The 72,089-nt window shown below is 42.2% G+C and overlaps 1 long non-coding RNA gene across 1 annotated transcript; it reads left to right on the top strand.

The window, feature by feature from the left end:
- Window positions 1-18,230: 18,230 nt before the first annotated feature.
- LOC137663062 (uncharacterized) lies at window positions 18,231-65,299 on the top strand. The gene is made up of 3 exons (XR_011048111.1): window positions 18,231-18,372; window positions 49,633-49,752; window positions 65,259-65,299. It is a non-coding gene; the product is annotated as an uncharacterized lncRNA (long non-coding RNA).
- Window positions 65,300-72,089: the final 6,790 nt, after the last annotated feature.

Raw genomic sequence — 72,089 nt, 5'->3', positions numbered from 1 at the left:
CTAGAGATGGTGTTCAGAAAAGACTTTGCTGTTGAAGGCGCTATTTTCCCACTAAATCTAGAAGGCAGAAAACTGTTTCACTCGTGTTTTCTTTCTGAGGCAGAGAGCTGGCCACAGCAGGAAGAAGCACGGGTTATCAAAATATTTTTTGCTACGGAATATGCTTATAAATCACAGATTTCACAATGCTACTTATACAGAGTTTATGGTGGCAATTATCTGTCCGTTACAACTGCGACTACTAAAAGGATTTGTCACTGAAATTCTTGAGATGAGAATAATCTTTGGCCATTTTTAAACTGATGCAATACAAAATTACAAAGGAAAATAAAGTGCAGTTAAACCCTGGGCAAAGAAATAGACACAACTCGTGGAGTCCACTCTAGGTGACTGGTCTAAATAAGAAATTGATTTCAACAGGCATAGTAGATCAATCATGAATTGCTGAAACAATTAGTTAAAGCCATTACTTGGGAATCAATAGAAAAGAAACTGTATCCATTTGCTCAATCCAGCAATTGAAATTTCTCAGGGTGCCATGAATAAACTGTGAAATGTATCTTTAAAATAAAGTTTTTAATTAGAACTGGCAGTTCTGAACCTGCTGTTGGCAGGAGCCAACCTACTGAAAAAGAGCCTGATGCAATAGACTGTAAAGTGTGTCTGCTTGCTGCTTTAGTATTTAACAATTAAAAAAAAAAAAAAAAAGAACAATCAACCTTTAAAACTGAAAGTTTTGTTTCAACATCAGCATTAGAAGATTCTTTTTCTCTGTGGTTAAAGTAGTTTGGAATTTTCAACTGTCATTTCTTACAATAGGTGCCAAATACAGCTGGTTTCCTGAAGGATGAAACTTCTTTTACAGGAATACCAAAAAAAAAAAAGAAAAAGAAAAAAAAAGGAAAAAAACACCTGCTGTAGTAGACTCGGCAATCTAAGTACCATCCTACAATCCACTGCTGGATTGCTGGTGTAGGTAATCCTTCATTGACTGTGACCTCATTCAAGCACTCAACCAAGCACATGCTGAATTACAGTTCACTTAATTTGCATCGTCTTTATTGGGACTTAAGCATGTGCTTAAAGTTGAATATCTGCATTTTAAATAGTGATCATGTATGATATCTACTTGGCAGAAATTACCCATTTATTTTCAAAGATGCCTCCCTGCTTGTTCCTGAGAACGAGAAGTGGTGCTAACACTTTTAAAAGTCTCACCCTAGGCTGAGTAAAATAGGTGAATTTGTTGTTTCTGTGAACATTCATAGGGGGAAAAATAAAAGCTTATGCTAAGGGCCAAAAGGTTAGGTGAATGAAAGAGCAGTGTCCCATGCCACCTGTCTCTGCTCTTTCTTCCGAGAAGCATGAGTCTGTCTCCGCTTCCCTTCTGCCTGCGGTTTAGGGGCCTTGGTGGCTTCTGTATTCCTCTTCTTTCATGTTGCTCTAACTGCGCTACCGTTTAGCAGAATCCATTTTTTCTATAGTCCAAGCCCAGTAACCCTTGTCGCTGACCTCACCAGCCATGTGCTCGGTGTGAGCATGACTCATGGTAGCGATGAGAAATCCTTATTAATCTCTCTAATTTGGCCTTTCCACAGAAGGTGGGGGTGGAGAGGGGATGGGGGAGATTCTGATATTTCCAAACTTGCTTGCTGAAAGTATTGTGTCAGTTACGATAATCTGGTGTAGCACATAAATCTTTAGGCTGGCTTGCGATTCCCAGCACACCCCTTGTAGTCTAATTGAGGAATTGCATTTCTGTCAGTCACATACTCTGGTGGAAATGCAAGAATGTGAGAAACAATAGAAGCAGGCTAGTACTGAATCAAAACAGATAAAGCCAAATTGCTTGTTGGACTGAAAGATGGGAGCAAGCAGATGAGAAGCAAGTTGGTCAGAAACCCATTGCTATCACTGATGGCCATGTGAAGGGGGCACTGGCTCCACTTAGTAGTGTGTGAGCAAAGCGGGTAGACAGGCAAACCAGCAAGAATGACATTAATATTTTCTTTATGAAGGAAAAAAGATAAGGGCATCAAAATAATACGGTACACTACAGCCTGCTGATGGATTTCAGAGTGATGAGAGCACTCTGTAGACAGATCTGGAGGAAAAAAAAGCTGGGGTAAAATAAGCCCATGAATAGTCTGGGTATGAAGTGAGTGGTGCATGGACTGTGCAGGAGGGAGGGAGCCTGGATGGCTGGGGCTGCTCGCAGGTTGCCAGCTGCAGGCAACGCTGTGAATCGGTTCAACATGGCTACCCAAGGGGAGCACATGGTGGGCCTCTTTCTCCTCTGGAGACTTTTATTTGTTCTCCCTTTCTTGGTGATTTTCTCTAATCTGAAGAACAAGATGTCCTTAATGAAAACAGATGTTTTGCTCCCTTGCATATGGGAAAAAAATTAATTCCCCCGAAATAGAATAAACCCAAAGAATGCTAAGACCAGAGATGGGTTTCCACAAAGCCAGGAGAACAATCCTCTTCATTAACGCCCTCACCTGGCCACTCGTTTCCCACCAACACGCCGTGGAAGCTATTGATGCAAAGGTCCGTGGTAAGACCTGGGTCTAAGAGTCGGCGAGCTGTGTGCCTCTGTAAAGCATAAACACCACACTGAGCTGGCTCACAGCTTTCCCCATCCACGGTCTCCCACTGCGAGATCCTGGTCAATAGGAGTTTTTGTCATTGGCTTCAGCGTAACTAGGAATTGGTCCCAGTATTTAATTTAAAGCACACAAAAAACCAAAATCATAACATCCCTGCTACATTTATAGAGCTGCATAAGCCACTGATTAACAAATGGATGAGATATTGAACTTTGCTTTACCATCTGTCTTTAATTACATAAAATAACTTGAAGCAATTAACCAGAAAGAAACACTGTGACACAAATAAATAAATCCTATTGATAGAAACAGATGAGGGAATGCTTAGGATATTTGAATATATGGATGAAAGTCACTAAAGCTGCGTAATCTGCACCCAATGATGTTACAAGTATTATCGAAGAGCTTTACACTGCCATTGCCAATTATTTTTGAAAAATAATAGTTACCTGCGGAGATGCAAAGAAACAAAAGCAAAGCTCTATGTGTGACTAGAAAAGAAAACGTGTGGTCCATCCAACTGCCGTGATGTCTAAGTTTTGTCTTTCACAGAGAAGAGAAACTAATGGAAAATATACAAAGCATGAGGTTTCATAACTGTGGACCTAAAACATAAGCCTGCATGCTTGTAAGTGTTTAGGCACCAGTGGGGATTAGGCTCTTTAACACTTTGCAGGATTTAGGCTCTAAGTCTGTTTTTTCAGCATTCAAATACACTTGTTTGCCTTCTGTTTAAGCATTTAGAAAAAATGAGTGCTGTACAATAGCTGTTGAGTGACTGCTGAGTGGATTAAGAACTGACTAACTGATAGATGTCAAAAAGTGGCTGTGAGGTCCGAATGAAAGCTCTGGAGTCAGTCGGCAGAAATGGGTGTTATGCCTGGCAGGCTCCAAAATTGTCCTTAATGAATGAAAGACAAGTACATCCCTAGTAAAACAATGCTTAGTAAATTAGGGAGGACATTAAAGTTGGTGGAATGATAAATAAATGACGAAGCTGGAACACCCCAAATTCAGTGAGCGGGACCTCTGCAGATGAGATGAATTTGAAGTCATGCACTAACAGTGGCTGTATTGATGAACTAGAAATTGTATCCCAAAGGTGATGCTTGAAAAGGCTTTGGTATCATTGTGTGGAAGCAACTGGACACAGGACTAGGTCGCGTGGTGCGAAAGAGGATTAACATCGTCTTTGAGTGAGATAGCAGGGACATAAGAGTTGAGTGTAATTCTGACTATATGGTAGTGGTGTGTTACAGTGCTGTGGGTGCTAGAAATCTAAAAAAGGGTGGGAGAAAAGGCATAAGGACTGCTTGTAGATGGGAAAATAGGCTTTGTTTCCCTTATCAAAATGAGACGACCGGATTACAGTGTATAATTACCTTCACAACAAGAAAAAAAGTGTCTTGCATCAGACGAATGTATTACAAGAATCAGTGGGTGGAAATGTAAGCCAAGTAAATTTAAGCAAGCGTTGAGGCTTGGATTTTAGCAGTAAGTGTGATGAACTGCTGAAACAAACTGCTCAGGAAAGTGATAGTGTACATATCAAAACTGGATCCCTTTATGGAAAATACATGTCAGCCAAACAGAAATTATTGGGCTCGGTATATGGGGAATGGGGCAATCCTATAGTCTGTGACACAGAAGAGGTTAGACAGGATGAGTTAATGGTCCTTTCTAGCCTCAAAATTCATAAATCAAGGAAAATGACTTAAACATTTTAGGCCAAATTCTTCTTATTTCACACAGCTAAGTCATCCACTAATCCCAAGGAAACTCTGAGGCAAATAGTATCAGGAGCAGCAAGAGGTATGGGCTTGGAAAGGATAAAGCTTATTAAACATACCTTTCATGTTAATAATGCAATATTATACATTCTGTGTATTACAGATTTAGGGAGCAAGGCTGTAGGCTATGATCAGCATGCTCCGAGTTGGCACTCAGCAAGCAAAGTAGTATGCACAACAAGTGGACTAGGAGATAAACAGACTGGGTGGGAATGTAGGACAGTGGGTATAGGGAGCACTGAATATGTAATTTGCTACTGTTTCAGGTATTCATGTTGAGAGAAAGAACTTTAATTGTTTTGGCGGAGAACACTGCTGTGTAGACTGAAATGGGAGAAAGAATGTAAACAAAGGGCAATGATCAATTGCTGTGTTATCGTAGCTGGTAGAAATGCCTTGTGGGTCATGGCAGGGACTGGTAATCTCAAAGCAGAAGTAAACAGCACAGTAGTGAAATGTGCTGATGATACTAAACCAGGAAGGAATGCAAACAGGAGACAGCAGATAAATGATATCAAAGGACCGGCAGATATTAGAAAGCTGGGTACAAAACCTCCCAAACAACTCATTAAAAAAAAAAAAAAAAGAAAAAAAAAAGAAAAAAAGAAAAGTAGCTATTTGAACGTACATGTCCTGGCCTTCAATATTGCTCATAGAGTTTCAAAGTATAGTGGACAGTAGACCAGATGGGAATGAGAGATGAATTTGCATAGTGATAAAGGCTATGCACATACAGACATATCATGAAGCAGGGAGGTAATAGTTCACGTGTAAAGCTCTGTGTTATTACATTCAGTTCTGTGTTCAATATTGCCAGCCACTGACTGACTGGAAGGAGTTGGAAGAAATCCCACAATGATTCAAGGCTGGAAAAATCACTTTGGGGGAAAGACTGAGGCTCAAACCCAGCATCTCATTAGGCATAAACTTAACTAAAAGTGCATGAGCTGTACTGCTTATTTACAACTCCCTTTATAGCCCTGCTAGGTGGCTTTAACAAAGGAACTATATATCAGCTTAAACAGCGCACATATTTAAGCACTTTGTTAGACTGGAGCAGAAGGGGCTTGGTTAGACCTATGAGGAAACATGACAAAAGTCTACGAGCCCTTGGCCACTGAAAGGTTCAAGGTGCTTGGCTGCATCGAAATCAGCAGGCAGTCATGCATTTCCATAAGGCTGGGCTGCAAAGGCTTAAACCAGCCAGTATTATTTAATTGAAGGGGAGGAAGGCAGCAAACTCAAGCCTTTTGGGTGTATTTTTTTAAGGTGAAAATTGGAAGGCTGTCAGATGGTCTTTCGAGGGGAGTGCATATTGCTGAAGGGTTTAGGATAGGTTTGAACAAAGCACCAGAGAATGCCTATAAAGCACAACTTTATGTCTTTACATTGGAAGGCTGGGAGTTCTTCCCTATCCCAAGAATTCCTGATCATATGGAGTCACCACAAAAGCTCCACAATTCAAGGTGGGAGAAATGGTTCCCTTCTGAGCTCTGAAATCATCTCTGTGACTGTTCATAAAGGAGTTCTTGTGAGGCTGAATTCCTGATGCTGATTTTCAAACCAAGGAAAATTAATCTGTAAAGAATAGGGCTGTGAAATGCTGAACTGGGATCACAGATACGGTGGGAATCTCTCTTCTGTGTAACCATTTATTGTGCTTATAACTGAGAATTATCTGAAGTAGAGAGCAGTTTGTTCTCTAAGAATGGCATTTTGGGGGAGTTAGTACTCGATTCTTTTTGAAAGTCAAGGCAAGGTGAATACCAAGCTCCTTAGACTCTTTTAAACATTGCCACAGACTAAGATTGGTTGGTTTGTTTTTTTTAGTTTTGCTCAGAAATAGTAGAAAACAACTCTCTTCTGGAAAAAACTAACACTTCAGTGTTTCACTTAAATAATGATTCTAGAATTATAATGCAATTAGTATCACATGATTTTATAATTCATATTAGTAAACCACTGTGTAAAAGAACACATAATATTTAATTTTATTTTTCAGAAATTTAATAGTGAAAATAAGAGTGTTGACTTTGGCAGGGATTTAGTCTTGGGAAGCTAGCAGGCACTCTTCTGGGCTTGACTAGTCAATACGCATAAGAATTTAATAAAACCCCTGCATAGATTATGAAAAAAAAGCAACAGGGAAAGACCAAGGGAATGATGATTAGGGTAGAGCTTCCCTTTACAAATCTTGATCAAACAAATACTTGAAAGTTATGTTTGTCATCACAGGATGGAAGTCAGGATACAGGGTTAAATTATTCACGTGAGTGAGTATCTACAGATCCTTCTACTTTTTCTTATTTCTCATTGCCCTTTATAGTCCAGTTTTATATTGCACTGCTTCATTTGTTCCCTAGTGCTTTTTCTCTCCCAGTAGGATGTCTCTATAAGCTACTTCAAACGCCTGACTTGCAACCTATTGCTCTCCTCATACAGTCACTTAGTTCTAACATTCAGCTCTCTGTCCCCTTTGGATGCTGAGTTGCTACAGCAGTTGTTAAAATTTTTATGTGTAGTACAGTACAAAAGCTACCAAAAGAGGGCAACATATGAGCCAACAATGAGAAATGTATCCTGACAAATTTACGGTTGTGTATTTGTGACACCCTCCCCCCCTTTCTTTTTGATAAAGCAAGAAATCCTAGCAGAGCTGCTCAGGAAACAAAATTTCCATTCTATGGGAAATTCCAACACTTGGGAAAAAAATGAAGGTGCTAAAGTTTTCACGGATTGAAAATTCAGAGAAAATATATTTGGCATGATGGAAGTGTTCCATAAATGTCAAATCATTCTCACACCAGAAAGCCCAAAATTTATAAAGACATTAAAATATTCAATTTAATAGGAAAAATGTTAAATATATGAATGCTATAAAGTTCAAAACAAAGTTAAATGCAACAAGGAACATTTAATGTTTTCACTTTATGGAAAACAATACTTTGAATATTATTGAATGTAAATATTATTTGAATGTCTCCATTAAAAATGTTGTCAGAGTAAGCATGCTTTAAAAAAAGCATGCTCATTGAGACCAAGTTGTATTTCCTGAAAGAGTATGTTTCCTCTGAACGTTGTTTAATTACGTTTTCTCTCAGTGAAATGCCTGAAAGAGTTTCAGAATACTATCAATAATCCTGTAAAAGACTAAGGTAAATTGGCCACATCCCAGGACTGTCCCTGATGCTGTGTTTGTGAAGGTAGACAAAGCGCTACCCCAAACACCAGGCATGTGAGCTCAGGAGCTAGTATACCCTGGACAACACCAAATGTGCACTCATTGGCAAATAGTTTATTATAAACAAAGGTTTTTTTCAAAGTATTCAATAGTACTCCAAGGAGTTAGACAGTCCTGAACACATGCCAGCATGCCAGCATGGCAATGGATACAGCAAGCAAATATAATCAGCCTCACTTAGGGTAAATATTTGGCTACAAATGTATTGAGAGCTCTTTAATTCTTTGTACTCTCCTATGATGAGAACCAGAGGAAAGGCACTGGAGATGTAAAGACTGAAGGGTGATTTTTTTTTTCTTCTCTTATCAGCTGCCCAGATAGGCTCACTGCCAGTCAAATTAAAAACCTCACTGGAGGAAATGAATGAAGGCCTGTAGGTGTAGAAATCTGCTGTTTATACAGCTGCACCAAGTTCTGCTAATGATCAACCAGAATTGGCCAAGTCTTCATGGAGATATGCAAAATTCTGTGGCAGTGTCTGAGAGGTTGGCTATGGAATTCAGGGCATCCTCAGGGTTTTTTTTTCTTCCTTTATTTGTCTCATCTCTTTTTTCAAGACTAATGTCTGCTTTCTGCTTGCTTCTGTTACAGCTTAAAAGAAAGTATATGGAAAGTATCTGGGAAGGAGAGGGGGACAGATCTATGATCTATCTGGAGGGCAATGAAACATTTTAAAAGTTTGGAAGTACTCACCCTTCCCGAAGACATGATATTCTGCTTGCAGGAGCAACACCTTATCTTCTTTCATTTATCCACGTCCTGCTTTTGCATCTGTATTTCTGTGGATACCAAAAGAAGGAAAGATTTATTCTTCCTCTCCAGAAACAAGTGGAGGTTCTGTCTGGAGAGTTTCTCCACTGTCTGATCTATCACATGAACAACGACTTCACATCATTCACCTCATGAAGGTCTGCAGAACCACAGGGTATCAAGTATGATCAGTATAGGAATGACAGCTGTGCACACTGTCTGTGTGGCTGGATTGAGCATATTGACTGCAATTACAATGTTTTCAGACAGCTCCTGTATTCTGGATATGCAGGAAGCTCTTTATACTCATCTGCTTGGCCTTCATTTCTTGTACTGCTCATCTGTTTTTGATTAATGTCTTGATACTCCCTCCCAGGTAACAATGCTACTTTTGGGAGACAAATGAGGAACAGTTATGGAATATAATACATGTATCTTAATGGCACTGAGAGGTGTGGTTCATTATCCGGTTGCGTTTATTTGTAGGAAAAAAAGGTAAATTGCATCCTTAAATAGCCTTGCCTCATGGGTATGAGCCTACACACATGTGACTGCCACCTTATATTGTCACTTTACCCAGCAGCCCAGTGACTGGTGTTTATTCAGGGAAGAATCAGCACATGCATACAGACACACTGATTCTCACAAGTGGTTCTGCATATGCCTTTGCTTCTTGACTTCTGCCAAATTCAAGCCTAAATTCTAGGAAGCAACAATAACACTAAAAGGAGTCACATCAGACTTGAAAGTGATTGCTTCAGCTCTGCAAACTGAAAACGGACTTCTTTTTCTTCTTTAGAAATTATTTTTAAACATGCCTTGGCTCCTCTGAGCTAGAATAGTTTTACCCTGCAAGAAAGGTTATGAAGAGGGATCTGTTACCCCCTTCACAGATGTGGTACGTGAGCCTAGTTACATCACATTTTGAGGCAGATGGATCTCCGAAGGGAACTGCAGTATCCAATCGTGTGCTTTCTGACCCTTGTTATTGATTCTTGTGGTTAGTATGTTTCTGATTTTATTTCTCTGTGTAGTTTAAGGGCAAGTCTGTGGTTTGCCCTATGTGCCCAAATGAGGGAGGAAGGGTGCAGAAGACTGCCTGAAAATAAATAAATCAGAAACAGATAGACTAATTACAAGGACAAATGCCAAGGGATGGAGAACACACAGCACCCTCATGATCAGATATGCCTGTCCCATTGGAGGGGAGATGGATGTTTCACCACGTGATGTAACTCTGTACCACATTGGAGAAGAGAGACAGAGTGTCCTCTTCCTTGCCTGGATGAGCAAAACCCTCTCGTGTGGTTTGCCCATGCGGCATGCCCCAGCATGAGGAGGAACAGCTTCCCTGAGGTAGGGGTGGGGAGGAGCAAGGCTGGGAAATGAGAGGCTGCTCTCACGTCTCCAGTGCCTGGCACGAGGAAGGATGTAATCTACTCCTGGTTGTTTTATGCTCAAAGCACATTACTTCCTTCCATGGAATAAGAGGATAGTCACGGATGTCGTCGTGACTCATGGTCTCCTGGGGCAGCACGGCTCTGTGCCATGCCTATAATCAAATGACCCCGGGGGGTGAATTAGGAAGGCTTTTGATGTCATTCTCTGAGCACTGCACCACAGGAGACAAAGACTTCTTAATGTAATGTCAGGCTCTCTCTTAAACATAACCATGAAACTAACTTTGACTTGCCAGCAGCTGGTACAGGCAGTGGCCTCCCTACACCGCTCTGGCACTTAGCATAAGAAATGTCATTATGTAGGTGGATTAGACAGAACCTGTCAAAGTTGTGTGCGTTTTCTTTGGCTGTGTTTCCTTTCCTGGGCTAATAATGCCGAGGAGATGGGGAGTGGGTTGACACATTTTCTGGCATGTGTCACGTAAGCCAGTGAAGTGGAGGACATGTCAGCCACAAGACTTTTCTGCTTTAGTAAGCTGCAGGCAGAAGTGACATGCCGCAGCGGCCAGCAGTCTTAATCCTCTATGTATTCACGCTGATAGTGCCTTCATCATGGTTTCAGCTTCCCCAGGGCTCTCTGACGGAGCCAGAGGTATGTCTGGAGGTAAGGGTAAGGAAATGTATCCAGACAGTTATTGTTTAAACTCAGGGAAGCAGCAGTAGACAGAGGTGTTTGCACAACACGTTACCTACAGACCCCAAAGAGCTTTAGAAGTTGACTGACACGATATCCATAAGAACCACTGAACTTGTCACTGATATATAGGGGGAAATATTTAGTGGCTGTTTTTCAGTGTGCAAAAATGCTCCATGCCAGTTCAGCAGAGGATACAAAGACTACCCATACCTGATAAGAAGAGATTTTTAGGACAGAAAATGCTAAAGCAAGGTAACTGGAGATTGATGAAATTTAGGACAGTCACTGTTGCTGGCTCCCTAAACTGATGTGAGGGCACTTGACATGGGTATTGGGGTGAGGGAATTTCCCAAGGTCCAGCACAATCTCAAGGTAAATTGTCCTCAGGGGAGCAGGGAAGAGAGTGTGTATTCATTCTCAGAGAGAAGCCTGGTTTTGCACAGCTCCTTGCTTAAAGTCTGTACTGAGGAGATGCAGTTTAGTCCCTGGGCTGAGGCAATATGCCAGGTGAGTTCCTCACAAATCACCATCAGAGTAGCAGAAGATGGTATGAGCATGTCTACACAGTATGACTGAAATGCCATCTCCTGTCACTGCCAGTATGTTGCAGGCTGTGTTCAGTTGTCGGGAAAACACCTATCAGCTGGGTGTCAGCTGCATGCCACAAAACACACAGGCCATAGGTCTGATGTGACTTATAGCAGGGACAGCACCCAATTCATCAGGAAGAGTTACTGTACTGTGTTTTCCCTGTAGCTCATAATAAAAAAAAAAAACAACAAACTGGGCCAGCAGCTTCTGCAAGTAACTACAGGTGAACGCCACTCTGTTGTAGCATCTGTAGCATCTCAGGTCAAGAACCGCCATCCTCAGGTGCCTTGTTCTAGTTCTCTGTAAAACTGAACAGTGGTAGTTGCATAAGCACATAAGCGGTGAAAATACAGCTTGGCGGGCACAGAGGAAGCCTGTGTGGACAGAGGAACTGCACAACAGCCCCACAGGGATGGGGGTGCCTCCTCCCTTCACTTGCTGGTGTTGAGCCACAGGATGGGATTGTGGTAAGGGGGTAACAGAAACTGCCCCATAGCTATACCACCTGCAAACACACATCATCTCTCCTGATGTGGGTGTTGCCCCTGTGTCAGACACAGCTGGTTAGCCAGTCAGTCAGCTGGTGCCTAGTACGTGGGGCTGAGGAGCTGGACCGGAGCTTAAGGGACTGCACTGGGATGCTCTGAGAGATGTATAGGGAAAGAAGAGACAGAGGATAACGCTGAAATGGGAGATGACTCTGCCACTTAATCTGTGTGAAGTTGAGACAACCTGCATCAACATGATGCCTGACACAGAGTTTGTATTGTCCCATGATCAGCGTGACCCTGCTCAGATTGCCAGATAACATCACATCTCCAGTTGTGTAACACCACCATGTTCTCTAGATCCCTGGCCTGCAATCATTATTGAGCTGACTGTTTGTGCACTGGGGAGGGAATTCAAATATTGTTAATCAGTGGAAATGTTAGCTATGTGTCCTTTGTTGTGAGTAAAGCAACCCCATTCCTCATGCGTCCACATATTGAAATTGGAGAGAAAAAATATGTGTCAGTAGGGATAAAGGTGGAGCTTTCATCTGTGTGTGAGTACATGACGTGCAGGGTACACAACAGTGTTTAGGTAGATACCAGTGTTTTGTAATTCAAGGATCACGTAACTTAAAAAAAAAATATCCACTGCTGCCATGATATTTTTCATTTACAGGCAAATAAAAATTAAGCTAAACTCTGCATGTTCATTTATTGCTTTTATTTCCCCCCACCTTGTTTGTTTGCCTGCTTTCTTGCATGGTAATGTGTATGTTTTTGGTTGCTTGTTTGTTTTTATTTGAAATAATCTTGCATATAATTTTCTGAACTCTTGCAGAGCAGAGAGACTAGTAAACGTGTATGTTTATGCACCTTTGTCCATGTACAGAAAGACTGATGGATAGCTAATAAAATGCACATCTCTGCAATCCTTTCATGCTTAAGATCCCCAAGCAGAAGTTGCGAGTATTCAAATAAAATAGAACTGATCCAAAATGTACATATTTAGCTTAGATAATAGCAGCCCCCAGATATGTGCCTCTTTCTGCAGTTGGAAATCTGTCAGTTGAACAAAGAGCAGGATATAGTGTGAATCAGGCTGTCCTAAAAGCTTTATGTGATAGACACACTTTATGGAGTTAGTTCCATTTCTCTCACATTTCAAAAGCAGGCTCAGACCCTAATTATCATGACGACAAATTCCACAAAATCATTTTTTGTAGTCAAGGATTGCAACGTGTTTTAGAAGTCAGAATATATGTTAAAAGAACATAGTTTGTCCCAAGGCTTATGGTTCAGCTGTACAAAGCTTCTTATTGTTCCTTCCATCTGAAAAATTATTCCTGAAAAGTCATTCTGCATATGGGCTTTTTTTTTTGCTATTTTTCAGGGAGAAAAAAAAGTAAACGAGCTGTAAAGCTCATGTTGTTCTGAACTCCTTCTCTCCTCTTTCACCAATGAGTTCATCAAATAAAACTCCAGAAGAAATAAATGTTATTATGAGATTAGCAGAATGATGCCAGAGTTCAGATACTAAACTTTTTTTTTTAAAAAACAGTGGGCTTAATGACGTGAAGGAAGTAGAAGTTTAAACATCAAGGTCAATTATTTCGTTAAATATTATTTAAAAGTTACTTGCCCTGAAACAAAACCAGAGCTATCCATTTCCCAAAAATACAAACAGATTATTCTGCCCCTGTTTGTCAGCTTCGCTAGATAACTTCTATTTGATCTTCAAATGAAAAAGTTTCTGTTTCAGATTTATACAACAGGCTGCCTCTAAAAAGAAAAAGATCTTAAGGTTGGACTGCTGTTTACTTTCCCTTCTAATCCTGTGAGAAGATTTGCATAAGAAAAGCAAGTAGATTAGAGTCTAGGTTTTTCTGTCTACATTGAAAGCATGAGGATCAGTCAGTCTTCTCCATTTATTCAGAAAGAAAACGATTGCTTTTGTAAGTCAGGTGAGCAGGAAATCTTTCAGTAAGTTCAGCGAGATTCCTCTAAAAGTAACAGGGGTTACTTACCAAGACTAAATGGAACTTGGTTAAATAATAATAATAGTCAAACACTGAGAGTCTAAAACCTAAAACCTCCAGTTCCAGGTATTTTTCCTGATACTGTATACTTAGCTTTAAAACAGCATCCAGAACTGGTATTTCCTGGACCTTGCAAAGCAGCCTCTTGCATTTGCAGGTAACCTTCTCACAGTTTCTAAGAGCATTGGTCTCAGTTGGGACCTCGGTGAGCAGAGCAGTGCTGGGTGGTGGTGTGCGGTCTGAGTGTGATGACCGAGTGAGTGCCCCCAGCTCCAAGTGTGACCCCTGGAGCAACCCAGTTAGCTCTGCTCTAGAATGGGAATATGGACTTCTACTACAAGAGTGCTGTGAGGCAGAATAGTTTAATGTGCAATGTACTTGGAGATCCTTTTGGTATATAGAAAGGCAAATTATTATTTTATATGAAAAGGATTAGAAGGGATGTTTCGGTTCATGGGGTCAAGTCCCTTGCTGTGGGTGGTAACCACATCTCAGAAGCTGGTTCACAAACCAGTCAAATTCCATGTTCCAGCTGCTTTGATTCCTTCCTGCCTGCGGAAGGCCTTTCTGGGTCCTCACCACTCTGGTGAGGTGAAGGTGCTTTTCTGTTTCCAGTTTGAATCCGTTCCTGGCCAGTTTGTACCAATTCTTTCTCTTATTTTATTTGGGAGGAGGGGAGGGAAACTGTCTCATAATTTTAAGATTCATTTGAATTTTCCTCTGAGCCCCAGACACCTGGTGGAAAGATGCCATCAATGCTGTAGGCTGGCTCGATGTACCAATAAAAATAAAATTTAATTTAAAAAAAAAACTGAGTAAGAAAAGCGCCATTCTTAGAAAGCCTCCAGCGTTCCAGCTAGAGCACAAACAGCTTCTTATTGGGGACTCTCTTCGGGTAAATCAATAGCCCGGGGCGAAGGAGCCGCAGCTCTTGTGGTCTCGCACAAACCCAGACCCCCCCGGCGGGGGGTGGGGGACAACACACACGACACAGGGGAGGGAGGGCGGAAAGGGGAGGGGAGAGGGAACCATCCTCAAACCACGGGTGAGACCTCGCCCGAGGGCAGCCGACGCTCCGTAGGGGCGAACCAACGCGGAGAACCCCCCCCCGGGACGCAGGTCCCTGCCCGCCCCGCCGGGCTCGGCCCCGCGCTCCCTGCCCGCCTCGGGGCGGGGGAGAGGGGGGCTCAGCTCCGCGCTCCCTGCCCGCCCCGCCGGGACTCTGCCCGCGCCCCCGGGCTCCAGCCGCCGGGAGGCAGCGGCGGGGCGGCCGGGCTGCAGGGGGGCTCGGCGGGGAGGCCGATCTCCGTTTTGCCCCTTGGCTCGGGTTTCCCCCTGCCCAGGGAGCAGGCGCTTTTGCTGGAGCTGCGCTCCCCAGGGCTGGGGGTGATTTTTCGTTTGTTTGGTTTTGACCTTCTTCCTCCGCTCGCTCCCGCAGGCCGTCCCGGCCCCGACCGGCGGCCCCGAGGGCGGGCGAGCAGCGCGCTGCCGCCTGCCCCCGGGAGAGCCCCGGGCACAAAGAGCAGCAGCCTGCGGGGTTGAAACGGTGGCGAGCGGGAGGGATTCGGGGGCACTTCGGCTTCCCCGGGGTGGGGGACAGAGGCAGTGCGTGTCCCCCGTGGAAACGCGGTGCGGCAGCAGGTCTCTGCCCCCACGCAGGGCACGGGCTGCAGCGGACGGGCGCGGGCTGAAGCCCGGGGCCCGGTGGGCCATCGGGAAATGCCACCTCCAGCCCCCAACCGGAGAGCTTCCAGTCCGAGCTACACTCGGCTCGACGGGGGAGCGAACAGCCTCTCCCATCCTCCCAAACAACTATGCCCTCCCCTCCCCCCCAAGCCCGGTGAGGCTGAAGCAACAACCACCAAACGCCCTCGAAAAGCCCCGGCCGAAGCTCGGCAGCCTCAAAGAAAACTGAGAACCCAAACCCCAAAAGCGAGCGAGCCAACTACACCAACGAACACCCCCGAAACGGCGGGGCGAGCCGAGCCGCACGGCCAGCCCGAGCGCAGCGCAGGGGACCCGGCTCCCGGGGAGCCACCCTCGCCCTCCATCACCGTCTGATGGTTCCTAATTCCTACGAATTCAACCAGATTCCCCAACTGATAACGGGGGCGGGATGGGGTTTAACCCCCGAGCCCAATTACAGTGAAACCACAAGAAAACAGATGCAGGTTAAGGTGAGAGAGCGCGCTCGCTGCAATGAGCACTGCCCCAAAACTTGCGGGGGGCCGGGGCGCCTGGCACAGCGGCGGGCAGCAACGGGAGAGCCTCTTCCGAGGGCTCCCGGCGCGGAGAGAGGAGCCGGGGAAGCGGCGTTTTTCCCGGGGAGGGGGGCGGCGGTGGTCGGGACACCCGCTGCCGGCCGTGCGCGGGCGAGCCGCCCCGGTGCGTACCTTCCGCCCCCGCACAACTCCACCGCGACCTTGCGTGGCTTTTACGCAGGCGATCGTGCCTGGCCGGCTCGCATCGAGCAAGAGCCTTTCCGGGAACAGGCTGCTAAGAGCTCAGCAGCGGGAGCCGGGGCGGGGAGGGGGGGGCGGCGGGAATGAAATAAAAGGCTAAAGAAACAGTGCGATTTTGGGACCAGGACCAAATCCTAACGTGTTACATAAAAGCCACGGGCGATTCTTATCAGCAAGCCCGGCCTGAAGAGGAACAATCCCCAGGAGCGGCTCCAAAACAACCCTGTTAAAGGAACAATTGTGAAATGCCAGCTTCCCACCAGAGTATGAACAGCAGGAGCCGGGCATGTCCTGTCTGTAACCGGGCTTCTGACAACTAACAGAGAGAAGGGAGGGGACGGGGGGGGGATCCTCTCTTGACAAGATTTATCAAGAAACATTTAACTGGGCTTTAATCATATTAGCAAGAGCCCAATTAGGGCTGAGAGCGAAGCGAGGCGGCCGGCGGGCTGGGGAGAGGAGGAGGAGCGAGCGATGGAGTCACTCGAGGATAAAGTCCTTTCATCAGGCTGTGCTCTCGGCAAGCAGAGGAGTGCGAATAATCAGTGCCCTTCACTGGGGGGACGGGGGAGGGAGCGGGCGGGGAATGTGTGTAAAGGATCATTAAGGCCAGGTAGAAGGGGGTTTTTGTTGTTATTGTTGTTGTTTTTAATTATTACGGCTATTAAGGTGTTGTCTCTGGGCTCTCTCGGGCGCTGTTCTCAGGGACGGAGCGGGGAAGAAGCGAAGGGGCCCGGAGGCACCTGCTGCACCGCGACGACCTGCTCTGCGTGTGCGGATAGGGCTCTTTCTCCCGGAGCAAAGAGGGTATCCGTCCCTCCCACCCCCCTCACCTCCCTGAGGGAGAATTTCCTTAAAAGCCCTTTCCCGAGTCGCCTTTCCTGAATGCCGAGCGGTGCCCGGCGGCATCCCGCCTCCCGGCGCGGCTCCTCGGGGGGGAGCGCGGCTGCCTCTCCCCAACGCCCCCGCTCCGCAGGGCGCGGGGTGGGGGTCCAGCGCAGCCCCCGGCGGACGCCAGCTCGGTAGCTGCCCGGGACAGGGACAGAGGGAGGAAGGTGTCTTCCCGGGGTCCAAACTTTGCATGCTTTCGCGTGGGCAACCTGCCCCCGTCCTTAGGGACTTGCCCGGTCCGGCTGTCGGGGATGGGTAGGGCGGACAGCAAAGAAATAAAAAGTAAAGATGACAGGTGGGAGCAAAGGCAGATGCTGGCGATGAGCCCCCCGCCGGGTTGTGACACCTCGGGGACACGCCGGTGGGAGCGCGGCAGCGGCGCTGGGTGCCGCGGGGAGCGGAGGCGGCCGTGACCCTGCCCGCGGCTTTCTAGACATCGCCGGCAGCTGCCAGCAGCTGCCCCAGGTTCCTGCCGCTCCCCGCGGCCAGGAGCGGGAGATACGGCTGTTGGGTGATCGCACACCTTTCGCCCAAGAGGAGCCGGATCTTTGCACCACGGGGCAGAGGATGCTCTTGTTTTATTTTTTTTCAACAGGGCAGGGCCGGGAGGTGTTTGCCGTTCGCACCGATGAGCATCCCCGCTGTCGGGAGCGATTCTCCCCACCTCGGCCGCGGAGAGGCTCTCGCCCCCCCTCCCGCCTCCTCGGGGCGACGGGCCCGACCCCTCCCCGCGCGCCGGGCCGCCGCAGCCACTTCCTCGGGTACGGGCGGTCCGGGGGGCAGCGCCTCCCGCCTCGCCCCATGCCCTTTTTGTGACCGTGTCCCCGCCGCACCTTCCCTGTCCCACGCTTACCTTTCCGGCCCGGCCGCCGAGGGGCTCGCCCCCCCCCGCTCCCGCCCCCCCCCCCGTCTCCGCCATCCCCCCCGAAGGGGTGTCGCACGCCGCCGCGCCGGCAGAGCCGCGGCTCTCGCCTTGCGCGTACTCGGCTGGCGCTGGCAGCCCCGCCGGGTTCACCCGAGGACAGCGGCGGCTCCGCGCCGAGGCTCGTCTGGCTGCCAAGGCCGCGGCGAGGCTGAGGCTGCCGCGGCTGGGGGGTGACTCACGGCGGCCCGCGGCAGCCGCCGGTTAGCGGATCCGCCAGTCAAGCGGGAACGGGCACGTCGCGGCTGCTCCTCGCCCCCCTTCCCCGGGCACCGCTGCCCCTCGCCCCCTTCCTCGGGCACCGCCGCCCTTCTCACACATCCCCCTCGGCCTCCTCTGCTCCTGCAAAGTGGAATAAACGCCCGGTTTCCCGGCAAACATTCACCCGTCCGACACCGAAAGGGAGGCCACCCCCACTCCATGCCGGGCCGGCACCCCCGTCGGAGGCGGGCCGGGGTCCCGGCAGCGCTCCCGGCGGCACCTGTCCCCAGCGTAAGTGACCGTCGGGGCCGGGAGGGGGTGGCCGTCCCTCGTGTCCCTGACCCGGGGCATGCGGCCGGAGAGGCTGCGCTCAGGCGCCAAGGGCGAAGCCCGCGGGCTGGTTTGGCTGGGCGGGCGGGCCGGGGCCGACCTCCGGCCGTGGCCCCGAGCTCGGCCCAGCTGTGTGCCCCGGGGAGCGTCGCCTGCCTTCATCCGGGCAAGCGCAAACACAGCCAAGAGCCAGCTGAACGGTGGGGTGGGAGAGGGAGATAGGGTCTGAGACCTGGAAAGGGACCCGGAGTCAGAGTGCCAGAGAGCATCGGTGTGAGGCAGCATTGGTGGCCTGTCCTGTTTAGCAAACAAGCTGCAGGGTTTTAGCTGCGTGTGGTTTCCATGGAGTCCTCGTGGCACGTCCCAGCTAGAGAGATGTCTTCATGGCAAGTGGTGAGTGTGCAATGGGTCTCCCGCTTCTGCTCAAGAGGTCCCAGGTGGAGCATTTTCAGATCCTTTACACTGTGGAGTTCAGCACCAGCAGAGCTTTTGAGAAACATGCTTTGCGCGTGACAGCCTTGTTCTGAAACAGATTTCTGAAGTGAAGCTGTGGCAACATGCACTTGGTTGGATGGACAGTTTTAAAGGCAGTGGCTCCCTAAAAATAAGAGATTATTAAAAGCTCATTTATTAAGAAACTCAAGCCACAAAGGTAATGGGAATGAGTGCTATGTTCTCTGGATGAACGCTCAAGTTTTGGATGTAGGAAGAAGGTATGAATGGGCCTGTACTTAAAAATACTCCACAGCCACTTGTCAGAAATGTGCTAAAATGATAAGCCGTGGATTTATGGACAGGGATTATGTTGTCAGTGCTTCAACCTTAAGTTCATTTTCAAGTCCAAATTTCAGTCCTTTGAGAAAAGAGAGTAGTAGGAGGAAGAGACTATTATAATAGAAATGCTGACATTGCTAACTGTGGCGGTGTGAATTCATTACTATAACAAGACCTCAGCTAGCAGCCTAGTTTCAAAGAGGTGGTGTTATCCAGTAATAATGTAATCAGTTTGTTGGCTGTAACATAGGAAACTGGGAATTGGTTTATTTTATTGCTATTTTTGGCCAAAATTTAAAAAAATAAAAATCTATAAGATGCCAGGATCAAGGCAGGAGAGCTACCTTTGCTATTTAAAACAATAGAACAGAGTTCTTCGTGAACATTTTTCACTTCAATGCAGTTTTACAAAAGCATATTTAAAAAGGGACGGCTAGTGAGAATGCAAGCTTTCAAGCTAGGGATTGGAGGATGGAAAGGCCCAAGGGTAGAACATTGTTAACAGTTTTCAGAGAGGTCCTGAAAGCACAATGTTCACTTTACAAAATAGAAGTTTTCTCCTGGGTAATCACTGAATGAGTTAGCATTGATTTGCAGCTGCAATTTAAAAGAAAAAGAAGGAGAGAAAATAAATGAAAAAGGACAAATGCCCTGTTAGTAATTTAGAATTATGCTGCAACCATTAAGAAAATTGCATCAGATATACGAAAAATTGGAACTGACCGCTTAAGCTTTTGAGTTTATATATTCAGTATTCTCCAGCCCTTGCATCTTTCTTTTGATAGTTATTTTTAAGGAGTAAGCATTCTGACAATTTTCTAGGCAGCTCACTCTCGAATTAGAAATAACAGTGTAAGAGAATTAACTTGCAAGGCGTATGTATAGTGAAACCTTATCGGTGAAATCTTCCATAGAAGGTTAGTCAGTGATGCTAGTGAGGTCAGAATTTCACCCACTGTGAAGGTAGCATTGTTGCAGAAAATTACAAGGATAGAGACAGACCATATTATCCCTCTAGTTCAGGTTTAGATTTTGCTGTTGCTCTTGATGGTGTTCTGTATATTTAACCCGATCCAAAATTCACTGAGATCAATGGGACTCTTTGGGTTGGGGTCACAAATTCTTTGAAGAATCAAGTCTTAAGTTTCTTCATGTTGCTAGGAAGCCCGGCAGTATCAAGACCAAGATATGTGAAACTATGTGAAGACAATTAAAACAAAGTAATGAGTATAGCCAAATCGTAACAGTCCATTTTAACAGAGCGCCTTGTAAATAACAGAACCCTGCAAGAATACTTGGGTGTGTCTGAGTCAACCCGTTCTGGAAATCCTATGATATGCAGCTGCAGCAACTACACAAATTCTTGAAAAATTGTCAACAAAACCTGAAAGGACCCTAAGGGGTTTTATTCAAATTTGTTGAAATTTCTTGAAAGTCATGTTTCCTGAGTTATATACAAGCTCTGTTCTGCTTATAAATACATCACATGTTGTCCAGTAACACTTAAAAGTAGGCTGAAACTACTACAGTGACTACCTTGTTCATCTGATCTTCTTAAGGCAACATTAACCCTCTTCTTTTTCTTGCCATTTAACCAAAGCGTTATGACAAGTATTACAACCATTTGTGAATGTGTGTACTCTGAGCTGTGGAAAATCAGGGGCTGGCATTCACTGTCAGGCTCATCCAAAAACTCCAAAGAGTTAATTTGCACTGTACGACCACTGGCACTGCAGAGTGATGAAGTGGAAAAAGTATTTTGAGAAATGTGGATGGCTCCAGAGTTGCCCTTAAACACTTGCTTGAAGCTAGAAAACAGATGTGATATAATGATAGTTGTTTTGTTTTTATTGTGGAAGATAATACCAGCTTATGATTACTGATTGGATGTGAAACAAAACTTTATGGCTGTATGGACTGGATGTAGCACGTCAGCAGTCATACAGAATGCTAATGGAAGCACTGCATATTAGTTCTGTAAAAAGACTCAACAATTAATCACTGTTTCTCACAAATGCAAAAATGAGAGGGCACTGAAAAATTCATTGAGGAAATTAATGTATGGATATGGAGTATGGTAGTCTGGATGCTGGCTGCCACACAGGAAATCCTCAAACCACTAACTGATGGAATTTTTAAGACCTTATCAGGTTAGGCATTGCTCCAAACAATGTGTTTTCACTTTTTTTTTTTCCATAAGTGTTCACTTCTGGCCACCACGGAGAGATTACATTAGCTCAGTATAGACATTTTTGCTTCCTGGGTGCATTGTTCTTGAAGTCCGACCTCCTTCTTTATCATTAGTCATGGTTACTGAGCTTTTTAATTTTGATACAAAATGTCAGCTTTATTATTGAGAGATGGAGAACGATAGTGCAGAGGTGTGTCCTTGTGTATACAGGAGCAAAAGAAGTAAGTGAAAGAGGAAATGAGAAAGGAGAGGGTGTTTGGAGAGCAGAGAAGGAAGATAGGAAATGTGAGGCTCGCAATGGAGTGACTGGCAATGGAACGGGACAGGAAGAGACTGGTCCACTGACCATGCAGAAAGCAGCATTCAGAGATCGTGGTTTGATTGAACTACCCCTTATTTAGCTTACCCTGCATTTCTCAGTGGGAATGCAACTTGCAACCTATGTGCAACAGTGGAAGACTGAAAAAGTAAGGAGAGAATGAAAAAGCAAGAGGCAATTTCCTCAACTGTTTCTTTCCTATTTCTAAAGTCTGCCTAGCCCACACATTGGGTACGCTACACTTAGAGAGAATCTTGGACAAAACTAAGCTGGAGCTAGAATAAAGTCGGAAAGAAATTCCCGTAAGTTTAAAGATGATAAAAAATATCTGAACCCCCTCCTCCCCACCCAGAAGGTACTTAATGTCCAGCAAAATCATCTGCCCCGAGGCAAATGCCTGACAAGAACATGGTGTGTATCTACTCTGAAGTCAGCGTTCAGGGTATATATATGTAACTGCAACTCATACTTTGTATTTCTGATAATATGTTGACCTAGAACTTTCACATTGTCATCTTTTTCTGCTTTTTCACTCATTTTTTCTTCTTTACTTTTGGGACAGAAAATCCCTCATGCAGTGTGGTCCAGGTTATACTGATGTCTCATGCAGAGCAGTATCTTATTCCGTGCATGACTTACTCATGTTGCAAAAGCAGGATGAGTAATGAGTGCTGGAATTTAGCTCTATATTGCATTTTGCATCTGGGGTTTCTGTAATAGGTTCATGAAGTTCACAGACTACCGCTAGTAACTCTTCTATTTTTCTGCCTCCCAGTCCTGCTCTTTTTCAATTTCTCCAAAGCATTTCTGTGGTCCTGGAGGCCTTTAAAACTTTGCAAAATGATACAGAATTATATCAAAATGCTTCAAGCACTGTATAAACACATAGAATGTATTTGTGATGCAAAGAGAAAAAGACCACGGGTTGACTGGGCATGATCCCTTATGGTTCTAGGACTGTGGGTCAGTATTGCACCTTTACCAGCAGCAAGGTTTGCAGTGGCTGCAGGTCTTAGGAATGCACAGTGTGTGTATAGAAGAGTAGTGCTGGACTATTCACATTGCAAGTGGGATGCTTTAGATGGTACCCTGCAACATCACTGTTGGGTCCACCAGGAGAAAAACTGCTTTCCATGTACCAGTGATGCTCTCAAGTATATGACATAGGACTCCAAGTACAATAGCAAATTTGAAGTTAAAAAGAAGCTCTTCAATGCACTAACTTGATGATGTATTGCTCACAATAGGAAATAGTCCTGGTCCAAATATAACTTTTGGGAGTACACGCAGGTCAGACAAAGAGGGTCTCAGAAAGAGACGCAAAATAAACAAACAAAAGCATCCAAAATCATAAACAACTCATTATCTGATCCAGAAACAGAACAGAGGGATTGTCTGTAGCTGCACTTTGTTCAAACTTCAGTTGGGTTTGTGCCGTAACTTAATGCCTGTCCACAGAGCTCATGTCAGACTCTTGGCTGTGAGTTTTCATACTGGTGATTCTGCAGCCTCCCAGGGTTCCTGGGGCTTGGGGAGAGCTGGTGTATAAGGGTGTGTTTCTTCAGGGATCCCTATGCAGTGCAAAGAGGTGGTGACAGAAGTTGTTCATTGTTGCCGTATGGGCAAAGGTTGGGGGTTGCTGTGCAAGCAAGTCTCCTCTGCTCTGTTCCAGTTCGAAGTCAAACCATCTAGATGAAACTAAGGAAAAGTGTTAATACAGATAGTGTTTGGTCTCAAAAGAAGAGAAGGAGAGACAAGGAGGAAGCTAAGCATCCAAATCTGTACACAGGAATGGTAAGGCTGTTGGGTCAAGGCCCAAGTTCAGACCCAGAGGGTGCATGCAGTATAGATGTGCTGAGTCCAGCCTTGTGTTCTACTAACCAGATCACAGTCAGTTGTGAAAAAGGGTCTGATGCTTTCCAGGATAAGTTGGCCATTTAGTATGTCTTTCTAACTAGTCAATAAAGCTCAAACAATGCTCTTCTAGAAATTCTCTTTGTATTAAAATTGCGTTATTCCTATGTGTAAGTCTATATTTGGGCGTGAATTGTAGGACCTTGGGGATGTATGTAGAGTTCAGTTAAATTTTGACACAGGTGTAACTGCATTATTTTCCTATTCATTTTGCTAATCTGTAAACAAGCTTTTGTGCAAGACTCTTGGCGCTGAAAGTCTGTTTGAAATTGAGTTGTGGAAGTGCAAGAGTTCATAACCCTTCTCTTGCTGTCACTGCCATTTGAATACTGAGTGCCTGCCTTAGGGAGGAGTGGTGAGGTCTTCCTTAGCTACTCAGGCAGAGCCCTAAGAGAGAGCAGCATTGCTGCCAGCTACACAACAAAGGCCACAGATAGAGCATACAACATCCTCCTCTTACCTCTACCAGGAAGAATTAATAAGACACTTTATTATCCAAACACTTTCTGAGACTGAGCTTCAAACTCTTTAACCTGAGAATGGATTCAGCAGCATGTATTTATTAGTGCTTTGCAGCTCACTAGGCTCCACTTTTCACAGCAATAGAAGGGTTTTCCATTGCAAGCCTTTACTTTCTTGTTTATTTAATATGCATGAGTCACTGCTGCTGGCTTAATATGTTAACAGTTATTTAAAGAATGGTCTAGTAAATACTTTAGTTCATGTATGGATTATAAAATATAATAACTTATAATATATTGTGTGGTCACTCACTTTATGTTAAGATTTCATTAATATGCTTTTCCTAAATAACAAATAGCTCCTGCAGAGCTTGTTAGCCATGTGAGGACCATGTGGTGTAAGCAGTTATAAATATACCAGTAAAAAACTTTCCGGAGAATTATAAATCACTATAATGTTCAACTCCAGTGGGCTGATGAATAGTATCTTTATTAACTTATTAACCACTTATCAAAATGATTTGTCTTGCATTTAGACTTAATTTTATGTTCAGTGTAAATTTTATATAAAGCCTGACTTTCTTTCCTCTTGCCAGATGTATTTATTTCTGAGTCAAAACTTGGTCTCTTTTGCAAAGAGAAGAAAAATCAGAGAGGCATGATAATCAGCCTAAACTCATCCAAAGCACTTTAAAAATAGCCAGGCCACCTACTGCACTGGGAGATTATATAGTGCAGCATACAGAAGCACAGTGTGGAGTAACTAAGGAGCCGTGCAATGTGTAAGCTTTTCAAAATGTACTTGAGGCAGTGGCTCTCTAACCACAGAATCCCAGAATCACAGAACCAATCAGGTTGGAAGAGACCTCTGGGATCATCGAGTCCAACCAGATTTGCTCCTGCTAGGGCATCTGCCTGTCAGACCCCCACTCCCTTACAGGTTGGTGCCCAGGATGTTTAATTCTGCTTTCCATGAGAAATGGCCCTGCACAGATCTTTGTTTCCAAATCAGGGGCTTATAGTGGAGAGAGCTGTGACAGAAGGTGGTCGAAAAGAGTGAGATGGCGTCGTTGTTCAGTCCCTGGTGCAGTGGGCGGCGGTGCACTGGCATTGTCACTTGGCCTGTTACACAGATGGCCTGTGTAAACTTGAGTGAAATTCTAGCAGATAGGTCTGCAAAGGGATGTAGGCACACAACTGCCCTGTGTGGGCCTTGCTAGGCTCCACAAAACCATGCCCAGCTGTCAGCTCACTTTGTAAGTGTCTTGGCTCTGCCAGGGAGTGTGTTACAAACTCCCTGTGGGTTCTGGTAGGGGTCTCGGGTAAGACCCTTCCTGGCCAGTCTTCTCAGCAGAGCCATGTACAAAACTGTTGGACTGTTTGGGCCTCTGCTCATACAGGGATACCATTTCTTGATGGATCCTATGATTATTATGCTGACATGTAAATACATGATGTATACATACACCAATTAAATTGAATTGGTCTAATTTACAGAGACTGCTCTTCCCTCCATCAAGCTTGTTCTCTCTTGTTATAAACCCCTGCTTGTCTGTTCTTCTAGCAGGCTTTTATCAGTGTTTTACCTTTAATTGGTACATATAGTTGGCCACTTTACCTAATTTCCCAATAGACAGTCTATCGGTGAAAGAGCTTTTGGCATGTGAACAGCATACATTGCAAAAGATGTTGTAGGAGGAAGAGCAGTATGTATGTGTGTTACCACACTACAGCTTAGGTCAGGTGGTCACATCGCTGTATTTGAGGGGAATTTTGCACCAAAATAAACTTTGAAGCTGACTAAAACAAAGGGGATTTTCCCATGATAGACCAAACAGAATGTACTGTGCAGGGAAATGAGGAAATCCAGTCTCATGGTTTTCAGCATCACTGATTTTGAAAGGGTTAACTACCTGCCAGTAACTGCATCTTATTAATGTAATGCATATTGGCATTTCCTTTGCATATCTCTATTATGGAATTTGATGAAACAGCTTTTGTTTGTTCACACTTGTCTCTCTTAAAATTTGTATATCACCAGTAAATGTGTTTTTTTTCTGCAACAGCTTGCACTTTCTTCTCTCTGCAGACAGAAGTCAAGTCATCCTATTGCTTTAGATTATCATTTTCATCTTGATTAAAAAAGTAAATATGTAGACTCTTACTGCTCTCAACAACAAGGACTGTAACCAGTTTACATGCTGAGATTTGTTAATTTATCTGTCTGTAGAAGTTGGTCACTACAGAAATGGGGGGCTTTGCATGGACCTACAACATGATATTAGGAAAAAGCAAGTTAACACATGGAGTGGCCTTCGCTGTTTCCAAAGGGAAGGAACTTCTGTACTTCTTTACAATGTTTCAAAGACTTTTGGTGCCCTGTGGTAGCAAATACGTTCACAGGATGGGGGTTGTCTAGACCGTGCACTTCAGATTGTTTCAAGCATTTTGTTTAACTGAGAGTTGGAGTTCCCTAAATGGTTGGTGGGATTTGAGAAGACCTCAGTGTGCACGGGGAGAGAGGAACCTGCTGTAGCTCTTGGTCCTGAGCTGCCAAACATACAAATATGGATAAGCATGTCCCACTGACTGCCTGGGAATTTCGAGTTAAGCTCTTTCAGAAGTTTTTTCAGAGTTGGGATTTTAAGCAGTTTCTATGTTAGGCTACAGTGTAGAAAAGAATATGTGCTCATACAGTGAACTTCCTCAAGTTAATGCAGAAAATCAGATATATTTGGTTAATATTATAACTTGAAGTATAGTCAAGATTTTTGTAGTAACAGAATACAAGAAAAACTCCAAATTTAGAGAAAAGGTTATAATTAATCCTGTTGTGGTACAGGGAAATAGCCAGTGCATTTTTTTCTACCAGCATTTGTTTCCTACTAGCCAAATCATGTTTAGGAGCGACCTGTTGTATTTTTTTTCCAGCATGCCTTTTAAGGGTGGCAGAGAGAAAGCTTTGCAGGGAGGTTGTTACGCAATTATTGCTGTATATCTTCCTGCTTGTAAGCCTTAATTCAACTTCGATTTTTTTGTGGTTTTGTTTGAATCCTTGAAAAGATGTCATTCTCTCACTGAATGTGTTTCTCCTCCTAAACACAAGCTGTAAATACATACATAGGTAATATCATGTGACTCTTTGAGTCAGCTGCTTGCAGTTCTCATGTGTTCTATCCTAGGCAAATTTAGAAAATTATTATCAAACCTCATAAGCTCGGACATAAAAGCTCCTTGACTGGTCTTTGCCATGGAAATTGCAAGTTTTAACATGTAAGTGTATATGTAAAAGAAAAATCCAAGAGGTAACAGACAAGTAGAATTCTGCAGGGTTGTTATAGACACAGCGACATCTGTTTTTTATTGCAGTTGATGGTTCCTAATATTATGTGCCATTTTGTGTTATGTAACCATTTATTATTAATCTGTCTCTCCTATTACAAATCAGTTCTCAATGCTTTTTTCCACTCAATCGTATCTTGAGATAGTATGTGGGTATATATTTATGCCTACTAAAACAAAAATAAAGGTGTTCTTCTATATTAAGAATTTTTGAAGTTCTTGGAGATGGATTCTGTGTTCTCCGTGAAGTAACTGTTGTCCTAATCGTTACCAGGAATTGAACCTGGAACTACCAGAACTAGAGGATAGCTTGACAATTTGAGCTCAAAAAGCCTAAATTTTCTGGCTAACAGTTGTAGGAGAGTCATGCCTTTTGTGGCTCTGGCAGAAGTTACTAGTTGGAGAGGGAATTATGCTTGTGCAACTCAAAATTGTCAGTGAAATCCAAGGGAATTTGGGGGTTTGCAGGGAATGCAAAATTGGGCTCTTCCAGGAGCTTCCCAGTAAGCATGAAAGACATTTTTTTTTTTGTGTGTGTGTATGATGGGTAGTGAGAAATCCTAACGTCTCACATCGTTCTGGCTAAGTGCATTCTTCAGTTTTCCATTAGTGGTGGTGGAGTCCATCAGTGAATCCTTTCAGGAGTAACCAGCTGGCATTTCCTAAACCCTTGTCCGTGTATCATGTAAAGCTCAGTGTTACCACTCTAAAGAAAGACCTTGAAAAGTTAAATGCCATTGGAATTTAGTAATGCAGGCCACAGTGTAAACTGTGGTTAAGTTGAGCTGAGGCCTGCTTTAGAGAAAGAACCTGTAATTGATTAAACCCTGCCTCTAGCTAGATAAAAATTAGTTTGAAGTAGATTAATATAAAAACAGTTAAAAGCTTCCTTGTTGTCAGTTTTCAAAATGAAACTTCTCAAGAGTTTGGCAGGAAGAGCTCAAAGGCAGATCTGATTCTAAACTGAGAAAAACAAACCCAAAGGAGCAAACAGCAGTATGGACCTTCTCATGTTTGGTTGATTTAAATGAATTTTCTCAGTGAAGGCTGTGACTGTATGGCTTTCATTTTTACTTGCCAAACCATTTTTCTCCAGACTACAGTCCTTCATGAGTTGTGTCTCATAGCTTTGTCTAGCACAGAAATTTCTTCTGTACTGCTTGGCCTATCTTCTCCTGGCCTTCATGAATCTTCTTTGACATTTACTGTGTGTAATTATTATGAGAACATAAACCAAGGGCAAAACTCAAAAGATAGTCTTGGATTCACTACGAAACTGTCTGAGAGAGAACTGAAATGGAGACAGCACAGCCTAACAGCTAGAATGATGTCAAACTTTTTGCTGGAATCTGCTTCCATCTGTAACTTTGGATGGCACGTGACCTCTTTGTGCCACACAAACAGTTTGGCTTACTGCAGGCACAGCCACAGTTTGGTGGCAAGGTGGTGCAACTTACTGTTATTGATTTGGACATAAATTCTGTAGTCCCAACGATGAGTGAAAAGTGAGACTCATATACATCTCCAACAAATACTACCAAAGTGTTTGTCAGAAAACAATGTTGATTTGACTTAGTGTCTGACTAGAAAGTCATGTTAGAACATGTTTGGGCTTTGACACCCTTTCTTAATATTTTTTCCCTGTATCCTTTTGTATATACAACTAGGTCACGTTAGTGACCACAGGCATGAGTCTCCATTCCATTGCACTGGTTTCATGCCAGAGTAACCCCACTGGTTTTCACAGTATAAAAGACTGATGAAATGTGGTGAAAAACTGATCCCATACATATTCCAATCTCTGAGTGACTTAATATTTAGTGCTAAAACATTTTCAACCTTTAAAAACAACACTTCTATCAGACATGTTGCAGATTTAAAGTTTGCTGTCTCACAACTTGCCAGAACTGCAGCAAATGCTGGGAAGTAAGCATGTCCTTAATCGTGACAAATCATGGGATATTTGATCCTTACGTTTGACAGTCCTGTAGGAGGGTCAGCTAGTGCTCTTGTATATTGACCTCAGTGTTGAAACATGTACCTTTCCCCACCAATCTCTGTTTCAGGGTAAAATAATAGAATAATTCCTATAGATGTAGGCTATTTGTTCCTTTTAAATGGTAGCAGTTTGAAACCTGCGTCAGCCTTGCAATGTTATGGACTAAGAGACAAGTTAACGGAGACCTTGAGAAAGCAAACAAGGCAGAAGTTAGATGCAGGGTGTTTCATGGGTCTGTAGGTTGTTCCATGGCTACGGAAGTAAAACTTAAGTCTGTTGTTTCAACAACATACATATGTATGTTTCTATTATTACATACATACATATTACATTATATAAGTATATAGTACATATTATATACATATATTTTACATTATCTACATATATATTACATTATATACATAGTCCCTCTAACTACTAACTACTAACTAACCTACTGCTCTATTTGCAATATGAGGGAAGCATTGTGGTATCTTTAAATTTCCAAAGCTAATGAGCCTGTTCCTCTTAAAGTTAGTTGCAAAGCTGCAGTTGATAGCAATAGGAGCAATCTCATTATTCTCGATGATCATAAGCTGATACTCCTGACAACTAACATGGGAAATGGAGACAGACTGTAGCCACAAAGGACAGATCATTGAGGAGGTACAGGTGTGTAAAAGGGATGTAGGCGTCTTGTATTTGAGACTGTTAGACCACAGATAGCCTGCATGACTTTTAGACTAGTTAATATGGTTCCCTTCTGAATCTGTAAACGGGCATAGCAACACATCCTTACATTAAAAGGAGGGATATGCTCAGATAGTGATCTGTGGCACATTTTGTGGACGGGAGAGATTTCTCGTAAGACTCAGGCATAAGCTCAGTCTGAAACAGTTGGTTAAATAGTACTAGTAGTTAATTAATTATTAGTTCATTAGTTCAGTTAATTAGTAACTGGTAGAGTAACAGCTGTTGCTCCTGCTTGTTGTGTAAGAGAGTTGTGTCCCTTGGTCTCATGTGGTGCTCCTAATGGCACCGCAGTAGAGCAGCAAAGTAATGGTGCTGCAAGTCAATTATTGCCTCTTTTTTTTACATATATATTCAAATTGCTGCAGATTAATGAGGTACTATGTGTCAGGTCCCTTCCAACTTGAGATATTCCGATTCTGTGATTCTATATGAAATGTAGTAAGTGTATATATGTTTAGGCTGAGGCATATTTAAGGCAATGAAACTTGGTTTAGCCTGTAACAAAAATGATTATGTCAAACCACATTGTTTTGCGCTAGTTAAGGGCTGAGTATGTACAAAGCCTGCTTGGTTCAGCTGACATGTGGTAACTTGTTAAGCTTTGGTAATTTGACCTGAGCTCATATAAAGGTTTAGGTAAGAAACTGCAGTTGTTCCTTCTGGTATCAAGATCTCTCATTAAATTTACCAATTTAAACTGGCTGAAGAACAGAATTTCTGGTTCATGGGAAATCTTGTTTCCTTTAATTTTTTCTTGTGGGGGGTTTTGGTCCAAATTGATCTGGGAAATAAAAAGAATTTTTTCTGCCAACAGGAACGTTGAGATAATTTCATTCTGGAAACAACAAACATTTTATTTCTGAAATAAATGTGCTCCCTGGTTCCTGCAGCTTCTCAGTGAAAACGGCATTTGACAGGTGACCTGACTATCAGCTCTGTAGAGCAGTTGTGGGGCTGTATAGGATCGATGGTGCTTTGGCAGCCCTGCTCTGTGGGCTGCCTGGAAATCCGTTGCAGGGCTTCCAAGCTCTTAGTTGGCATTTACTCGTAGGTGATTGGAAAGTCTGGAAATGCTGGAAATTACTGGGATTTCCATGTTTTCTGTACCCTTAGTGGGAAGTCACTCCTTTTAAGGTCAGGGTTTCCAGGACTTCCAGCTTAGTGGTTGAAACCATGGAAGCTTAGTGTTTTCCCGCTTTGGACACTCCATTGAGAAGATCTGCTTCCTGATTCCTCACTAAACTCACCTTTATTTCAAGGGAGCCATTTCACACCTTGCTCTCCAGCATCAGGGTGGCGTTCAGTGCTGTAGGATGCAGAAAGAAGGGCCTCCTGTCTGAGTATTTCATCTGTCTCCTCTCGCTAGAGACGTACCTACTTCGTTTTCAGCTAGCTCACTGGGGTATGGGTAGCAATCCAGCTGTGGAAGCGTGGAATCTAGCGTGGGCTAATTCCTGTATGCAGTTTACCCAGCCTCTTTGGGTGCGTCCTGCATGGCTGCTAGACCACAATGGAAACTACCCACGAAGCTTCAAACAGCAAAAGAAGTGGCCTCGCACCCACCACACCCAGCGTCTGGAAGATTCTGGCCAATCTTACAGAGTAACGCTATGCAGAGTTACAGCATCTGGCTTTGGCAAGTCTGCAGGCACAGACAGTCTTTGAAACAAAAACAAAACCATGCATCCTCACCACTGTTTCTTCCCTTATTTACATGACTAAATGCTGCAATGCACACATGTGGGTAAGAGCAGGAAGAACGCACCTCACCAGTGATTGTAAAGGAACTGCAGTGGCTCGGCACCCTGCAGGATCTGCTGCTTGAGCTGATCCACAGCTTTTTCTAGCCACACCAAGGGTTTCACACATCTTAAGCAGAGTTGGCGCTTGCAGTGTGAAAGCTACCTAAGAGGTGTCAGATTTGGCCTTCAAAACTGAAGGAGTTTTAGCAGATATCTTTACAGGCAGATTGCAAGTGCACCTATCCTTAAAACCTGCATATCCATACATTGCACCAGAAAAGCAGCTCCTGTCCTTGTCTCCTTCATACTTGGGTGATAGGTATCTCCTTTGATTGACTTGCAGGCACAGAAAAAATGGATTTCTTGCAATCTTGCTTGTGTTGCTACAAGTATACTTCTCATGCTGAGGAACTGAGTACCTTCAACTCCTTTTATTGCTCCCATGACTTGCACTTCACAGATCTTGGTCTATGGATGTCTAGAGATGGCAGGAGATAGATAGCAAATATTTCAGATGAAAGACGACAGAAGAAAGCAAGAATTGTTTTCAGTTGTCTTTGGCACACCAGGTCATTTCTCCATTTCAAACACTTTTGCAGAAAAGCTTACACTGGGAGTGTTAACACTGAATGTTTCTGATCTTTCATGGTTTAAGTGATTTCTGCATGAATGCATTGTGTTTTCTTTGTGCAAGTACCTGTGCCTGTGAATAGATTTGAGCCCATAAAGACTGTTTTGGCTCATCAGTTTGTCTTTGAAGATGTCTGCCAACCTTAGACTTCCACAACAAGAATCTTGCGTAAGACCATATGTGCAAGAAAATCATCCATGTAACATTTAAAACTCATTGTTTCTTCCATTAGTTAAGAGGAAACATAGTTAGACTAGTTTCTTACTGAATGTGTTTTTTATGGCTTTCTCACAGTTTTGATGATCTTGTGGGAGCATGTAATCATAAATTATTAAAAGAAAATCCAAGCTACTCAAAGCTAAACACAGCAGTTATCTTGTTAAGGGGGAAAATATATGTGAATGGATCAGTAGGATTAAATCCCTGCAAGACGTCATAAGTTTCTGTTGTGATTGCATATAGGGAACCTGATATTCTTAGCTGTCTCTGTCATAATGGAGCAGAAAGACATTTTTATCCACTACAAAGTGAAACATGGCGCTCTAGGCACGAAGTGGAGCAAGAGAGTGTGTGTAAACACATAAGTACATACTCATGTATACACACATACATTCTTTTGGTACATGCATATTTCCTTCCAGATGCAGCTAGAGTCTTGGCTGCTGTAAAGGTTTGGCAGGTTTCTTGTGCAGTGTGGGTGTTTTATCATTCTACTGTGATTGTTCATGATGTGATAAGTTTCCTCTTGGGTGCAATTTTCAGGCACATGTTCCTGTCAACCAAGGTCAATGCTGAGCCAGAGAAGCAGTACACAGGTGGTATGTCAGAGTTAGCCTCTTTCTTCTTGGCTGCAGACAGTGGCACTTCTTAATTTAACTTATGATTAAACCATTGCCCCGATACAATACCAAAAATATTAGAGTCTTTCTGCCTGGGTTTCAGAGAACTGGTTCTTTAAATAAACAAGGGAAAAAATGAGTGAATGCATAAAAATAGACTCTTAGGACCTGACCAAAAGCCTGTTGAAGTCAATGGAAAGACTCCTTGGATTTCAGCAGGCTCTGCTTCAAGCCCTTAAATGCATGCTTTGGTGTCTGTAATCCCAGGTGGGAGTAGCTCTTTGTTAGGCAGGAGGTGGCTTCTTCCTCCTTTACTCTCACAAGGTATAGTGCTGGTGGCAGTGGAGAAAGCTCAGGGTGATGGGAGAGTTCATGGCAAAGAATGATTTTTTTCTGCTTGGGCAGCAATTGGGTTCTAAACAAAAAAGCCCTAAGGGGAGAAATGCATCAGGGTCATTACAACTGTCATTTGGCAGTTACTAACATGTATTCTTGAAAGAAACTGTTAACACAATTTTGCTGTTTCTTGCCAAACAGCAAGGGCAAGCTGGCTATGTTTTGGAGCCAGAATTAGACTGCAAGCTTTAGAAATCCTCTCTACGATCAGCCAATCAAAAAATATGGGAAACAGCATGAGTAACCCTCCTACCTGCAGAAATCCATGCTTGTCCACTCTCAAACAGATACCGTGTTTCTGTCAAAGTTCAGATATGTAGTAGAGATTGTGGAAAGTTACACCAGATTTTTACCTGTACTTGAATGACAGTAATAATAACCTGTGATGAGGTAATACTTTAAGATTAAGGAAGTTGATATTAATTGACCTGTAAGAAATTTATTCAGCTATTTAGACTGTATAATGGCTTTGATTCCACTAGAAGTGGAAAAAAGTCAGATTTCAGACTTGTTGGTCACATTTTTCCCGTTAGAGCAGCACCTCCTGTCCAGAGTAAAGGAGGAATTGCTTATTCCTCCCAAGACCTTGATGTTTCTCTGTTTGTCCTGTTTACCCTGGAACAAACAAGCCAGAACTTGCCTCTCACTGTGTCTAAATTGCCAACATCCATGACCTGTGAGAAATTCAAGGCCTGAGAAGGGACACCAGTCCCCAGGGTCTATCACAACTTGGGATTCCCTATGACTCCATTTGGCAGTACTGCTGCTGTGCCATGGTTGCATCAGCCCTTTTAGAAGGGCTGGCAGTAAAGTGATGGTAGCTTGGACTACAAAATCAGCAATAAAACCTGAAAAAGGGACAATCTCTATATGTGGTGGCAGGAGTAATTATAATGTTTCACTGAAGCTGGACAGAGAAGGATATATAAAAGGGAGGCCGGAATCTAACTCACTGTGTTTTCCCAGTGCTGCCTTGGTTCACCATCCCTGGAGGTATTTAAAAGACAAGTAGATGTGGTGCTTAGGGATATTGTTTAGGGATATTGTTTAGTGGTTCACTCGCTAGTGTTAGATTAATGGTTGGACTCAATGATCTAAAAGGTTCTTTCCAACCAAGACGATTCTGTGATTCTGTGATTCACTTGAGCAGTTTAACTGTGATTCTGTATCACTAGGTTATAAAAACTAAATATTGCTGAAATGCTTGACTTCAACAAGTTCAGTACAATCCAGTCTGGCCAATACAGTAGGTGACCTCCCTGGAAATTTATAGATCAGTTTTCTTATTGCTCTGAGACACTTGTTTTGTTGAGACTAAGTTGGTACATTTTAATGTGCTTTTAAATTTGTTTGGAGAATTTGGCTGTGCCAAGCCCTGCAAACTGGAGGAAATTAATTCAGTAACTGTGCAGTATAGAATTTCTTGTATGTACTGTGAATGTTGGCACAAATGGAAACTGGATTAGGTGAACCATGCTGATCTCTCAGAGTATTTCACATGTTTTTTTCTTGCACACATGAAGAAAAATATCCTGAACTTATTTACTTGATGTCATTCTGGAATAAATCCACTTTAGTCAATGATGTTAAACTACTAAGCCATGCTACTGATAGGGCTGCATTTTATTACCTGCTTCATGCAAACCATGAATAATACAGAGAGCACTAGCTACGTGATTTTAGTTTCGGATGCAGGATGTGTGATGCAATCCACTACAGGGTTTATGCACATATACACCGAGTATATTTTTGAGCTACTGTACTTTGAAATCTGTGCCAGACATCTATGCAGCCAGACAGTAAACAAAGAAAATGATACCTTAGGCCAGGAACCTTCAACAGCACAGAGGGCTTACCTCAGAGACTGCAAATGGGAAGTGTAGCATGTGTAAGTCACAAAGGTTAGTAGGCCAGCCAAGAGTGGTGCTGTGCCTGTGAGCTACACGTATGGGATCTGAAGTCAGTGGGAGTTTTGCCACTGATTTCAAAAGGGGTAGGACTGCCCCAAGTGTTTCTACAGCAGTTTTATTCCATTGGCATCAACGGAATTGTTTCGGATTTGGTCAAGGATGCAAAAGGTGAATTCCATCTGCTCTCAAAGGAGGCTATGAAATTTTATATTTATTGCTTCATTCAAAAAACATTTTCCTTTGACTGTCAAATACTTCATGAAAATTTTGCCTTCATCTATGTAAAAGTGCTCTTAAACTAAACCCACATTCTGACGCCATTGAACACAGATTCCACTGCATGTTGAAGTATTGTAATTGCAATGAATATTAACCGCAGACTCTTCCAGATCCCAAAATGGGACTTTAAATTACAAAGTTTTGATATGTGGCTTACATGTTCCTGGAAATTCTGTGAAATTAATCAAAAGATTGAAGAAAACACTGTTTGGTGTTTTTTTTTTCCCAAAGCCAAATATAAAGTTAAAAGCTAAGCTTGAAACAATCTGGTCTGGCTGCACAATTCATTGTAGACTTCAAGGAGGCTTGAAGAACTATTTCACATTCCTCAGTTGCAAGTGAATACAGCAATGAAGAAAAAAAATATTCTGAAAATGGGAAATCAAGCATAAAATGTATTCATAGAGAACAAGGCTGCTGAAGTATGATAATACTTCTGCTGATTTTGGTTTGTTTTTTTTGGTGTGGAGATTGTATATTTCGTTAGTTTTCAGGTGATTAATTTATTTTTGATCCACTTGTAGTAATGATTATTATGACATGAGTACAGTAATGTAGTGGCTAGCTAATGCTACTGTCTTCAGAACAATCAAAATCAAGTTGTGATGCCTGATGGGAAATGTAGTTTCAGATCTTTTCTCCCCATCATAATGAAAAACACTCACAGTGTCAGAAGTTGTTTTCCTTATGTGCCAAAGAGTACAATGGAGAATTTTGGAGAGTGTTTAGAGCTCTTGGCTTCTTTCTGTGTAATATCTATACACTGGCTTTACTGAAGCAGGAAAACTAATGTTCTTAAGGAGGTGGAGGAGAGAATGAGTTGCAGAAGATGCTGAATTGGAGAGCAGTCAGATAGGAGGAAAACTACAAAATGGAATTTCTCCCAGTGGATGATGTCCATAGTCCAGAGGGTTCAATCTCTGAATGTCATCCAATATCTGAGGAGACTGATAGGAAGACTGATGAAGGGTTTGTGGCAGTGATATGCTGTCTGGGAGAACAAAAAGTATTCCCAAGAATTGGTCCTTGGATTTCAGTGGCAGTTTTTCAGAAAGAAAACTCAGACCTATAATTGACTAATTTAAAGATATTAGTCATACTGATATTATCCTATCTTCTTCTCTTTTCTTCCTATAGAATATCATTGCCTGAATAACTGAAGTAATTAAATAACTAAAGTAACTAAAATAATAATCATGTTTCTGTCTGCCTGCTTCACTTGTTAGGAGTGTGCTGTAATCAAAAGACTGGTGCAGCACTGTGCCCAGAGAAATCTAATCTTCACAGAATCACAGAATCACACAGAATCACAGAATGTTAGGGATTGGAAGGGACCTTGAAAGATCATCTAGTCCAATCCCCCTGCCGGAGCAGGATTGCCTAGACCATATCACACAGGAACGCGTCCAGGCGGGTTTTGAATGTCTCCAGAGAAGGAGACTCCACAACCTCTCTGGGCAGCCTGTTCCAGTGTTCGGTCACCCTCACCGTAAAGGAGTTTTTCCTCATATTTATGTGGAACCTCCTGTGTTCCAGCTTGCACCCATTGCCCCTTGTCCTGTCAAGGGATGTCACTGAGAAGAGCCTGGCTCCATCCTCATGACACTTGCCCTTTACATATTTAGAAACATTAATGAGGTCACCCCTCAGTCTCCTCTTCTCTAAGCTAAAGAGACCCAGCTCCCTCAGCCTCTCCTCATAAGGGAGATGTTCCACTCCCTTAATCATCTTCGTGGCTCTGCGCTGGACTCTCTCTAGCAGTTCCCTGTCCTTCTTGAACTGAGGGGCCCAGAACTGGACACAATATTCCAGATGCGGCCTCACCAGGGCAGAGTAGAGGGGGAGGAGAACCTCTCTTGACCTGCTAACCACACCCCTTCTAATACACCCCAGGATGCCATTGGCCTTCTTGGCCACAAGGGCACACTGCTGGCTCATGGTCATCCTGTTGTCCACTAGGACCCCCAGGTCCCTTTCCCCTACGCTGGTCTCCAACAGCTCTGTCCCCAACTTGTACTGGTACATGGGGTTGTTCTTGCCCAGATGCAGGACTCTACACTTGCCCTTGTTATATTTCATTAAATTTCTCCCCGCCCAACTCTCCAGCCTGTCCAGGTCTCTCTGAATGGCTGCGCAGCCTTCCGTTGTGTCAGCCACTCCTCCCAGTTTTGTGTCATCAGCGAACTTGCTGACAGTGCACTCTATTCCCTCATCCAAGTCATTAATGAATATATTGAATAGTACTGGTCCCAGTACCGACCCTTGAGGGACTCCGCTAGACACAGGCCTCCAACTGGACTCCGTCCCATTGACCACCACTCTCTGGCTTCTTTCCTTCAGCCAGTTCACAATCCACCTCACTACCCGATCATCCAGACCACACTTCCTCAGTTTAGCTGCGAGGATGCTGTGGGAGACCGTGTCAAACGCTTTACTGAAATCGAGATAGACCACATCCACAGCTTTACCATCATCTATCCACCAGGTTACGTCCTCATAAAAGGCTATCAAGTTGGTTAAGCATGACTTCCCGTTGGTGAAGCCATGCTGAGTGCCCCTAATGATCCCCCTATCCTTGATGTGCCTAGAGACAGCACCAAGAACAAGTTGTTCCATCACCTTTCCAGGGATGGAGGTGAGGCTGACCGGTCTATAGTTACCCGGGTCCTCCTTCTTGCCCTTTTTGAAGACTGGAGTGACATTCGCTTTCCTCCAGTCCTCAGGCACCTCTCCTGTTGCCCATGACTTAGCAAAGATGATGGAGAGTGGCCTAGCAATGACTTCTGCCAGCTCCCTCAGCACCCGTGGGTGCATCCCATCAGGGCCCATGGATTTATGGACGTCCAGATTGCTTAATTGGTGCCTGACCCAGCCCTCATCTACCAAGACAGATTCCTCCTCTATCCTGACTTCTTCTGAGGCCTCAGGGGTCCGGGGCTCCTCAGGACAGCCTCCAGCAGTATAGACAGAGGCAAAGAAGGCATTCAGTAACTCCGCCTTCTTTTTATCCTCTGTCTCCAGGACCCCCACCTCATTCATCAGTGGGCCTACATTGCCTCTAGTGTTGGCTTTACCTGCAGTGTATTTGAAGAAGCCCTTTCTGTTGTCCTTGACCTCTCTTGCAAGGTTTAATTCCAAGGAGGCCTTAGCTTTCCTAGCTGCCTCCCTACATCCTCTGACAACAGACTTATATTCCTCCCAAGTGGCCAGCCCCTCCTTCCACGATCTGTACACCCTCTTCTTCAACTTGAGTTTGCCCAGCAGTTCCCTGTTTAACCATGCAGGTCTCCTGGTACCCTTCCTTGACTTCCTACCTGCTGGGATGCTCTGATCTTGAGCTCGGAAGCAGCAGTCCTTGAATGCTAACCAACTATCTTGAGCCCCCTTACCTTCTAGTACCCTGTCCCATGGGATTTCCCCTAGCAATTGCTTGAAAAGGCCAAAGTTGGCCCTCCTGAAGTCCAGGGTTGTAATTCTGCTAGCTATTCTGTTCCTGCCACATGAGATCCTGAACTCTACCATCTCATGGTCACTACAACCAAGGCTGCCCTCAACCTTCACCTCTTCAACCAGACCCTCCTTGTTAGTGAGGATCAGATCCAGCAGCGCTCCTCTCCTAGTTGGCTCATCCACCATTTGCATCAGAAAGTTATCATCAATGCACTGGAGGAACCTCCTGGACTGGGGATGGCTGGCTGAGTAGGCCTCCCAGCAAATATCAGGGTAGTTGAAATCCCCCACGACAACCAGGCCCTGTAATTGCGAGACTGCTCTCAGCTGCCTGTAGAAGGCCTTATCACCCTCCTCATCCTGATCCGGTGGCCTGTAATAGACACCCACAACAGTATCACCCCTGCCAGCCTGCCCCTTAATTCGCACCCACAAACTCTCAACTCGCTCCTGATCCACCCCTGGACAGAACTCAATACATTCTAGCTGCTCACTCACATAAAGAGCAACTCCACCACCTCTCCTTAGAGGCCTGTCTTTCCTGAACAAGACATAGCCATCCATGACCACATTCCAGTCATGCGAGGCGTCCCACCAAGTCTCTGTAATTGCCACTAAATCATAGCCCCCCGACCGAACACGGATTTCTAACTCCTTCTGTTTATTCCCCATGCTGCGTGCACTGGTGTACAGGCATTTCAGGGAGCGAGCTGAGCACACCGATTTCACCCTAGGGGGATGTGAGGCCTCCTGGTATACCTCAACACTAGAGCGTTGTCCCAGTGGTGCAAGCCCAGCTACTACCCCATCCCCCTTCACATCTAGTTTAAAGCTCTCCGAATGAGCCCTGCTAATTCCTGTCCCAGAACCCTTTTGCCCCTACGACATAAACCTTTTCCATGTATTACGGTCACGCCTGGTGTCTTATAAAACCAGCCATTATCAAAGAACCCAAAGCCCTGCCTGTAGCACCAGTCTCATAGCCAGGCATTAATAGAGAGAATCCTACTATTCCATCTTATAATCTTGAACTGCCAGCTCTAATATAGAAAAGGAAAAGGATTTTTGCTTTACAGTGGTCCCCCCGTATGAAAGGGATTTTCTGAACAGAGATTTGTGTTTGAGATTCTGCATTTTTCCCAGGGTTCGTCCAAGGAGTCAGACATCCACAACCTTCATCAGTAAACAGCTAGATGAGACCTTTTAAATCCAAGAATCGGGTTTTGTCAAAAATGTAGAAGATCGTAACATGTTCAGGACCAGAGATGTGGCTGACCTTCCCAAGATTTTGTCAGCTGCATCGAAGTAACTGACCCTGGTTGTGTGAAGAAGAGACTTTCGCTTCAAGGGCTGATTTGCTCCCTCCCCTGCAAGTTAGTGGTCAGAATTCTTTTGCCAGCTTGAGAGCAGAATTAGTCCTGAATCTGCAGCTTCCCTGCACTTTATATACATTGGGTTATATGGTGGTCATATGCGTGGGTTGTAAAAGGATGAAGCATAGTACAAATAACAGAAAATGAATTGACTCTTTACAGGAGGCCTATTTAGCTAATACTAAGAAAGCTTTTTTCCTATTTTAACTAACATGGGTTCAAGCTTGTTTTAGCTGCTTTTGTTATAATTCACTGTGTCATTTTTCAACCCTTGCCCTTTGCCTTTGTGATCTCTGTTTTCCTTCCATCTGTAGCTTCCTTTCCTACGTTTCTCTCAAGCAGATTCCTTCCACCCACTACAAGAACGGGTACTCAAATCATTGTTGATTGAAATCAGGGCTCCCTGGGTGTTTCCCTATGCCGCCTCTAGTAGCATCAGGATTCAAGATACATTTGTTTTTCTTTCTTGCCATTACACAAATACCGCTCCCCAGTAGGACTTTGAAGTTCGTATTGTATTCATTAATAAGATTTTAAATCTTTTCAAGACAGTCCCTCCTAGCCCTTCTCCACCAGCAGGATGTGTAGCCCATTGCATATGAATTGGTTCCGGGAGCGGGGCCAGGGAGCATGGGAGTGGGGCTGGGCCAGGAAGTGGGAATAGCTGCTTCCCGAAGCATAGGAGAAGGGACTTCTGGGTCCTAACTTGTGAGGGTTGAGGAGGGAAGAAGCATGGCCATCTGCGCTGAGTATGGGTGGATCAGCTTCTCAAAGAGCTGCCAGCAGTAACGAGGAGTGGGGTCTGCTAGGACCCTAGGAGGTTCACAATTTGTGAACCAGCTGTGATTTCAAAAGTTAGTTTGACCGAACCAGGACGAACTGTCTCCAGCACAGTTTTGGCTACCCACAACCTCTGTTGGCTTAGTCCCGTATTTCTGATGCCAATGCATTGCCTAATGATGTCAGCGGGTGTTTTGGGTTTGCAAGGAATGCAGGGACAGGATCTCTGAAAAACAGAATCTGTATGTAGAAATGTCCTGAAACAGAAAGATGTTTTGCAGAAACTTGCATTAAACATTTTAGCAAGAAAACTGGGTCTTCCAGTCCCTTGGCTATTGTTTTTATGAATTATCCTTGCAGGTAGCTCACATTCTTCCAGGCTGTCTTCAGATGCTTTTGTGAAATGCTTCTGAGGGGAAATAACTCAGGAGAATCTTTCTGACCAAGACAGCATTCGCCAATTGCCTGGATACCATTGAAGTTTGCGAGACTTCAGAAGCATTAGTACTTTTCTGAATTATGCCTTGTCAGATCATCATAGCTGTTCCGATGGATCTTTTGTGGAGATGATAATGTCTCTTAAGTGTCAAAGATTTTAGCTTTGCTTGATTTTTGTCCCAGAATTTAACAGTATGCTATTGTGTCTATGCAGGCCTTTGCTAGGCTTGATGCTTTCATCAGTTGAGTAGAGTGGAGTCACCACACTTACTTCTTCCAAGGGTATTTCCTGCCATAGCCAGTAGTACTGCTGTCTTTAATGTATCTTCTCATTCTTGTCAATTCTTTTGGAGTACTCTTCCTTTCTTTTTTCCCTGTTTTTGCTCAATGGCATGTAAGGTCTGAGGCAGGAGTTGGATTCTTTGCAGTAGATGTGTCACACATGGTGTGAAGCAAAGCCTTTGTAAATGAGTCTGTAACGGCCTCTTTGGTGGGAGCTCACAGTCCACAAGTGCTTTCTATGCCATCGTACAAAGAACTGATTATAGTTTGATCCACACAATAAGTATTCACTTTTCTAATGCAATGCTCTAAGTATTCAGAGGTTCCTTATTTATTAAGTGTCTGATGTGCTCAATAAATTCACCAGGTTCATCAGTTCTAAGCATCCCCAGGTAGCTTCAGGATGAAAGCTTCTGAAACCTATCAGCTTGTTAGAGGTTAGGTTTTATACTCCAAATGTGCTAAGCACCAGAGAGTTCCTGCTGTAACAGTGTGTTGAATCAATTTCCATGTAGCCTTCAGCCACTGCTGTGTATTGACCTTTGTTCGACTGTGACAACTCCAACTGTGTTGGGGTTTTCTTACCTTCTGACAGAGAAATGTCACTGGCCTTTTCTGACCTTGTCCTGTGGTCACACATGAGATTTTGAAAGGTCTTTTGAAATGACTTGGCTTCTCCCTTGGTACGATAATATTGCAGAGTACTACTTCCTGGATTTTCCTGCTAGAACATAACAGGTTTTACAGTGGCAAAGTTTTAAATAGAGTTTGAAATACTTGGCATCAGGCTAGAGGTTTTTGCATGCAATATATTAGTCAGTGTGACTTGTTAAACCCCTAAAAAGAGTGGCTTGTGCATGAAACTGCATATTCCCTAGTAAATCATAGAAGTGTAGGCATGGGAGGGAGCTCAGGTGACCAGTCCATCTCTGTTTTGCGGCTGAGCCAAGGACTATTTTTGACAGTGATTTGTCTAACCTTTCCATAATGGACTCCAGTGATGAGGATTCCATGACCAGCCTCGATGAGCTGTTCCACTGTATGGCTGTTTTTGTAAGTTATTTTGTCTTAATAGCTAACAAATCTTCTTTTGCCACACAGTAAGCGGAACTATTCTTCTAACCTTGCTGGACATGAAGAACAGTTAATCACTGTCATATTTACAACAGCATCTTGCATATTTGAAGACTTATGTCTTCCCTCAGTCTCTCTTCTAGACTAAACAAACCCAAATCTTTCAGCTTTTCTTCCTAGATTGTATATTCCAACCTGGTGTGGTGTTTTTTTTTTTTTTGTTGCTCTTCTCTGGACTGTCTGCATAAATCTTGAAACATATCGTTCAAAACTGGACTGTATTTTGATTTGAGGCATCACTAGTGCCAAGAGGGGTGGACTAATTACCTCTCATAAAATGCCATATTTGCAAGAGAATCATACTGTTAACTCAGTTTGCACATGCTTGTATCTAGGATCTTTCTGTAGTTCTGTAGCTAACTTGCTTGTCTCTGCTTTGTAATTGTGCATTTGATTTTCCTGCAGAGGGGCAGAACTTGTCTTTTTATTTCATCCCACTGATTTCACAGCCAATTCTTTAACAACTCTTTGAACTTGTCTGATAAAGGTTTTTCTACTCTTCACAGCTGGATGCCCTGCAAATTTGAAGTGTATCTTAATATTCCAGCATTCTGCTTCTAACTGGGATTTAGTCAATCTTTTGAAAACAAAGCAATAACAATACAGTTTTCATCCAAGAATCATATAGTAAAGTGTTCTGCAGAACTTTCTGCTACAGGTTTACTGATGAAATCATTGGGGGCGCATTGTGCAGCATGTGTCACAATCTTACTAAACTCGAGATCCTGTCTTCTGTTTCTCCCTTAACCCGTGGGACATAAACATGGAATAAAATAAAATAGTCTGACATGATTTATTTTTCACCTCCATTAAGAAGGTTGGCCAGAATACTACCTGTGTCCCTGGTTCCCCCTGCCCTTCCCTAGAGCCAGTAGTCACTTCTGGTCAGTCTGGCCTGAGTCACACCTGTCAGTTTTATTAGTGCTCATTAACAGCATTGGCAATGGCTGGATCACTAGCTGAAGCTTGGCAGTATGTCTGTAATATCATGGATTTGGGCTTCTGGCAGGCAGGCAGCTAACACCCTGGGACACTGGGTTGACAATGGATGTCTCCGTTCAAATTGTAACAGAAAAAAAAATCTTGCCGTGATAGTCATCAACGAAGCAGACAAAAAAAAAAAACCCAAAAACCCCACGTCAATTTACCCAAAGTCTTGTCTATTCAGTAACAGGTTTCCCAACACTGAAATGGTCCCTCTTTTCTTCCCAAATTATTTAAGAGCAATAAACATACTCATCAGCTGACTTGTGCTCCAACTTCTTTGAGAAAGTTTTTAAAAGGCTGCTTTATTCCCCCCGCCCCTTCATTCCTGGCAAATGCACAAATATCTGACTGAAGTCACATTACTTAAATAGAAACTAATAGAAGAGCTGGTTGTACAAGTAGTTCAGGATATGGTCACAAATATGCACTAAGCTGCTGGTCCTCCTGGGGTGAAATTCACCTTGGACAGAGACAAGAATTGCACCTTGTTAGTTCAAAAAAAGGTAACTATCCGCCTTGTATTTTAGTCAATCCAGCTATAGAGTAAAATGGAAAGGCAGAGGATGGATCTCAAGAGTGTTGGCCTGATAGCTTGGTGGCTATTTATAGCAAAAGAGAATAATCATAAAATAAGATGAAAATATTTTGGGTTTATATTAAGTTATCCTAAAGTGACTCATAGTCTCTGAACCAATAAATAATGGAGAAAAGTGTTTAAAAAGGAAAAAATATTAATGAAAACATGATTTTTTTTTGTCTCTTCTGGAAGCATGCTGTGCCAGTGGCAGTAGTAAACATACCTCTTTTGAATCACTGGAGATGAAAAACAGCCGTATACTTGAGTTTAGGTGGTTCATATGGGTTTATAACTGTTTTGTATCTTTTGAGCATTCAGGATAATCCAGCCCACAGATTTTTAAACTATGATTCTGGCTACAGAGGCACAAGACATTCTTTTCTGTTTTTAATAAATTTCTCTCTTTGTGCAACAAATCCTTCTAAAAAATTGTACCAGCAGTGCTAACCAATGGGTGGCAGCTAGAAGCCGGGGGGAGAGGAATTGCTTTGGCTGGACAGAGACTAAGGGATTTGTACACCCAAATTTCTATTGTTTTTAATAGGAATTTGGCTTCAAAAATCTTACCCTCATATGTATTCAGTGTCTAACAACTGGAGGTCTCTAACCATGCATTCCTATCTTCCTGGATCAAATTCTCCACTGGCTGGTGCACCAGCCAGGGGAAAGCAGGTATGTTGTTGCGCACATGCTCTGGTAAGACTCCTCCCTTGTCTGCTTTTCTGATCGAAAGCACTTAGCATCTGCTGGCTGGAGCTTACAGCTGAAGGAAGAAGGAACCCGTATCCCACCAGGAGTGCAGAGGTTACTTAATAATCTTAAGAAGGTTTACTGTGTTATAATGTGGATTCGTTTTTCTCATTCTTTCAGTGGCTTTTCAGATTAGGAGAGACTTTCTGAAAATACAGGACACTTGTGCATTCTGCCTTTATTCCATACACTCTGGCATACTGTCATTCTGATTCTGCCATGCAAATAACTGAAGGAAATGGAAAAATAAATTTAGAAAAATATCCCTGAATGACAACAGAAATTGATTATCTCATTTCAGTTCAAACAGGAAACCTGAATGAAAACCCAGAAGCTTAAGTATATAACAAGAGGAGCTAATTTAATTTCTAAAGATCTATATGATTATTGAGAACACTGTAATTTAGGATTATTTACAAGAGGGCTCAATATTACTGTTACTTTATTGTATTCAGTTCATCAGTGGTTTATAAGTAAAGAATGTAACATGGTAGGGTGGTTGCAGACAAAAGGAAATTTTTGCGATAATGTTTGCATTTTTACTGCCTTTACAAGTGAGTAGTTTATACGGAAGAGGACTACCTATACAGGGAGAGCATTTGCTACTGCATATGCAGATGAAAAAATTGCAAAGGAAAGAGCAAAATTGCAAAGATTCCTGAGCGGAACTCTAGTGGAGGTGCAGTTAGTTTAACATATGTTCAGTGTAAGTTTGTTAATGTGGAGGATGTCAGAGAAATGAAAAACTCTGAAACCTTGATCAAGGCATCAAGACAACGGGACACATCATTTTGACACAGGAATTTTTATGGATCGCATGGGACTGGCTGTACTCCAGAATTAGTTCCAGGCTGAAATATAATTCCATTCTATATCTTCCTTCATGTTAGAAACCTGAGTAGTGAGTGGTTATTACACTGAACTATATTACGTGCGCTATTTAAGCACACTGAGTACAGTACATGATTACAACTCTATTTTTAAGTACAATTGTGTTTAATGTGTTTTTAGTTAGAATGGCTCTGTAGGTTAATGTTGGACCCAACCTGTATACACAGTGCACGTGGTTCTAGAGGGGGAAGTCATATTATCTGCCAGCGCTGAGCATAATGAAGAGGGGAAGTGCTCTCCAAACTGTATGAAAAGAATGTATGAACAGGCATGATATTTTTGCTTTCCTGCCCACTGCAGCTGCTGCTTTCATCCCAAGAAAATAAGCGCTCATTGCAGAGAAGGTAATGACTGAAATTCTCTACCTGTTCCCATAGAAATGCAGGTTTCTGGCAGCATAGCACAGTTCTTTGTGCAGGCAATTGAACCACCTGAGCTAGTGGGCTACATTAATGGGAGGAATTATGTTTAAACGCCTCTTTCGCACTTAAGGATGTCTCTAGGTGTCACTGGCATTCCTCTGCCTCCCCACCTACCTTCTTTCCCTCTACACCAACTCTTTCTGGGCTAGTTTCTGCTAGTGAAATTCTCACAGGACCCATCAGTCAGAGTTTGTGCCACCTGCGTGCATCCTGACCACATTGATTCCTGGGTCTGTAGCCCACAGCTTAAAACGGAGAGAAAGGGGTTCTCATCCTCTTTCTTTCCTCTCTCACTTGTGGTTACAGCAAAAAGTGTGTGTAGAGAATATGTACAGTTTCATGAGGAAAAAGGCCTGCTTTGTGGTGTTGAATCAACCATTCATTAAGGTTCTTACCTTTCAGACAGGAGATTTCAATTCAGATCTTTCACCTGTTTTGGTGGATGAAAAAATCTTTTACCCAGGAGCATTCTGTAACACTAGCCACAGTTGGGGTTTTTGTACTTGGTGCCCTCCTATTGATGTTCCTGCTGTATTTTCCCTATGCAGTATTCAGAGGGTAAGAAATAATGATTTCTGGAAAATCTATTTTAGGACATTTACTACAGAGGAAGTAGAGGTAGGTCTCTAGCCATTGAGACTAACAGGCATCTAGAAAGTGGAATAGTTTTTTAAAAAGGTGTGTATGTGTATGGGGGGCAGGCAGGACAGTGGGAACCTGCTGTGGCAGCTTGGTGGCTGACATTCTGCTGGAAGATGTAGGTTAAAATCTCTCAGCAGAGGGAGAACAGGAAACCAAGGCTGAGACTGATGAATGTCCTGACGCTTGGGTTACAGAGTACAGTCTCCAAGCCAGTTTGTAAGTGTGTGTGTGTGTGTGTGCATGATCTTATACTGCACTTGTCTTTCTTTGTGTTTCCTACTGGCTAGCTTAAGCAGCTTCCAGCTTAGTTTGCTGCTGTCTGCATATCCCATTTCAGTGTGCCTGAGGCCTCTGATTGATTTATGTGTTGCTGCCAGCTTGAGACAGCTAATGTGGTTATCACCTCTAGCTGTTCACCCCACCCTTAAAGTGCTAAATAACTCCAGTGGTTCAGCAGCTGGTTTACGAACAGCTCAAATATCAGTGCAGGGAGGGTGAGGGGGACACTCGGGCACAGTAACCTCATCAGCTGTCTGAGGCTGAGCCATCTTTTCTTGTCCATTCGAACTAGTCTCCCCTCGCATGGCACAGGCCAAGTACAAGGCACGTCTTCTGTGTCCAGGTGCCCTTTTGAATCTTAGCTTAGCTGCACAAGAATTATATTTTATTGTGCTGAATGTAGCCCTTCTAGTGCAGTCTTCTGAATTAAATGCCTAAACTGTGCATAATGAGGAGCCTCATTTGACAGATGCTAAATTGGGAAGTGCTGTTAAGACTGGGGAAGCCCATTCTGAGCATACCTGGAAGTGGGCACCTCAGGAATGTCGCTTGGAAATGAAGCCATCAGAGGCTGGAATCCAGTTAGCTAAATATGGCTCTGCTTCTGAACCAGGTTTTTTGACTGTTTATAAGTCTAACTGGAGAAATGGACACTCTTTCATGGTATAGAGCATCTCTGGAAACAGATGTCTCAAATAGGCCAGATGAAGTGTGCCCAGAAATGGCCCATTTTTCTCCATTGCCTGTCAGGAGCCAAGGGGACTCCCTCAGCTGCGGACATTATATACTGGACCCCCAAAGTGAGATTAGGTGAATCTCTCCTGTAGGAACTGGAACTGAGCTAGGCAGAAGATTATCTGGAGATTTAGTGGGTCAAAATGTGGGTTTATGCCCTTCTATCCAGGCACAGTTCCTTTGCGTACCCAGGCCTTCACACCTTGCACCTTTGAGAAAAGCATAACATTTCCGAGTGCTGGGATTACTTGCAGCAGCATGGTTTTGTCTTCCTGGTGTGTCTCAGCGGAGGTGGAGGAGGGCAGCCTCCCTGCTCTGCGGCAGGAAAGGGGTGTTTGCATCTGCTGAGCCTCTGCCGCCTCCTTTTCCTTTGACCCATATGATGAGTCATTAGGACATGGCCACTGAACACAGATGCGGGCCCTGCCCCCCCAGCTCTCCCTTTCCTCTCCACATTTTAAGTACCACACAATGTAAAGTGCACTCTGGTCTCCTAACAGGGCATCCTAGTGTGTCCCTTCCTGTCCCGTCTTTACAGATGCCTCCAGCTCATATAGAAAAGGAGATGGTTCCTCTTAGGCACCCAAATAAAAGTTAGATTTCTCTAAGTACTCACCTACTCCCCAGTGTTTTTTTTTGTGACGTGTATCTTGGCTTAGGGTTCTCAGCTCAGCATTAGCATTTAGAGAGAGAAGAGAAACTTCTGGATAGAGATGTCAACAATATCAGTTGCTCTGTGTTTCTGGGAAATGTCTAGCTGATATAAACTGTGGAAAAAAATCTGCAGTGAAAAGCTATTTTAAATTAGAGAGTTTACAGAGCTGAGGGGAAACTCAAGTTTCCTTTCTTCTGTCCAGGTTAGAATTACAGAGGTAGATGCATATAAATAATTTTTTTCCTTGAAATTTTTATCTGGTTATTTTCCATTTCTTTCTCTTTTTCTTGTTTACAGTCCCCATGATTATGTAACAGCTCTCAAGAGGAAGCTGCTAACAAGCCCATCTGATATTTTGTGCCAGCTTTTCTAGTGGAGGCGTGCTGGATTAGACTGAGCTCCACCCTCTTTGTTGAGGTATATTATATGAGTAACACCATAAAATACAGTTCAATCACAATGATAGCCTACTTAACCTCTTGGCACTTTTTTCATTAATTTCTTCTTGGATCAATTATTATGTTTTGTCTGTCACAGAACTGGGCTGAAAACTCCTCTGGGCATGGAATGTGTCATTCATTTAAACAACATCAAGGCACACTGTTCATGTTTAATTATTACTTTAATGCAAGTGCTAAACTGTTTTCAGTCACATCTAACAAACATGTTTTCTGGGACTGGTTACTGCCTGACCTCAAGTAAGGGCAAGTTAGGCTAAGCCTTGAAATGCTGCATCAAGCTGTCATCTCAAATAGAAGTGAGCTCACTCATCCTCACGTGAACTATTATATAAATGAACTGATGGAAGCAGGATATATTAACTGCCCACTAAAAAGGACATTGCAGTATGCTGATTTATGATGAGTAAATTCTAGAGTAATCCTATTGATGATGCTTAAAAACATCTGTTCACAATGTTGCAGTAGCTAAGCTAGCAATATTGTGTAGTAGATGAAAGCCACCTGTTGATGAAGTCTTTTAAAAATATATATAAATATTTCTGTCGGTGCTGTTGCATCAGTTCTTTTTCAGGATATCCTTTATGGAATGACCTATTCATTTGGAAATGGTCAGAATATTTATAGGCCCAGTTCCAGCAGAATGTGAGCACGTGATCAATGCTCTTGCTTTCGATTGCTCAAAAAGCCAGTTTGATGCAACGTTTAGAAGTGAATGCCATGCTAAGGTCACTTTAATGACAGAGATAAAAAAAAAACTAAGTGGATTTTTTTTTTTAGGACAAGGTGCATGTAGAAAGCAAGGTCTAAGCTGTGTGCATTTGAGAGATCAGTCTGAAAGATTAAGGACAGAAAAACACCACGATACCTAATGCCTCGAGAGGGGTAGAATTTACTGGGTTTTGATGTATTCCAAATAAATTACATTCTAAGTAATGAATTTTGGGATATCCACAGTCACTTCATAAGGCTGACACATTCCAATTTTAAACTAAGTCAGAGGGCACGTCCACTTCACTTGACCTACTGTTCACCCTGATCTCATCATTACTGTATATTAACAGTTGACTAACATAATGACAACACTTATAGAAAGATGCAGATCTGACTTGAAACTTCCTACAGGCATGATCCTAAGGCTTGAGAGTCTCATTTGTTTCTAAGTAACATCTGCTGGGAAAATTCTTTGTATCTGACAGTAGATTTGTTTTGACATCTGAGACCAAGTCTTCCTGGGTTTCCCTTTTTCTCTTCTTCCTTCCTGCCTGTCTTTCCTGTTTCTCTTCTGAGCCACCTTGCAGTCATTGCTGATGCTCATCACTATCCTTTCTTCCTGCTGGTGACAGTAGGAGCAGGCAGCAGGGCTTGGCTTGACAAGTACCAAATGAAGCTTATATGTGCCAGAAATGTCTGCCTGTGTTAGTGACAGTGAATAGCTTACCGAATATTGTACCATGATCTTTTGAAAGAGGACTTGTAAGTGTGAATGACTGCGAAACCAGTTGTCTTTTGATGCCCTTAATGTAGAACCATTAAGAGTTTTAAAATTTCAGCTTAACTTTTGAATTTGAAGAAAGCTTTCTTTGTAAATTTCCTGGCCCAGGGTGCTCTTGCTTCATGCTCTTGCCACGGTACTCTGTTGGTTTTGTCCTGGTTCGAAGGAATAAATCCTGTTTTAAATTTCCTTGTTTTCTTGTAACAAAGGGCTCTGAGGGAAAGAAAATCTTTTAATCCTCCCAGCAATAACCTGACACGACCTTCTAAACACACTATTAACTCAAAAATATTAGCAATATTTTGTAGCTGTCTTAAGAAGAGCTTACAATAGAGATGGACCAAATATTTAGAAGAATAATTATACTTGGATCTGAGGAAATTGGTATCCACAGAACAATTACATGTTTAAAAAGGGCTAAATGTTATAAACTATTTAAAAAGCTGTGCAGTGGGGTATTGTTCAGTAGCACTGGCAGAGCACAGACAGTTTTCTGCATGCTCTTTCTAGGCTTGTGATTTCCTGACTGCCTTAGCACAAATTACTTGCCTTCTCTGTGTTCTTTAGTTACTCCAATCTGTTTTGCCTTTCCTCCATAAGTGCTAAGCTTTTAGAAGATGTTCAGAACTTTTTTTTTAATATGCTCAATATGAGATATTTCTTAGAAAATTTGCAGGAGGAGATAGTTTTCTGCGAATCTGGTCTCTCTCTCTCTGTCAGTAGGCTGCCAACAACAGCTTAATTTCAAATAGGTGTTTTGTAAAAACTGTTGTACTAATATAAGTACATTAACCTAACGCATTTGGAAAGAAACATGGCACTAAAGCATCACAAAGGTAACAACTTAAAATTAGGTGTCCAGCTTTCTACTCTGACTGGGAGCAGAGAGAGATACCATAACATGGGATGCATAGTAGAGATATTCAGAGAAAAGTCAGTAGGAAAATCTAAAGAAAAGAAATTCAAGCTTGCTTTCTGTCACTTGGGTTAAGAGTGACCTAAATTCAGGGATGAAATAGAGGTTTGGAGCTAGAAGTTGGTTTGTTACTTTTAAGTACTTTAGGTGTGCATTTTGGTATGCAGCAGGCAGCAATCGTGCACTCCTTCATTAAATTACTTGATAAATCTTGCAGCCTTTAGTCAATCATTCTCCATTATGAATTTCCACTAGATGTCATTATATCTATATAATATAATATATATCATTATATACATATAATATATCAATATAATATAATATAATATAATAGTTATCTATATAGATATCCATTAGATATCTGATCTAAACCTATTGAAGTCAGCGAGTGCCTTTCAATTGCATCAAGCACAAACCTCAAAATAACAGCTAGACCCACGGAGAGACATGGGGGATGTGATGCCCCAAAGTGGGATGTACACAGGTACCCCATGCTGCTATGTGCCCACAGGTTGCCTCAGAGCCGGTAATAACCATGTTCTATCTCTGGAGAGGAGAATACTTCAAGGATGGAGTTCCCACTTCTTCAAATTCAGGTTTGAACCCAGATGAGCAGTCTCAATCAGAGCATATGCTTGGTGCCAAGTCCTCCTCCTGTTTGTGAGAACATTTTTGGGTCAAGAAGTATGGTACGGAGAGGTATCATGGGAGGAGAAGGGTGGCAGGAGTGGTCAGGTATGAATTCCCGGTGTCTTTGGTGGCCTGTTCTCGCAGCCCAGGCCCTCTCTCATGGCTCAAGAGAACTGCTGGCAGTGTGGAGGCTGGAGCAGAGGCTCCACTGGCTATACCGCTGGCTCTGACTTAGCATGGCCCAGTTGTGGATGGCAAGGTAGCTGTAGTGTCCCCATTGGCAGCTGGGATCAGCAGTAGTCTGGTTGCCAGATCATATCAGAGTGGCCCCTGCTCCCTCAGCTTTGGCACGGGTTTGTTCTCTCACAGGCAAATCCAGAGTGCACATTGGTGTCTAAATCTCACATTTTTGGATGCTTGTAGAGCTGTGTCATCTACCAATCATTAAAATGGCTGAGGCTGCCTTCAGTGCCTGGCTGGTGGGGAGTGTGCTCTCCCCTCTCCTGCATGGGTTTGAAATATCCTCTCCATTCTGTGTTTTCAGCCACAGCAGGTACAGTTGTGTAACTACTCCTTGGAGAGTGCCTTAGCAAACACACTAAGAGGTCATTTAGAGGAAAGTGAGGCAGGAACACATCTCTGCCCTGCTGACACTATGAACTTTGCAAGAAAGACCTCTGGGGTCTTACCGTCCTGATTATTCCTCTTTAGCCCTAGTAGCTACCCGGTGCACGGGCCTCACAGGTTGCTACTGCAGGGAGGAGATTGTGCTGTCAGATATGTCCTTGCTACAGTCCTATTTAATTAACTTTCTTAATTTCTCTGAACACCCTCAAGTGTTTCTTCATTCAGTTCCAAGTCCTCCAGCAGGCAGCACTTTGCCCAAAAAGCTTTCTCCTTTTCTTTGGAGGCCATGCTACTGTCTTCACTAGCCTCTGTGGACCCACCTCTGGACTGTCTTCTTGTGCTCCTGCATGTTTTTTGCTTCTGACAAGGAGTAGTTGTTATAACAAGCAAAGTCCGACTCCCAGTTCTGCATTTGACTCTGGGGAAGATCCCTCAGGCTGCACAGCCCAGCCACTCCTCCAGCCTTGTCATGCTGGTTCGTGATTTAGCCTGTAGCTTCTATTGTTATATTTATTGCTAAACAAAAGGAGTATTTTCTTGCTCCCTTGCTTAGACTGAGTAGAAGATAGTTAAGTCTCCCAGCTTCCATGAGCTTTGTGGCTGCCTGCTGATCAGAAGGCTTGCTTGCTGAGCACCACCTCATCTCCAGCAAGGCAGTATGCAAGGAGCTTTATGGCCTGGCAAATTCACTAATTCTCCTCAAGGCCATATGGATCTTACATTATCCATTACTTCTAATGGGCTGCATATTCCTTACTGATTTAGTGGTTGACTGTGATGTTTTTGGATGAGTCAAATCTCTGTAATAGTGACACTACATCTATGTATGTGGTAAATGTGAAAGAAAACAGATGTCTATAAAAATGACAGAGTCTGATTTGGAACGATGAACAGGATTATGATTAATCATAGCTGTACAGCTAATGTGTAGCATCTTTACAGGATGGGGTGGAAATTGCTTGTTTCACACCTACATGACTTTTACCTTAATATTTGGATTTCTTTTTAAACTCAGACCAAAATACTCTAGAGTTAAGTATAGGACTATTTATTTAGGGAGTAATGGTACAATCACTACTGTGTTTTAAAACTTCTAGTGCAGTCTCACAACCTTAAATTTATTTTAACATTGATTTTTTTCTGGCAATATCTACACTGTGCTTATATGTAAAAGGAAACAAACAGTAGCCACTGAGTAAGTGTCATCTAGAAATATGGAAAGAGTGCAGCAATTGTTCCCCAATAGATTTCTTCCAATACAATATAAATTTATTTGATGCTGTTCTTATAAGGTGTCTCAGACCAAAGCTGAAACATTTGCTGAACGCTAGATTAAGGACAGAATCCTAATCCAGACTTAATCAGACACTCTGAAGCACAGAGTTTCAAAATTCCTAAGATCAGAAGGCAAAGAATTTCGCAAATAAGTATCAGCCAAGTCGTATTCCTGTAAGACTGGAGGTTGAATAATGAAAGAGCAGTGGCAGAAAGTAATAGCTGAACAAAGAAAAATGAAGGATCTGACCCTATGAACTAGCTTTAAGGTCATGAACAGGATCTTACAAAATCAACACAACTTCATTACGGGAAGAAGCCAGAATACACTCTTCAACACAGGGCATGTGCGATGAGTCAGATCTGGTCAAGTGGTGTATAAGTGCAAAATTCTGAACAAACTGGAGTCCGCTAATCAAATTTAATAGGCAGTGAAGGGAGAATTTCCATAATGAAGCCTGTAATTTCCTGGAGAGACTTCTCTAGATTGCTAACCATGATTTGGAGAAATCATGAGACAAAAGAATCACCTTTTTCGCAGGGCTCTATGTGCCCTGTAACAAGATTTTGGGAGATGGACAGACAGTCTACAGTGCAGACATGTTCTTTTTTTGACTTACCTGCTTTGGTGTCAGGATTGAGGAACTCTAATGCTCTGTAGAACCCTCTTAAGACCTTGTCCTCTGGCTTAAATAAAGACTATAGAATGTTCTAAATGCAGTAACAAAGATCTGTTTTTTTGAGAAGTACATAAAATGAAAGTTGGTAAATGGACACTTAGTGTAGGTGTTAGATATCTGTCATTTTTTTGTACTAGTTTTTGAAAGATGGTATTTCTCAGAATAATGTGAGAAGGCTTGGAACACTGATTTTTTCCTGTTGGAAGATCATTTTGCAATCGACTTGAAATTGCAGTAATTTAGAAATCTTGAGGTTCTTTCTATATTCGGATTTGTACATTCAGCAAGCTTTCAGTACAAATATATGAATCTTTGGTAATTACTTTAATTCATGAATAGAACTTTACTGAGCTGAATACATGAATGTACCTTACAGTGTTCAGGCTTTGTGAGGCATTTCTGCTAAATCGGCTTATGAATTTCCTTTTGATGAGCTTAATTGTTGACAGATTTTTCAAAAGGCAACAACAGCTTGCTTTGCTAGCTGGTATTCACATGAACTGGATAGTCTTGTGAAGTCCTTTATTCAATTTGCATAATATTTTGCTTCTACTGTAAGATGAAGTGAAATCCTTTGTAGTGAACCTAACAATGTTAGACATTGTAAAGACATCAATCCAAATAAAATTTAAAAAAACAGAAAAATCACCCTCCCAGCTTGCCCTTCAAGATCTCAAAATATGCAAAGCTGGAAAAAAAAAGATAATTTTTCTTTTTTTTTTTTTTTTTCCCAAAGGACTATTTAGAAAAAAGTCCTAAATAATGAGATCTGATCTCTTACTCAATGAAGGTATTTTGCTGGTTTCTTCAGCAGAGCTGTAACTAGGCTTTTCATTTGAGATCCCTCAAGTCAGAATGTATTGCAAATGCTAATATATTCATTAAATCAACAAAACAAACAAGCCATTTTGTCCTTTTACATGAAACAGGCAGATTCTTCATCTATCTGTCCAGAAATTTTTGTTGTTGTTGGTAATATTTTAGAATTTCTATCTTTGAATACTATTTCCTGGGAGTATAGTTTGGAAGAGAATGAAATTTAAGCTAAGCAGTGGGATCTCTAGCCATAATGATGGTTGTGGATATCTGAGTGAAGTGAAGCATGTAGAGGCCTCAAAAATTACTGACCCTGTTTTCCTCTGAACATTTCTGAAAAATTCTGGTCTGTTAATAATGCCTTAAAAGTAATAAAGACTGGGATCTGTGGATTCTAGCCAAATGAGGCCACATCCTACTGTCCTTGCTTTGTATTGCTGGAGTAAATTTCCCATTTGCTTATGATAGAATGGGAGCTAAAGACTAAGTAAGGGTGGTAGGATGGGAATTGGTTTGTCACTTCTGAGAGTGCGTTTGCAAACTGCTGGAACCGCAAATGAGCTCAGTGTTTAGCAAGGTGGTGGATGCCAGCATGAAGCTTGGAAGTGCCAATTTTAATTAAAAAATGTATTTTCAAATCAAGTTCCTAGTTAACAATGGGTGGGAAATTCTTCCCACCATGTAAGCTTTCTGAATGCTGTATTGACTGGCAAGATAGATGCAGCTTCTCCTTCCACAACAGTGCTGCTACCATCATCTTCCCCTTCACTTCCCCCCACCAGAAGAAAAAGACTACATTGTTTGTGGAACCTCTCCTTGTTCATGTTCTGCTTTTAGGCTAGAATAGACAGATTTTATTTTGTCCTCCCCATCCCCCTTCCTTCATTGTTAACAATGGAGTGAACATATGAGATTAACATGGCTCTTGACATGGCTCAGTTGTTTGCCATTTGGAAACTACCGATTCTTCACTTGTATAATTGTAAAAAAAAAAAAAATCAAAAGATTCAGTAATTTTCTGTTTATTCCGAAGATGGGGAGAACAGAGTAGTAGGGGAGAGATGGGGGAAGCCAGCAACAAAAAACAAATTAGTTTAAGAACCAGCATGTTCCCCTTACTTTAAGGAACACAGTAAACATTTCAAAAGTGCGTGCCAGCTCATTATCTAACTCAGTCTTCATTGACTTCATGAAAAACAGCAGCAGTTAAGCAATGTTTGCCAAAAGCAAATTTGGGTACATGCATTGCTAAAAAAATGTGACATCCGCTCTGTACAGGTTCCTTAATCTGCCACACAGGGGCAAATCAACATTTCATCATTACCGTTTCTCTCTGTTGTTTAGCCCTTTCATGATTGCTCTTCTAGTCTGTTTTGATCAATGTTTATCCAAAGCTGTGGTATGACGTATGATTTGAATTGTTGGCCAGAAACAAACCTCTCCAAGCGTTTAAAGATGTAGAGACAACTTCAGTAATATAATCTTGAATGTAATATCTGTTTGCAAGTATCTTTTTTTACAAAGTATATTGTTTAAAATATCTTAAATGGAAGTGGGCTATTTATGAATTCCTTCTTTACGTAAGTTTTGAGATTTAGTTTGTCATTAATTTCATGTATTTTTTTAATGAACATTGTTTTCTAGTTCATGAATAATATAGGTAGCTTGCTTTTTCAGTCAATTTGGTGTGGCATTTGCAGTTTACAGTTACATTATTGGAATTGTGACAAAGCATTTGAATAGACTGTATATTCAAATATTGTAATTTATTGTGATAACAAATGATACAGCAGAATCCATGAGTTGTTCCTTATAGATAAGTTACCAATTCTTTGGGAAACTCATACCTCTGTATGTCCAAAACATATAAATCCACGAATATTTTGAATCCTATTGAACTTGGTTTCCTTTGGGAGTAACTCTTTATTTGAGAGAAATGCAAGCATCTGTTGAACAATTGTTTTATTAAATAGCTTAAAGAACAATTCCCTTTGGAAACCATTCAGGCTTTTTCCCATAGCCCTCATGTTGTCTGATGTGCACGTTTGTGTCCTGTGGGCACTGATTTCTCTCATCCTAAGTTTCTCCCTTCAAAATTAACAGGCCATTTTAGTAAGCTTTATTTCACTTTGAAGTCTACATACTCTTCTGCCATAGTTTAAAATTCAGAATTGCTGTGCAGGTCTGATCATTAGTTATTCTATTACACATACAGTACATCACACTCTTACTTTTTATGAGTAAAGGGTGTTGAAAAAATTCTTGTTCACTTGTTTTTTAAATATACAATTTCTGAATTTTTCTCTTTAAAAAAACTACCCCTTTGATTCAGAATTTCTTAATGAAACGGGGAATTCTGTTGGTAGAAAACAATGCCACTTTCTTATGGTTTTTGAAACATTTATCTCATTTTCCTTTGGGGAAAAATAAAACAGCTAGTGAAATTAGGATTTCAAAATGGAAAAAAATTGCTTAAATAAACATCCATTTAACATTTTATCAAAAGCTGAAAAATGATGGTGAAATTTAAATCTCCTCATCTTCCCTAATTCTCCCCTTCTTCAAACATTCCCTTTGTTATTGTTGAAATTGTAAATCCTCATGAGGACCAGGTGACAGAATGCAGATTTTCTTTTCTCTCTCTTTTTTTTTTTTGAGGTAGTTTTGTCCAAACCAGAGTATATCAATATGTTCCAATATTTATTTCAGGCTTTTCTTTGTTATTAAGCAAAGATTGCTTCACTCCTGTGGCGTGGTTACTTCAGTCAACGCAGTACAATCTGGAGAGTACATTGACATGGAAAATCAAAGTGTTACGCTTTCAGAGCAGTTTTTAAGCAACAGTAGAAAGGACATTGGCATTGTCAGTCAAAATAACTGAACCTTAACTATTAGTGTTGATAAGGGAAATGTCAGAGGAAGAGCATAAGGGGAGCAATACACCTTTGTACCAAAGGTCCCAGCACCTTGTTCCTGATAGCAGCCAGCAGAAGAGGCTTTTGGAAAAGTGTAAGAAGCAGGGCAAGTACAGAATGATTCTTCCTGCTTGTATCCTTTCCCAGTTTCTGACAGTCAGCAGTTTTGAGACTCCCTGTGCTGAAGTTGCATCTTAAGCATTGTTTGTATGAACCACTGAGTGCGGAAGCAACAATAGGAACAATGGATCACTGTTCAGCATCAGTGGCAACTGCACTTAGAAATAAGTAACAGTGCCACTTCAAAACGCTTGACATGGACAACAGAAACAGAAGAGCCAGGAAATTATGGCAGTACGAAAGCCACACCCATGGCTAGAGGCAACATCTCACAGCTCCTCCAAGTTGTGAACTCCTCGGGAGCTAAGAATCCCTACCATGCAGAGAGGTAGGAGCCAAACTCACCATTATATAATACAGCAATGTCTGCCCCTGTGGGATCTTAATGGGACATGGTGTCTTGTTCTTCAACGTAGGAGTTCCTGCCTGTGTGTTCCTGCTGAGATTTTTATTTGGTGAGAGTTGGGTGACCTTGCCTCATACCAATACATGATGCCACCAGTCAGCTGATCTCTGGTGGTTAAGACAGACTTGCACATTCTCTCAGGGTTACTGTCTCTTTCTCTAGTTCCTGTTCAAGCATCTACCCCATGTAGGATGTGAGCAATCCCATGTAATTTCCTCTGGCAGCCCTCTTTGGGGGCTGTCAGCAGGGCTCCCCAATAAGTAGCTCTACAATAGTCTTCCTGCACAATGCTTGACCTAATGTGTGATCAGCTGTGTGTTTCTTTCCACAGCAAAGCATTTGAAAAATAACACAGCCTGAAGAAAAATGGGGATTCAAAAGCTGACTCCAAATTTCCTCATGAGCCCGTTTGCTCCTCTGCATCTGTAGAAAGGGACAGGTAGGCTGCTGCAAGAGTGCGCTGCAAGCCCCTGATCATCGAGCCTCACTGTTAGCCAGTCTCATGACTCTGCATGAGGCAGCGACTCCTGCTGAGTTGCTGTGAGTTTTTTGCGTGCAGCACTTCTCCCTGCAAAGTGGCAACATGCTGGGTCACAAAATAGAAGGTCTTGTCCTGGTGTGAGCACTGCGCAGAATGGGAGGGCAGTTGTGATGGATAGGAACTGAGCTGTGATGCTGTTGTGGGTAGTTCCTGCTGTGTTTTGGAGACAGCATGTGTATGTTTGAAGTTTACTTGAGGATGCAGAGTCATATGCCAACACAGGTTTCTGAACAGTTCCTCACTGCATGAATGGCCCCATTTATTTCAGCAGACGGCTCTGAGTGTAATCAGACTGCCAGAGTATAGTCATCTGCCTGTGCAGCTCTTCCTTGTTTTACTTAATTTTGCTTTCACAAAAATGTCACTGGACCCCACAGAAATTTTGCTTGGGTAAGGACTGTGTTAAATCATCAAAAAATTTCAGGAGCTGAGACCAGATAAGAACGAAAATTGTAACAGTGTCCACAGTAATCAGAATTTAAACCAGTCTTTGCACTGTTACCTGTCTTCCTTTTCCTGACCTGATGTTACGAATGACAGACCTTGTTTCCTTTTGCAGTCCCATTATTTTTACTGCATCCTTTATCTTTGTCTTTTGGAAAGAGCAAATAAAAACAAAGCTTTGTTTTACATTTTTGCTTGAAGATAAACTGGAACATTTTAACAGACTAACTTTAAATGACTGTTTACTTTTGCAGTGGTCAGGGCCAGTACTCAGGGCTAGAGCTACATGGCTAAACTCCCATGCTCCTTTTTAACAATTTATGGGTCAATGTTTCTGAAAGTGTCGGAAGGATGACATTGGTGCAAAGCAGTGAGTATGCTGCCCACTTTGCCTGAGAAAGCTGCAAGACTGAAAGAGCAAAAGTGATGTAGGTCAGTCTTGGGTAAGTGGCAGAGAACAATCTGTGAATTACACTGATATACACAGATATGTGAAGAGAGTTTTTCTTTCTTTCTTTTTTTTTTTTTTTTTTTGAATGGATGAACTTTCACTACCTGCTAAATTTAGACTGTTAAACTCATTTTTGTGAAGCCAGAGCTGAACCACACCCTTCAAATGTGAAGGGCTGTTACATTAAACCATTGTGCTACCCAGAGGGCTTGGTCAAATGAGGACAAGTTTGCAGGCAGGTGCAATTTCCTTTTAGAAAATTGATAGATGGTGCGTCTGCATTCTGTAATGTGTTGGTTTTAGTCTCTACAAAATGCAGCTTGCATTCTGTTATAACTAGTAACAAATCACGCATCTGGAACAAAGAGGAATGTAGCTGACCAATATATTACATTTAACTGCAATCTGGTTCAGATCCCCCACTTCCTTTCAATTTCAACTGTGCAACAAATGTACTCCCAGTCCTCGTTTTTATCACTTGTTGTAGCATTTAACAAAGGTCATAGTGACCCAGAGGAATCTTAAGAGGAAAGCTTTGTGGTGGATCTTGGAAATGGAGTTTGACTGTGATGACGGTGGGCATGAAGCCAAGCCCAGCTCTGCTGCGTGTCTTTCGTTTGCACTCTTTATTTTTCCTTGTGCTGGGCTGGATTCAATCATGCAGTCACATCTATGGATGAGGCAGAAATCTGCAATAATTAGTACATCTCTCTTCTCTGATGGCTTTTTTCAAAAGAATACTTTAAATTGTTTAGTTTTTCTGTGGTTGGATTGTTGAATTAATAACAAAAATGTAGCCACTGTTGAAAAGAACAGTCTTCCAGTGAAAGCCTGAACACTTATTTCTGTGCTTAGTAACCACCATATTGTCAAATCTGGTGACAAAATTTTTCACCTGCTCAGGTCACTAAATTCAACACCGTATTGCCCATTTTTTTTTTCATTTATGATTTTATCTGTTTAGATTTTGCCTAGAATTAGAATTTATTTCACAGACATTTGTGCTATGCTTTATACCATCTTTTGCAGCAATACAGAATCTATCCATAAGGTAGGCATGTATGTATCTAGCCAGATTAATAGCTGCTAGTGTTTCTGGGTACAAAACAGTCAGAAGGCCCATTTCTAACTAATTCTTGGAGCTTTGGTGTGACACACAGTTTAAAAAAGTTTTTCCAAGATTTTTTTTAAAGGGCAGTGTCCATGTCTTGCATTTTTTTTCCAAATGCAGAGGTTCTCCTGGCTCTGTAACACACCTTGGTTCTGGGTTTATCAAGTTGTTTGTGCTCAGATCTTACTAACTTATGGATTACTATACTGTTGCATTGATTACGATTCCTCTTTCCTCTGGGCAAGAAATAACCTGCAGTGCCTGAGAAGTATGTGCTCCAGAACATGACATACATTACTTATGTTGTGTCCAGCAAAAAATGTTCATATTTTTGAAACATAACCTGTTTTCTGTCTTTTCTCCAGCTCCAGTCAGAGCACTTTCTCTATTCTTCTGTTACTGTTCCTGTAGTGAAAGAATGTTTGGGAGAGGGGTTGGCACTCTGACATACTGAATACATTCAGTTTCTTCCCCTGTGTCCATCTGGTGTAAATATTCTGGATTTCTATGTTCTTTTGTATTTGCAAATGTATATATATGGATTACTGATTTTTTTCCATTAGTTCTCCAGTGCTGTAAATAATACCCAAGGCTTTACATCTATGCAATCTCAAAAGACAAAATATAAAAAGCAAAACCTACAAGCTCAGGTGAGCTCAGCTGCTAATGTGCAGAAACAAGGTGGTTTTAACATGTTTTGTTCTGAAGGTAGAAGTCACTTTTGCAAAGAGAAGTCCTTTAGTGATTGTGTAGCTCAAAGTACCTAATTTTTGTTCTGAATGTAAATGTTCTTATTTTGGTCTTTTATATAATCATGAATATAAATATTTGCTTTTGTTTTGCTTCTAACGGCATCATATACCTCTTGTTGCATAGGAAATACACTTGCTGCTATTACTGGCATTATCTTGTACTGATGTTTCAAATTTAAATTGTGGAAATCCACATCTTTGTGTGATGATATTCTTCCTATTCATGTGCTTAGTTCTGATCATTATTGTATCTTCAGCGGAACAGAAGTCCAAAAGCCCTTTAGAAACACATTAATCGCATTAAAACTCGTTACCAGTGCTGTTCATAACAGCTACAAGACATATGTATCAAATCATACTAATAAACTTTTCCAGTATGCTTCCCTTTCCTACCTCCCTCCTACCATTGTGATTTGTAGTTGGCTACAAAAGCAACTGTTGTCTCCAATCAAAGTAAGAAAATGTAGTTTTCATAGTTTCAGTATGCCATGAATAATGAACAGTACATTTCCTGTGGTTCTGTGATTAGTTTGTAATAAAGTATATTACAAATGTAGCTCTGGTGGTGTCTCCAGTTAAAAAGAAATTGTATCAATCAGGGCCTTTATTTACCAGAATCACACTGAGTAAAAGTTTAACTATCATGTCAAGGCTATCTTCTCAACAACACAACATCAAACTTAAGTGAATTAGAGAACAAAGTACAAATGTGTTTGCAACCAGCATTTCCGTAAGATAATTCACATTTCACTATGTACTTATGGAATGCCACTGTGACACTTGGTTGATGTATACGTGCTGAGTAGATAAGGAAGGGGAATCATATTGCAACATACTTCCCTCATTGACTCATGGGCCCTTCGGCACATGTTACCGAGTATTCTATCCAAATCCAACTAATTTCTACCTATCTCTAATTGCCCCTGTTGCAAATCAGAATCACAGAGTCACAGAATCAACTAGGTTGGAAGAGACCTCTGGGATTATCGAGTCCAACCTTTGACCTAACACCACTGTGTCAACTAGACCATCGCACTATTGCATGCAATTTAAAATGTTAGAATTCCACTTATCTATCAGTGAACTGCCTAGTGTGATAGCCATTATGATCATGGTAGTCAAGTTGGTCATCTCACAGAAGTCACCTCTGGTGAGCTAGAAAAGTTGCTATGCAGTGGGGAGACTTTAAGGAGACAAAACCTGGCCCTGTTAAAGACAATGATGGCTTTGCTCTTGGCTCCAATGGCTTCATAATTTGTGAGAATTGTTTCAATATGTCCAACGGTGTGCTTTCTCAGAGCATCATGTGCAAACGAGTCTCTTCTCCAGTAGCACTGTGGCCCTCTGGACTGTGAGGGGGTTCACACAGGGGCCAAAAGCAGCTCATTGAAAACTCTCTTTCTGGACCATAGAAATGGACAGGCATTTCTGAGAATACAAATAAGAAGATGCATCATGTTATCTGGTGTATCTTATAATTTCTGATTAAGAATTTAAGAATTTATCCCTAAATATGCCAATTCTTTTAACTAAGTGACAAGTCACCACATTGGTTTAGAAGTAATAGAGTCACATTTTATTATCTTGCATGATTCTGTGGAACAAAACCCTTTAAAATCTTGTAGGATGATCTAAATACTTCTTTTTTAGTTGCTGGTATTATTTTAAATGCCAGAACAATCACAAAAGGATTTTAATTTTATTAAGGAAATATATTTTTAAAAAGATTAAAGCTTTGCTTCTGATTGTTGAAGTGGTATTAAAACAAGGTGGAAATGTGTTTGTAGTTAACTCCCAGAGGACTCGGTGTCAGAAGAAATGTCACTCTGTGTTCTCCTTTTTAGGAAGGTGGCCTCTACCAGATGTAAGCTCAGAAATGGCAATTGTCATTCACGTAAATGACTAGCAGGTTTATCATGCCAGTCTCTGGGGCCGTCTTGAATTTTGGCAAGAGGCAAAGAGCAGGCCCATAAGAAAAAAGTAGTCCTCATGGGAACAGTAAAAATATGTTGGTATTGTTTAATTCTTTCATAACATACTAAATTAATTTATTTGTTTTTGAGCCTTTTAAAGTATAATGCCATCAGGGAATGTGTTTTTCATATAGTTCTCTTACAAATATATTAGAGTTTTAGGGAGAGCAGTCTATGAGTAAACACCACTGGTCAACCACATTGGGTGACTGGGAGACAGAAAGCTTGATTTTTTGCTGCATTACGTTCTGTGTAGTAGTTGGCATCAGTGCAAAGTGATCTTATCTATACCTTTTGCAATCTTTTTGCACAGATGTGGACAACTGTAGAACGTGCAGGACTGTGGAGTATCAGGTTTGTGTTGTTCATAAATTCTTGCAAAGCACCTTGTCATAATACTTACGGTTTGGTAGATGCTTTTGACTTTTAATGTTTTGCTAGTAATGTATAGTTAAACTGTTTTTCTTCCAAACCACTCAAGCCTCTGCATGATATGCTCTGGACTAGGCCATTAATTCTAAGAGGTGAATGAAACTTATTCTTCAGTTAACTCATTGTTCAGTTGGATTATGTGAGTAGGAGAACTCTATTATTTAAGTAAATTGAAGTAAATTGAAGGGAAACATATTCTCTGTTCAACATACAACAGATAAAAAAAAACTTCTCATTTTTTTGTTCCCTGTTGTTCCATCGAACATTCACAAGGTAACATCTTCAAAATGCCAACACTGCAAGAAAAACTAGCTTTACAGCTTTTTGGAGAGATACCAACACCAGAACTGAGTACATTGCAATTGCTTCTCTTCTGTTTATATGGAGCGCTTTTTGATCTCTGAAGCTGTACATGTTAAAGATGAAAAAAACCCCCAGATTTTTCCCAGATGATTCACCATCTTTGCCCATTACTGTAAGCAGCTTCGGTTCTCTACCATACATCCTGGCAGGTATTTTGAAGAGAGAAAAAGAACAGAAGCCATTGAAAGCTTCTGGAACTGTCAGGTTTCTCCAGATACTATCCGGCTGTCCACTTACCATCTGTAATACATTTCTGTGACTCGTCATACATATCTAGACATACAGAAAGGCCAGGGTATCAATCATTTTTATGAATACTGCAAAGATCAGAGTTAACCGATGGGTCAGAAACACTTCATTTATTTGAAAACATAGAAGCTGATACGTGGAAACAGCTTGGCAGGTTTCCCTTAGAATCAGTGGAGCTCTGCCAATTTATGCCATGCTTCTCATTTGTAAAATCCCCCTTACTGAGTCCACGGGCTATTCTTTTGAGCAGACTTCATATTTTTGATTCCCTCTTGACATTGTCATGAAATGAAAGTAGCAATGGTGAGAATAATAGAAATTATATACTTTACAATGAAGGCAAAATAGTGTTATAAATTAACAGACTGAAATTAGAAGGACCTATTCCTTATGCAGTGTTGAATTTAACTTCTGATTTTTTTCTGGACAATTAACATACCTATTTTCTGCTACCAGAGCTGATAACAAACATGTTAGTCTGCATCTAACAATTCCTGAGTGGTATTAGCCACCAGCACAAGTCCACTGTGGCGAAACTTGAGCTTTTTAACTTCTCATCCAAATCTTTCCCAATATCTTTCTTGCTTCATCACCATCTTGCCTACTGCTCAGGCCTTTGACCTGGAAAACCATATTCAACAGAAACTTTCTTCTGAGTAATCACTTTCAGATCTTGATGCCTTTTTTACAGAACTTCTCTAAGATGAGCCATTCTCATCTATCCACATTCATCCAGATCTGTCCTACCAAATGTGAGCTACTTTTCTTTGGTTTTGCAGTCTTTTGTAACTTCAACCTCTGTCTCACTGTTTAGATGCTATCTCTAAGGTGGCCTTCCAGTTAGCTGCTGATGCCAACCTTCGTTTCTTGGTTTTGATTTCAAGCAATTACCTTTGTGCTTTCCTTTCTGATGCTCCTAATGCTTGAAAAGAATCTCCTGTAACTAGCCACTAAACAAATCTGTAGCCTTACTCTAGACTCTAAAAACTCTTCTTTTTTAGGTGGTAGCTAAAAGAAACCTTGGCAAAAACTAGGTCACTAGTGGTAGATCACTACAGGTGGGACTACCTGATGTTGTGTTGTTGCCTTTGGTATTTTTTTCTCATCCTTTCTATGCCCATAATGTAATTTCATTGGGGCAGAGTGATATGTGTTTTGCTTATGTTGTCACAGTGTCCAGCACAAAGGAATCTTCATCCCTGAATAGTGTTCCTAGCCAGGAAGCAAGGTTAGAGAAGCCAAGCATCTTAGGAAATGTTGGAGTGCCAATCCTTACTGATTCTGAGCATGTATCCTGCAGAAACCATCAGCCTAGAGAAAACTCCAGTAATCATCTGCTGCTTCAACTTCTGTTCGACGGGCAATAGATAAGTATGTCACTCAACACTTGTATTATGTGAGCTATCTTCAGCACTAAGGTTTTAGGTCATACATTAAAAAAAAGTATAAAAGGACTGTGGAAGCACACTGACAAAATCTCTGATAATGAAGTTGTGGGTTCTGTGAGGCACATCTATCTGAAATTACAGAACATCTGGGAAAGATGTAGTGAGACTATTCACAGCTGCAGCAGGAGCTGCCAGAGAAATTCTGCAAAAAAATGTAGCTAAATATTCAAAATATAAGAACAACAGAGTACAATTAGGATTAGGTAATCGTTAGCATGATTGGGGAGCACTAGTATTCAGATGATTAACAATGTGTGCCATAAAAAGAACAAAGATATGCTGCAAGATCAGGCTACACTTCAGTGAACCTAGAAAAATGTCCCAGTCTTAAAGATATGAGATGACAATTTCACCCCATGTTTTCTCATTCCTTGCTGCAGAACAAAACTCCAAGACTTTATAATAGGAATGTTACCTGCAGATGAACTTTGTGTTTTTATAAATAATAGATGCTTCCATGCCCAGGTTTAGTGGTTTTGCACCACTCAAACAAATACTCACATGGGCATAAAACCCCTCTAGTGTTAAGATAAAATTGAATCAGGAGCCTGAAATGCAAAGGCAGTTCCACAAGAAGTGTGGAGGTGAGATACTGAGAACAGAAGGGATGGCCAAAGGATGCTGAGATGAAGAAACAAGAGACAGAAAACATAAGCTAGAAAGGCTGATAAATTGAGAGGCTGGTTTTCTGAAGAAAGGGAGCAATGGGAACTTGAATACAGATAGCTAGATGTTACAGGAGATGGGAATGGGTGACGATGGGAGAGAGAAATGGGGAGTGTATGGTTCTTACTTTTCTCTTCTGAAATGTCTATTTATAGCTTTTCAATGCTGTGATAAAGAACTTATATTTTGGGTAAACTGCTGCAAGTCAATCCCTTTCACTTTTAGTAGATCCTCATTTTTAGGGGAAAATTCATAAGAACATCACTGTTTCCACATGCAGTCATGAAATGCATAGTCAAGCTCTCATGCAGTAGCATAATTGAGATCATAACAACATGTATACCTCTTCAGGAACGTGAATCTTAAATTCACTGTCTGTATTTTCCTGTGGTCAGGAAAAGCAATGGCTAACAGGGGAATTTTGTTTTCCAAACTGTGGAACAAAGAGTATAATGTAGGAGAATAAAACACATGATTGCTAATATTCAAGAAACTTTAAAAATACTGTAAGATGCAAAAGAAAAATACCCTTTCCTTAGGACTTGCAAGGTCTTTGCATCTCTTCTGGTTTATAACAGACATGTAAAACTTAAACTCCTTTAATTTAAAGCTCCTTTTATTTATTTTCACTCAGTTTTTATTAAAGTAATAATTTTTTTCATGGGCTTAAGAAGTAAACAACAAGTCTTAAAACAACAAATTCTTTGTAAACTGCTCTTCTGAGATTCCCACTGTGAGTTAGCTAACATGAGCAGTCCTTACAATACAGGAAGCTAGCACCCCTGCTGGTTATCAGTTTGTGATGTAGTGAACATCAGTAGAATTAGCCCGAATGCCTTCTGTGGTGGAAAGTGTTAGAATGTAGTTTAAATTGTAGAGAGTCAAATACTTAGGAAAGAAACTCCAACAAACTGTAAAATGCTTTATTAGTGTTGTCAAAAGTTAGTCACTAGAAACCAGCAACAACTCAGATTTTCCCTTGTGGTATGTTGCTTGCGAGAACAGTGTAGACTGTGTCACTCAAGTCTGAATCACAGGCAGTCCACACAATGTAGTATGTAATCACATTGTCCCTATTCTGGCCTTTGGGAAGGATGGATGTCTTGGAGGTCTGTAGTCCAAAGAGATTGCAGGTGATGAGTCCAGGTAGGTCTCATGACTGAAATAGAAATATCTCTAAAGGCTTATTTTCTAGGTCTATCTCCCCTCTGACCTGCTTTGGGTCCACTGAGATGATCAGGAAATAGAAGGGAGTAGCCCCTGCAGCCTTGGGGATGTTGGGCATATAAAACTAGATTTTCTAACAGTGTCAAGAAAAATGGCAGAGGGAAACATCTTGCTCTCACCTCCTTCCCCTTGCCAAAACCCACCACAAGACCCAAGAAATACTGTACACAGGCCACGGACAAACTCACTGTTTATTTCAAGCTACTGTTAAGAAGCTGTTATTTATTTAAAACTTCAAACAACATTACAAAATCAGAAGTATGAAAATCAGCAAAGGATGTGCTCTTCCCCCGTCCCCATAACATAAATCACAGTATGACAAATTAGCAGGGGCCTGCAGTAATCAGAAAAACCCAAACCTTTGCTTCTTCTTCAAAGAGGTTTTTAAGAATAAAACTCGTAAATGTTGAAGCTACCCAGGACAGTAGATGAAGGAGCTTACAGTGTCACTGTCAGAACCTGGCTTTCCCTTGACTGCCCTCATAGTAAAGCTTTTCAAGTTGGATCCAGAGAAGGCTTGTGCATGCAGAAATGTCTTTGGTTTTACTCAGTATCAGCCAATAGTGGACAAAATACTTATAATATGACAATTTATACATTATACATATAATATGGTAATTTATACATTCTCCTTCATAGCAGACATCATGTACTTGTAGTACTAGACAGAATGCAAGTGAAATGAAAGGAGGAAGCAACCAATACCCTATTTTTTGCCCTCAGACTGTTTATCTAGGGAAGTGATCGTCCCTCTGTACTCGGCACTGGTGAGGCCGCACCTTGAATACTGTGTTCAGTTCTGGGCCCCGCAGTTCAAGAAAGATGTTGAGGTGTTGGAGCGAGTGCAGAGGAGGGCGACCAAGCTGGTGAAGGGTCTGGAGGGTCTGACCTATGAGGAACGGCTGAGGGAGCTGGGGTTGTTTAGCCTGGAGAAGAGGAGGCTCAGAGATGACCTTATTGCAGTCTACAACTACCTGAAGGGAGGTTGTAGTGAAGTGGGAGTTGGCCTCTTCTCCTGGGCAACTAGCGATAGGACAAGAGGATATAGCCTCAAGCTTCGCCAGGGGACGTTCGGGTTGGACATTAGGAAGAATTTCTTTTCAGAAAGGGTTATTAGACATTGGAATGGGCTGCCCAGGGAGATGGTGGAGTCACCATCTCTGGATGTGTTTAAGAAAAGACTGGACATGGCACTTAGTGCCATGGTCTAGTTGACAGGGTGGTGTCAGGGCAGCAGTTGCACTCGATGATCCCAGAGGTCTCTTCCAACCTGGCTGATTCTGTGATTCTGTGATTCTGTGTCTTTTGCATTTATATGCATTTTGGGTAGAATTCCTTCTTGGCAATGAGGCAGCAGCAGTAATATGGGGAAAACAAGACTGGACATGGCAGAAAACATGGCTGGACAGGCGTGTGGTCATTCCATTTACATATTCTAGAAGAATCTCTGCAGGCAAGACCACATTCAACATTTAAATCTGGATTGTCTGTTGGCATGGGCGCCCAAGAAGAGTCTATCAATTGGCATGTCCAAGAGGCCATCCTTGCAGTGCCTCTGGCTTCAATGCGGTAGCCCACAAAATATCCTCAGGGTCATAGACGTCTCCCTTATTTCACAGTCCATATTACTACAAGGTATTGGGGTCCTCCTAAGAAGGTCCTTGTGTTTGTCTTGTCTGCTCTTTGTGGAATCCCTGAGATAGACAGGGCTAAACACTTGAGGCCTGCTTGTCCCAGGCATAACTGCACTGGAAACATATGAATGCTCAATCCTTTGCTACTGGGCAGGGCGTGCCCTGCCCAAAGGCTGAGTTTGACTACTTGCTTTAACTCCTTCATACTGGGCACAGCCGCCTCTCAGCCTATGGGCTAGCAAAGAAACTGGTGGAGGAGTTAAGGTCCTGCAGGACTTGGGTATGAGGTTGGGAAGAGAGGTGAAATCTTCCTCTCACTTCAGCAGTTCTGCAAGGCAGAGCCTTTAGACTTTGGTGATGAAGAAGGGAAAATGTCATTTGGTTTGAATAGGCAGTTTCTCTGCACGCCCTTTGGTGTTAGTTTCCCTTGTTTAGTGTGTGGGTATCATACATGACAATGGGAAAGAGAGAAATACTTTAGAAAAACAAACAAACAACTCCTCCCTCTCAAAAAAAAGGGGAGGGAAGAAAAAAAAAGCAATAAGAGGCTGTGGTTGTAAAACCACAAAAATTGGCAATGAGGCTCCAAGGCAAGTGTAAGCCTTGAAATTTCTTTTAGCTCTTAAAAAAAATAGTCAAAACCAAAAAAACCCCAAAGCACAACAACTCTCTTTCCATGGATTCCAGCTTAATGATGCTTCCCCCTGACTTTTTTTTAGGAAGATTTGAAAGAATTTTTTTAAGCTTTGGCATAAGTCTCTTTTGCTGCTTTATGTTCTATAAAGAATGTTGAATGATTTTTTTCCTGTTTGATTTTTACTTAGAAATTTAAGAAATGCCAAGTCTGTTCTGTTATGGTTTTCCCGGTGATTTCTTGGATTTCTCAGAGGACAGGTATTGATTTCTTTCTCAGCAGAAAAGCAGGAGTGAAAATGTTGATTCTTTAACAAAGAAAATTGTAATCAAAGCCTGTGTTAGTTGCTGTAAATAAAGAGTAATTTAAAACAAAAAAAGAAACAAAGAATTCAGAATAGTCTCACTTTGCAGTTTCTTTTCCCCAGTTGTTCGGTTTTCACTCTCTTGACTTTTGTAATATCATGTGGTCAATCATGAGGGTCATTGACA

This window comes from Nyctibius grandis, chromosome 4, assembly GCF_013368605.1.
Source record: "Nyctibius grandis isolate bNycGra1 chromosome 4, bNycGra1.pri, whole genome shotgun sequence".
Lineage (NCBI taxonomy): Eukaryota > Metazoa > Chordata > Aves > Nyctibiiformes > Nyctibiidae > Nyctibius > Nyctibius grandis.
The sequence above is the reverse complement of the archived record's forward strand: the minus strand, read 5'-3'. Positions and strand labels throughout refer to the sequence as shown.